We start from the raw sequence: 72,089 nt of genomic DNA on the forward strand, positions 1-72,089 counted from the left end.
GAAGCTTTGGCAACTCTCTACAGCACAATTTTTGTGCCAGCAATAGGCCTGGGTTTTAACCTGATTGATCTTTTTCTTCTTTTCTTTCAACCATACTGTCAGCATAGAGACTTGTGGATTCCAGCCTGAGAGTGCTGTGCTGCTTGCAATTGGCATGGGGAGCATAGCAATGACAAACTGAGATCCAGTGCATTGCAGTGTGTCATGTACCTGCCATGGGCAATTAGCAGAATTGAATCCACCTTCCTTGTCTAGATATAAAGTTCTACCTTTGTGGCCAGCACCATTTTTTTTTTTTTTTTGTACTTCCACAGTTCATTCTTCTGGTCATGTCAGTAAATCATTAATGTTGAGTCCTGTTCTGTACAAGACAAAGTTATGGGATACAGATTGAACTAGAACTAGTTTCTGCCCTGAAGATAAGAGGAAGAGACAGAAACTTTGTTACTAAATATAACAAAAGTCAATTCATGGAAATGTTATTTAAAATGCACAAAAATTTGTCAGAGCACAGAGGAGAGGGGAATTAATTCTTCTAGAGGTAATGCAGTGGTTTCATGGAGAAGGTAATGGGCATTTATGAAATCAACAAATATTTGAATTTTTGGCTCTGGACTGGGTGCAGCATCCATTTCATGGGATTTATCAATTTAAGTCAGATAAGCAAAGAAAAGGTCATCTCTTGACTGCAGTCAATATTTATTTCCCAAGACTGAGAAAGTTTTTCTAATTTGGTAATCCTACTTGCTTAAAACACCCTCCTATCTTCATGGTGTGTGTGTGTTTAGTCAGTCAGTCCTGTCTGACTCTTTGTGACCCCATGGACTGTAGCCTACCAGGCTCCTCTGTTTATGGTATTCTCCCATGCAAGAATACTGGAGTGGGTTCAGTTCAGTTCAGTCGCTCACTCATGTCCGACTCTTTGTGACCCCATGGACTGTAGCACACCAGGCCTCCCTGTCCATCACCAACTCCCAGAGCGTGCTCAAACTCATGTCCATTGAATCAGTGATGCCATCCAACCATCTCATCCTCATCCTCTGCCTTCTCCTCCCACCTTCAATCTTTCCCAGCATCAGGGTCTTTTCCAATGAGCCAGTTCTTCACATTAGGTGGCCAAAGTATTGACACTTCAGCTTCAGCATCAGTCCTTCCAAAGAATATTCAGGATTGATTTCCTTTAGGATTGACTGGTTTGATCTGCTTGCTGTTCAACGGACTCTCAAGAGTCTTCTCCAACACCACAGTTCAAAAGCATCCCCTTTTCCAGAGGATCTTCCTGACCTGAGGGGGGAAACCGGGTCTTCAGCATTGCAGATTGATTCTTTACCATCTGAGCCACTAGAAAAGCCTCTGTCTTGCTGGGAAAAGGCAGAAATGAGAAAGGATGGAGTCAGTTGCTTCTGCTCTGTTTTGGAGAGAGATGTCTAGGAATAAACTGCTCTTGATCATCAGGTAGTGAGACTATCAATACACGTGTGATATTCTGGAAATTTTTGCTGGGACATGAAATTATAATTGTTACAGTAAAACAATCCTGTATGCAGGCTTTGAAACATTTTGAAAATAGTTTCTTTTGAAAGTTTCTGTTTAGCATTTTCTTATTAAATGAATAATTTGCATTTCCTCCAAACTTCTTCCAGTATATTCCATAATTGCATACTACCTTTGAGTAGTTGAAATGAGAAACATCTACTATGCTGTGCTTTTGAACCAGACATAGTAGTTATTCTGGGAAGAAGTCAGGAGATAAAAAAACAAAATAACTGCTAAGACAAAAGAATACATTTTTAAAAAGCAACCTGGTGTGTGATACACTTAGAATATCATTCACATCAAGCTCTTGACCTTCAAAAAATCTTTATTTTGTTGTAGACTGCTGGGTTTGGAGTGGGGAAGAGAAGATACAGGGAAGATGTTTGAAGAGTTTTGTAAGTGCTGTTTTGGGAGATAATCTAACAGAGAGTGCTGTTGCTTCAGTTCCTAATTTCTAGGTTCATTTGTTCAGATATGATAGTCCTAGATTCATGATGTTGATTTAGCTGAACTCGCCTGATTGGTATGATATCCTCCTTCAGCCTCATCAGCCTGAAAAGAGTGTTCTTGGGCATGCATGGTTTGCTAACTTTTCAGAAACCTAAATTTTCTGGATGATACACCTGCCCTTCATGAAATTCATTTTACCTGTCCCCACAAGTATCTGTGGGGTGGTCAGGAATAAAAACACAACCCATAGAGTATAATATTGAATGCTATGAATTGTTTCTGAACACTTTGGATTCAGAAAAATCTAACTTTGAATTCTGTGCATGTTCTCACTTGTAGTGTGACCTGGGGTAAGTTATTTAATGTCTCTAAAACTTAGTTTCTTTATGTACACACTGAGATAAAGATCTTACAGTGATGAGAAGATAAAATGAGATAATCTATGTAAAATAGCATTTGTTATATGGTTAGTTCTTTGTCCAGCAGAGGGAAAAGTATAGAGACAAGTAATCCTGGGGTCAGAATCGATCCTAATCATTTCTACTGATGGTCCTAGTTAGCCTGGCTGAGTGGGGAGAGTGACACCATGTCATGCCACTTAGATCCCTCTTAAAGAACTTGGCACTTACACTTAAGTGGTTGGCAGTGCTGACTGCTGACAGCTCAGAACTGCATCCCTTTCTGAGAATTGCCCTCTAATGAAAAGGCAGCTTACTTGAGGTTATTCCCTTCTCTGGGAGCAGCCCTTATCCAGAAATTGGTCACTATTGGGCAGTACTAAAGCCCATATTCCTTGCCTCAATAAAAACACCCTTGGAAGACTTCCAAGTTTTAGAACTTTTTGATTGATTGACTGAGGCACATTGCAACCGCATCTCCTTTTGTCTTCTCCTTCTGTTCAACCCTGTTTCTGTTGCTTCCTAAGAGCTGTTCCTGAGAACACATCCCATTAAGCCTTCTGCATGCATATCTCAGCATCTTAGAGTTTCTTTGTTCAGGACACCTAGAGAGACAGGAGGCATCTCCCACCTCCATCTTCCCACACCATTTTGTGTTGTATTGTTTCTGAGGGAAGGGATATAAATTTTCAGAGGTGGAGCTTCCCAGAGATAGCTGAGGGCATTTGGTGATAACAACAGTCCACAGAAGACTATTTTGTTGGTATTATCAAAATGGTCTTTTTCTTTCCTCTGTATATTTCAGGCTTCCCCAAGCTTTTCTGTATTTTTTGTCCACACAGTTTTGTTCACTCCAGATTAATTCCCTGCTTTTCTTCCTCTACCTGGGTGATCAGAGCTAGGAGCTAGACAGAAGACAGCAGCTCCTGACATCAATTCCACATGTTCCTTCATCCCACTGTCCTTTAAGAGAAAGTGACAGACACTTTACTAAGACAGCATAAAAAGAACCGAATGAAGAAATGAAATGCGAGTCCCTAAAAGACTGCCTGTCTGTTGGGCTCTGATTTTGAAGTGGCTTGAGTATTACCTGGCAGGACCACAATAGACTTTTGAAACGACAAAGAAGGAAGCTCAGATTTGTTAAAGCTGTAACGAGCTCGAATCAATGCCAGACTGCCAAAGTCTGGCTGACTTTAGGCTACTCCCAGGTCTTCTAGCCTCAGAGGTTTTCCCTGATAAATAAATTAAATATTTTATTTATTTTACAATAAATCATATAAACAAATTATTGTCAATCGCTCCTTCACCACCTGCAGGGCACTGCTTCTGCCATTCTTATGTTTGGAAAGAACCATTTCTGCCTTTTAAAAGTCTTGGGTTTGGCTGGAGTCACAAGAGATATTGCATAAAACTTCAGCCACACGATTTCAAATGTTCTGAAATTAATTCTAAAATCAAGATAGCTTTCAAATCATATGACAGGCAAGCCACCATCACCATGTACTGTAACTGCCTTGGAATACAACCTTTACAAGGTGAACAGATTCTTAGTATTGCAGTTAACTCAAGTGAATATTCTTACATTTTACATTTTCTCTCTCTCTCTTTTTTTTTTTTTTTTTTTTGAACATTCTTGAATAACCTAATTTGTTTTCTAGACAATTAAGGACAAAGTGAGTGAAATGCTATAGTCAGTGCCTAGTTTGATGAATGTCCTCCCGTGAATGATACCAAATGTCAGGGGGGAAATGTCTGTTTTCATATAGCAGTATTTTCCTTTGGTAATCTGCCTCACAAAATCTATCAGCAGCTATTGGACTCTTAAATCTTTCTAAGTGTTATGTATTATGGAAAGTAGAAAAGTTATTAAACTTGTGCCCATAGGGAGATATGAATCATAAAAATTCAATCAACTAGAATTAAAAGCTTCAGATTTATAATTTATGTTGAGATGAGCAACACTAAAAACATAAATGTACTAAAATCAAAAAACAGTAAATGAAGTCATCTTTAGCTTTCAGAATAGTTTGTATTTGAGAACATTCCTAACTGTACAGGAATGAATTATAAGTCTTGTTATGTAATTCAGTCCAAATTAATTAACCAGAAAGCATAATTTGCAAAAGAAAAATATTTTTTTAATGTTTTTAAAACCCATTGTTACTGTTTGTGTTAAGCTAAATTTCTTCTTGTCAAATGAAATTTTACCTGAAATCCAATTTAAAACAGGTGAATAAAATAATAATTTAATCAAATATAGTTCCTAAAGTACATTTAGTAAAATAGTTCTGATAGGACATTGTGGTTCTCTATTTAGGTCTCTATATGCTTCTGTGACTGTGATGCTGGGAGGGATTGGGGGCAGGAGGAAAAGGGGACGACAGAAGATGAGATGGCTGGATGTCATCACCGACTCAATGGACGTGAGTTTGAGTGAACTCTGGGAAATGGTTAGGGACAGGGAGGCCTGGCGTGCTGCAATTCATGGGGTCTCAAAGAGTCAGATATGATTGAGCAATTGATCTGATCTGATCTGATCTGATGCTTCTGTGAACCCCTGGAAGAAAAAGCATTGTGCCTTATTGACTCAGAATTGTCTAGAATTCTTCCTGGCTCTTAGGAGTCAGAAGAAAAAAAAAAGTGTGTTTTTCACACATGGGCTGAGTAAATGTGTGGGTCACCAATAGTCTCACTCTCAGTGAAATCATGAGTTAGTCAGTAATGGATTAGATCTATTGGCACTTCAGTGTTATTGATAGCTTGCTTTTATGCACAAATTGTTCAGCATTTCTTTTGCTCAAAGGGTTGTCTTTCTAGAATCCCCCACAAAGAACATAATTTGAATAATCACACCCATGTCTGTCGTAGTGAGGCTGGACCCTGAGAGGGTAGTTAGCGGCTCTCTTGATACAATCTGCCTTCTTAAATCTCTCTGATCCTAATTAAATCAATCATCCTTCTTAATGGGTCAGATGATTAAGGCAACCAACCCATTCTTCCTAAAGCAGATTGATTTAATGGGAGTCAGGAAACCTAAGGGGATTGATTTAATTGGGGTCAAGAAACCTAAGGAATTTTGGTGGTCTAATGAATGACAGGAGATTTAGGAAAGACAATAGATTTAATGGGGTCATGATATTTAAGGGAGTTGTTTTAATCAATGTGATTCACTTAATTAATGGGGACTGACTTAATCAATAGGGGTCACATGATTTAGGATGCTGATTAAATCATTGCAGTCATGTGATTACAAGCAGCCAGATTGAAACGTTGGTAGTCCCATATTTTAAGGGGACTGATGGAATAAAAGGCAATCCAATGATTTAAGTGGGATTAACAGTGGGATTAACAGATTAGAAGAGCTGATTAATTTGGTTCAGATGGTAAAGCCTCTGCCTCCAATGTGGGAGAACTGGGTTCAATCCCTGGGTTGGGAAGATCTCCTGTAGAAGGAAACAGCAACCTACTCCAGTACTCTAGCCTGGAGAATCCCAGGGACAGAGGAGCCTGGTAGGCTACAGTCCATGGGGTTGCAGAGAGTCGGACACAACTGAGCAACTGAACTGAACTGAACTGAATTAAATCCCATTAAAGCAATCTGCCTTCTGAGTTCTCCTGAACCCCATTAAATTAATCAGCTTTCCTAATCTGTTAATCCCACTGTTGAAGAAAGTGAAAGTGAAGTCGTTCGATCGTGTCTGACTCTTTGCGACCCCATGAACTGCAGCACGCCAGGCCTCCCTGTCCATCACCAACTCCCAGAGTTCACTCAAACTCACGTTGGTGATGCCATCCAGCCATCTCATCCTCTGTCATCCCCTTCTCCTCCTACCCCAATCCCTCCCAGCATCAGAGTCTTTTCCAATGAGTCAACTCTTCGCATGAGGTGGCCAAAGTATTGGAGTTTCAGCTTTAGTATCATTCCTTCCAAAGAAATCCCAGGGCTGATCTCCTTTAGAATGGACTGGTTGGATCTCCTTGCAGTCCAAGGGACTCTCAAGAGTCTTCTCCAACACCACAGTTCAAAAGCATCAATTCTTTGGCACTCAGCTTTCTTCACAGTCCAACTCTCACATCCATACATGACCACTGGAAAAACCATAGCCTTGACTAGATGGACCTTTGTTGGCAAAGTAATGTCTCTGCTTTTGAATATGCTATCTAGGTTGGTCAACTTTCCTTCCAAGGAGTAAGCGTCTTTTAATTTCATGGCTGCAGTCACCATCTGCAGTGATTTTGGAGCCCCAAAAAATAAAGTCTGACACTGTTTCCACTGTTTCCCCATCTATTTCCCATAATGGGATTAGGAAACCTTAAGGGTTTGATTGCTGTAATAAGTGTCAGGATTTAAGAAGGGTGATTGATTTAATGGGGGATCAGGATATGTAACAGGACTGATTTCATCAATTGGAGTCACATGATTTAAGGGGCTAATTTGACATAAGGGAGTCTGGTGACAAGGCAGTACAGACTGAATCTCGGAGTCACCTAATTTATAGGGGCTGGTTTAACAATAGGAGTCTCCTGATTAAGGGGCTTATTGAATCAGCCTGAGTATCTCCCCCTACCAAGGGGGACAGCACCCTCCCATAACTGTGGCATGTGCCCAGTGGGTGGCCCTGTTCATGGGTGTAGTGTATTGCTTAATTGATGGAGTTAAGCCATTATTTAACTTGACTTTTTCCAACTGAAGTTTATTGGCAAGCTCAGAGCGGCATCCAAGGCAAACTGTATCATTTTTTTCTGAGCCTTTCAAGAGGGCATGAAAGTGTACCAGGGCAACTGTGGGAGGCAAGGGAATGACAGTAATGAATTTATATGGAAGACATTTTGAAGCACCTTCTTACTCTTCTGTGAAGTTTTGGAGAATCTGAATCATGTAAGCCCCTGATTAAGCCATAACAGGAACATGCAATCCATGGGGTTTGTGCAGTCCTTGGGGTCACAAGGACTCAGATAGGACTGGGCCACTGAACAACAACAGGAATATAAATGGACAGAAATGTTAAGAAATGACAAATCAGATTAGCTCAGAAATAGAAAGATTTAGAATACAATCATTATTTTATCAAATTAACAAACAAAACCCATGATTAAGAAGTGCTGCATTCTCCATGTAAACTGACATTTTCCAGTCCTATGGCCACTGCTGGTTTTCAAACTTGCTGACATATTGAGTGCAGCACTTTAACAGCATCATCTTTTAGGATTTCAAATGACTCACTGGATTTCCATCACCTCCACTAGCTTTGTTCCTTGTAATGCTTCCTAAGGCCTGCTTGACTTCCCTCTCCAGAATGTCTGGCTCTAAGTGAGTGACCACACCATCATGGTTATCTGGGTCATTATGACCTTTCTTATTTAGTTCTTCTGTATATTCTTATCACCTCATCTTAATCTTTTCTGCTCCTGTTAGGTCCTTACCACTTCTGTCCTTTATTTTGCCCATCCTTGCTTGAATTGTTCCCAAATCTTGTGTTCATTCCAGAAGGTGTTGTAGGTCTTCATAGAACCAGTCAACTTTAGATTCGTCAGCATCACTGATGGGATCAAAGAGGTAGTTGGAAATAACCATGTTTCTTTTTAGTATCTATTACTATCTAATGAACTATGTAATATACATTTTATTTTGTTTATGTCTGTCTCCTTCAACTGGAAATGTAAGCTCCATGAGGGTAAGGGTTTTGTTCTGTTTGATCTGTTTGTTTGCTACTATATCCCCAAAGCTTAGAATAGTGTGCATAAAATGATAAGCACTCAGTAAATATGTTCTGAATGAATTAACTGTTTAGTAGGATATAGCCATATCAAATACCATAGAAAGTGGCATCAAGAAGACTACTTAATCCTATATTCTTTGAAATGCCTTCAGTGATATTCCTCTCAAGTTAATTTATTTTCCTTCTGGAATTGAAGGTAATTATGAAAAGTAGAACATAAGTATTTATTGAGACAAAATACTAAATCATGTACTGTTTGTCATTGGACTTTTAGATTCTCTTTATTTCTAGAGTACCATCATCTTAAAATTGTTGTCATATATTATCATATTTCCATAAGAATAAGCATCCCCATTAATATTGAAAGCAAGATTTGCCACTAAACTATGAAGTGAAAATATAACAATTGCTTCAGTTCAGTTTAGTTCAGTTAAGTCACTCAGTCGTGTCCGACTCTTTGAGACCCCGTGAATCTCAGCACACCAGGCCTCCCTGTCCATCACCGACTCCCGGAGTTCACTCAGACTCACGTCCATCTAGTCAGTGATGCCACCCAGCCATCTCACCCTCTCTTGTCCCCTTCTCCTCCTGCCCCCAATCCCTCCCAGCATCAGAGTCTTTTCCAATGAGTCAACTCTTCTCATGAAGTGGTCAAAGTACTGGAGTTTCAGCTTTAGTGTCATTCCTTCCAAAGAAATCCCAGGGCTGATCTCCTTCAGAATGGACTACTTGGATCTCCTTGCAGTCCAAGGGACTCTCAAGAGTCTTCTCCAACACCACAGTTCAAAAGCATCAATTCTTCTGCACTCAACTTTCTTCACAGTCCAACTCTCACACCCATACATGACCACAGAAAAAACCACAGCCTTGACTAGATGGACCTTTGTTGGCAAAGTAATGTCTCTACTTTTCAATATGCTATCTAGGTTGGTCATAACTTTCCTTCCAAGGAGTAAGCATCTTTTAATTTCATGGCTGCAGTCACCATCTGCAGTCATTTTGGAGCCCCCAAAATAAAGTCTAACACTGTTTCCACCATTTCCCCATCTATTTCCCATGAAGTGATGGGACTGGATGCCATGATCTTTGTTTTCTTAATGTTGAGCATTAAGCCAACTTTTTCACTCTCCTCTTTCACTTTCATCAGGAGGCATTTTAGTTCCTCTTCACTTTCTGTCATAAGGGTGGTGTCATCTGCATATCTGAGGTTATTGATATTTCTCCCAGCAATCTTGATTCCAGCTTGTGCTTCTTCCAGCCCAGCGTTTCTCATGATGTACTCTGCATAGAAGTTAAATAAGCAGGGTGACAATATACAGCTTTGACATACTTCTTTTCCTATTTGGAACCAGTCTGTTGTTCCATGTCCAGTTCTAACTGTTGCTTCCTAACTTGCATATAGGTTTATCAAGAGGCAGGTCAGGTGGTCTGATATTCCCATTTCTTTCAGAATTTTCCACAGTTTATTGTGATACTGAATATTAAATCAACCTACATTTATAAACTTTTTTCAAACCCCAAATACTCACATACATAAAAACAGTTAGAAATCAGTTTAACCAGTAACATCACAACATTCTCAATGGAATTGATATATAATTTATTGTAAGATTTTATTTGATAAGAAACTTTTTAAAGTCAGGTATCAATATAGACCAATATATTTGGAAGTATTGATTTCCTTAAAAATATTTCCAATAGAACTTACAATGCTGCTGCTGCTGCTAAGTTGCATCAGTCGTGCCCGACTCTGTGTGACCCCATAGACAACAGCCCACCAGGCTCCCCTGTCCCTGGGATTTTCCAGGCAAGAACACTGGAGTGGGTTGCCATTTCCTTCTCCAATGCATGAAAGTCAAAAATGAAAGTGAAGTCGCTCAGTCATGTCCAACTCCTAGGGACCCCACGGACTGTAGCGCACCAGGCTCCTCCATCAATGGGATTTTCCAGGCAATCCTGGAATGGAGTGGGGTGCCATTACCTTCTCCCAGAACGTACAATATTTAATTACTAAATAGATCCTATATTTTGATTGCTCATGCTTAAGTTTTAACAATGTTAAAGATATGATTTTAACAAAGTGCTTTGATTTTGCTACAAATAACGGACTGTAGCCCACCAGCCTCCTCTGTCCATGGGAATTCTCCACACACGAATACAGGAGTGGGTTGCCATACCTTCCTCCAGGGGATCTTCCCAACTCAGGGATTGAACCAGCATCTCTTATGTCTCTTCATTGAGAGCAGGTTCTTTACCACTAGCACCACCTGAGAAACTCTAAAACAGTCCTACATAAAAAACTGGCCGCCTATTCATTTCTTTCTCTTTCCATATCATTTCCATTCCCCTCCTCAAAGAGACACATTAATGCAAGCTTTTGAAAATGTATCTTCAAACCACTTTCTATTCATTTATATGTATGTTTTTATATATATATTCCCCTTCATGATCACATCCTTGTCATGGCAAAGGAGTTTGTGTAATTCAATGAAGCTATGAGCCATGCTGTGAAGGACCACCCAAGACACATTGGTCACAGTGATGAGTTTTGACAAAGTACGGTGCACTGGAGGAGGAAATGACAACCCACTGCAGTATTCTTGCCTGGAGAACTCCATGTACAGTGTGAAAAGACAAAAAGATATGACACCCCAAGGTGATCCCCTCAGGTTGGAAGGTGTCCAACATGCTATAGGGGGAAGAGCAGAGAAGTAGCTCCAGGAACCTAGAATGTTAGGTCCATGAATCAAGGTGAATTGGATGTGGTCAAGCAGGAGATGGTAAGATTGAACATCAACATTCTAGGAATCAGTGAACTAAAATGAATGGGAATGGGCAAATTTAATTCAGATGACCTTATATCTACTATTGAGGGCAAGAATCCATTAGAAGAAATGAAGTAGCCCTCACAGGCAACAGAAGAGTCCAAAATGCAGTACTTGGGTGCAATCTCAAAAACGGCAGAATGATTTCTGTCAGCAGAATGATTTCAGTTCATTTCCAAGGCAAACCACTTAACATCAGAGTAAACCAAGACTATGCCCCATCACTGGTGCTGAAGAATCTAAAGTTGACTGGTTCTATGAAGACCTACAACACCTCTAGAATGAACACAAGATTTGGGAACAATTCAAGCAAGGATGGACAAGATAAAGGACAGAAGTGGTAAGGACCTAACAGGAGCAGAAAAGATTAAGATGAGGTGATAAGAATATATAGAAGAACTATGTAAGAAAGGTCATAATGACCCAGATAACCATGATGAAGTGATCACTCACTTAGAGCCAGACATTCTGGAGAGGGAAGTCAAGCAGGCCTTAGGAAGCATTACAAGGAACAAAGCTAGTGGAGGTGATGGAAATCCAGTGAGCTATTTCAAATCCTAAAAGATGATGCTGTTAAAGTGCTGCACTCAATATGTCAGCAAGTTTAAAAACCAGCAGTGGCCATAGGACTGGAAAATGTCAGTTTTCATTCCAGTCCCCCAAAATGGCAGTGCCAAAGAATGTTCAACCTCCTGTACAATTGTGCATTTCACATGCCAACAAGGCTGTACTCAAAATTCTTCAATCGAGGCTTCAGTAGTACATGAACTGAGAACTTCCAGATGTACCAACTGGATTTAGAAAAGGCAGAGGAATCAGAGATCAAGTTGCTGACATTTGTTCTCTCATGGAGAAAGTAAGGGAATTCCAGGAAAATATCTACCCCTGCTTCACCGACTATGCTGAAGTCTTTGACTGTGGATCACAACAACTAAGGAAATTTCTTAAAGATATGGGAATACCAGACCACCTTACTTGTTTCCTGAGAAACCTGTATGCAGGCCAGGAAGCAACAGTTAGAACCAGGCATGGAACAATGGACTGGGTCCAAATTGAGGCAAAATGATGGAAGGTAGCAGAGGATGATATAGCAACACTGTCTCAATGGACATTAATTTGAGCAAACTCTGCGAGATAGTGGGGGTCGGAGGAGCCTGGCATGCTACAGTCCATGGGGTCACAAAAAATTGGACATGATATAGCAAAAATAACAACAATTCATACATTTAGACGTATGATGGACAGGGAGGCCTGGCTTGCTGCAGTCCATGAGGTCACAGAGAGTCAGACATGACTGAGCGACTGAACTGATACATTTTAGAAGTTTTAAAAATGCATGGGAATTTTCTCCTTTTGTTGTTTTTATTCTTGGACTTTTAACTTGATAATGTATTGAGACTCTCTTTATAAGCCACTGTTTATATATTTCCATGGTTCTTTTACTGGTTATATAGTAGTGTGTTGAGTGGAATGTGCCTAGTTCTTAAAAAATTCATTTTTAGTCTTTTCCTTCCTCCTCCTGGATTTTGTGAAACAAATGACGAATTGTCATGAATATATTTCCTTTCAATAAATAACTTTATGATGTCTGTGTAATATGATTATGGATCTTAGAGAGGACTGGAAAGGGGATACTGTGCATGGTTTGTCACTTTAGAACGGTCATAGCTCTTAGTGAAAACATTTTGTAGTGTTCATATTATCAGTAGGTGTTGAGTAGAGTACTGGTTTATTTGATAGCCTAGCAAACTCGGCTGAAAGCTTACTGAGTGATTACTAGATTTGAAAGACTGTCAAATAATTATTGTATTTTTTATTATAGTTAATAAATATTTATTTTAAAATATGTGGAAATAAAGAGTGCATTTCATACCATGCAGATATAACTTTTGTTTTCCTTTGGGTGCATTTCTTTCAATATTTTTTCTAGTTATATATTATTGTAGATATGTAAGCCTGACTTCTGAAACCAGACTTTCTCAGTTCAAATACTAGTTCTATTTGTAAGCTGTGTATTTTCAGTTTCATGAGCATTGTAAACCTCATGTAAAGTTTCTTCACTTATAAGGTGGGATGGTGGTTGAATATCCCTCCTAGAGTTGTGAGAATCTAGTAATATAAATAGATGCAAGTCATTAAGTCTTGCATACAGTATGCACTCAATAAATCATGTAAACAATTTAGAACATAATGCACATAATTAGGTACCTTCTTTACTCATTTAGTATGTTCTGATGAGCCCCAGGTCATTAAGATAGTCTCCTTAATTAATTTTTATAACAAAATAGGATTTCATTGTATCATCAGGTGATGTATTACATATTTCATGTAACAATCCATTATTCTTAGGCAGTTAAACTAGTTAAAATTTTATGTTCTTGAAAATAACAGATTTATAGATAATTTCTGTATTATTTTCTGTTTTTAAAAAATTGAATGGCTAAAGTCAATAATATGTGGTCCACATTAAGGATTTTGATGTGTTATGCTGTGCTTAGTCACTCAGTTCTGTCAGACTCCCTATGACCCCATGGACTGTAGCCCACCAGGCTCCTCTGTTCATGGGGATTCTCCAGGCAAGAATACTGGAGTGGGTTACCATGCCCTCCTCCAGGGGATCTTCCCAACCCAGGGATCAAACCCAGGTCTCCCTCATTGCAGGCAGATTCTTTACGTTCTGAGCCACCAGGGAAGCCCAAGGATTTTGATACATGTTTCCAAATTGAACAATGGGATTTTATGGATTTCAAAATTCCTATTTTTAAAATTCTTTCAGTTATTTTAAATAAAATGATTTGTATCTATGCCTGATTTATTTCTTATTGGATGAAAATATTTAACATTGAAAAACAATAATTGTCACAAATTAGATATGTGGTATAAATGATGGACCTAACAGAAATAGAGGATATTAAGAAGCAGTGGCAAGAATACACAGAAGAACTATACAAAAGAGATGTTAATGACTCAGATAATCACGATGGTGTGATCACTTACCTAGAGCCACGCCATCCTGGAGTGTGAAGTCAGGTGGGCCTTAGGAATCATCACTACAAACAAAGCTAGTCGAAGTGATGGAATGCAGGCTGAGCTATTTCAAATCCTAAAAAGTGATGCTGTGAAAGTGTTGCACTCAATACGCCGGCAAATTTGGAAGACTCAGCAGTGGCCACAGGACTGGAAAAGGTCAGTTTTCATTACAACCCCAAAGAAAGGCAATGCCAAAGAATGTTCAGACTACTGTACAATTGCTCTCATCTCACATGCTAGCAAAGCAATGCTGAAAATTCTCTAAGCTAGGCTTCAACAGAATGTAAACTGAGAACTTCCAGATGTTCAAGCTGGATTTAGAAAGCACAAAGGAACCAGAAACCAAATTGCCAACATCCATTGGATCATAGAAAAAGCAAGAGAATTCCAGAAAAACATCTACTTCTGCTTCATTGACTACACTAAAGTCTTTGACTGTGTGGATCACAACAAACTGTGGAAAATTCTTAAAGAGATGGGAATACCAGACCACCTGACTTGCCTCATGAGGAATCTGTATGCAGGTCAAGAAGCAATAGTTAGAACTGGACAAGGAACAACGGATTGGTTCCAAATCGGGAAAGGAGTATGCCAAGGCTGTATATTGTCATCCTGCTTATTTAACTTCCATGCAAAGTACATCATACAAAATGCCAGGCTGGAGGAAGCACAAGCTGGAATCAAGATTGCTGGGAGAAATATCAATAACCTCAGATATGCAGAGGACACCACCCTAATGGCAGAAAGGGAAAAGGAAATAAAGAGCCTCTTGATGAAAGTGAAAGAGGAGAGTGGAAAAGCTGGCTTAAAACTCGGCATTCAAAAAACTAAGATTATGGCATCTCGTCCCATCACTTCATGGCAAATAGATGGGGAAACAATGAAAACAGTGACAGACTATTTTATTTCTTAAAATTACTGTGAATGGTGACTTCAGCCATGAAATTAAAAGATCCTTGCTCCTTGGAGAAAAAGCTATGACCAATCTAGACAGCATCTTAAAAAGCAGAGACATTACTTTGCCTATAATTTCCATATAAGTCCAAGCTATGGTTTTTCCAGTAGTCATGCATGGATGTGAGAGATGGACTATAAAGAAAGCTGAACACCAAAGAATTTATGCTTTTTAACTGTAGTGTTGGATAAGACTCTTGAGAGTCCCTTGGACAGCTAGGAGATCAAACCAGTCAACTCTAAAGAAAATCAATCCTGAATATTCTTTGGAAGGACTGATGATGATGAAACTGAAGTGCCAATGCTTTGGCCACCTAATGTGAAGTGGAAAATACCACTTTTCATTGGAAAAGACCCTGATGCTGGGAAAGATTGAAGGCAGGAGGAGAAGGGGATGGCAGAAAATGAGATGGTTGGATGGCATCACTGACTCGATGAACATAAGTTTGAACAAGGAGTTGGTGATGGACAGGGAAGCCTGGCATGCCGCAGTCCATGGGGTTGCAGAGAGTTAGACATGACTGAACAACTAAGCTGAACTGACTAATAAACAATACAAGAACTTATTCATCTAATAAATTTTGTTTTTCAAAAAAAAACCTAGGATCTCACTTATACTTACACTTGAAAATATCTTTGAGATTATTCTTTAGCTATTGAATAAACCCATAAACACTTTTCATGTTATGGTTATGATTATTATCTATATCAAAATATAATTGAAAAGTATCTCAAATTTGTCATAAGAGTTGACCTAAAGTAAACTGTTTGCAATATTTTTCCTACTCAATGTCCAATTTCTATCTTAATCAGAATCTTTTCCTTTCTTTCTTTCTTATTTTCATCTAGTGTGGGTGCAATGTGTTTGGCCCTAGCACATTTAGGCTGGTTCAAACCATTTCTCAGAATCTCTTACAACAAGACCTAGTCTTAAGAACCTGTTCTGCTAATAAGATTTGATAAGAAGTCTACTAAGAGGGTGCTTGCTAAGGCTTTTGCTTTCTTGATGGTTATAGCTGTCCACCCTTTCTTGCTCTCCTCTCTTCTGCCTGCTTTGAATAAAGCCAAGATGGTTGAAAGTACAAAAGTCTCTTGTGACTAGAAAATCTCATCAACTTCAATGAACTTCTGAGTTAATACAACAACTGCCCACTGCCAGATGTATAATTATATGAGGAAAAACCTCTTCTATTTACTTAAAATTACTGATCACTTTGGTCTTAATAGATTTGAAGGCTAAAATCTAAAATAGATTTGAAGGCTAACACAAACTCTGCTAATTTTTCAGCTGCTTTTGAAACACACTTCTTTAGAGACTTCATCAAAATTGATTGCTCCAGGAATGTATAGGATTTCATGAAAAAAATATATATATATTGGTTTTTCAATACGTATTTCAATGAAATTGTGGGATTTAGAGTTGGAAAGGACCTTAGAGATCATCTAATTCATAAATTATTTTTATTTTTTACACTTTTTAAACTTTTAATTTTATATTGCATATAGCTGATTATCAATGTTGTGATCATTTCAGGTGGACAGCAAAGGAACTCAACAGTACATATACGTATATCCATTCTCCCCCAAACTCCCTCCCATAGTTCATAAGTTCTTAATGGCAGTTGTTTGTCAAAATTACCATTGGCTCTTAAAGAAATATGCATATCTGAGCCTTATGCTGAAGCATGTTGATTCAGAAGATCTCAGGTAAGACCCATCTGTATTTTTTAAAACTATAGGGAGATTCTCACAGTCAGAGGTGAAAATTATTGATTACTATCTACCCTTCTCAAACAGTGATCTGTGGACCAGCCTATGATATCCACATATAATATCTAGCAACAAATTAGAATTTATCAGTTTACAAAGGAAAAGTAAGTTTATATAACTGTATTACTAAACATATCCAAGATCTTAATAGATGAACTTTTTAAAAGATCAATGTAAGTCTTAGTTAATTGTAGCCACTTTTTTTTTCTAGAAAGTAAAAATATTGAGAATGGAATTTGTTATCAATCTTTCAAGTCTCTCATGCTTTCATGAGAACTTCACCACTAGTTCCACTACTCATATTTGTTCAGATTTTCAGTCTGTTGAGATTTAGTTCAATGGTGTGGATCTACCTTTATTTTGGGGAAGATTAGACCCAATTTAACTAATAGAAGCTTCCCTGGTGGCCCAGATGGCAAAGACTCTGCCTGCAATGTGGGAGACCTGGTTTCCATATCTGGGTCTGAAAGATCCCCTGGAGAAGGGAATGGATACTCCAGTATTCTTGCCTGAAGAATTCCATGGACAGAGGAGCATGGTGGGCTACAGTCTATGGGATCACAATGAGTCAGACATGACTGAGTGATTAACACATACACACACATGCAACTAACAGAGGCAGCTTGGGTGGAAACAGAGTGTTAGCTTTCACTGCACCTCCCCTCCACCCAAACCCCTAACTTCTCTGCTAAGAGAAAATGAGTTTGCCAGTGAAGCTGACTTGGACCTCTTTGGCTGGTTCTTATTTCAGTCATATGTACAATTACTTTTTAGAAATTCTTCCAGACCTCATCTAATAAGTTTTTTAGGTTTCTGTTTAATTTGAAGTCTCAAGCAATTTAAATAATTTATCGTTAATAAATAGCCATTCTTCAAAATGAGTGCCAGTAAATTTTTAGATATAAAGAAAACATTCAAAAATAGTTATTAGTTCTTGGCCTGAAATAATAAGGAAAAAAATCTTTGCAACCCTATGGATCATAGCTTCCCATGCTCCTCTGTCCATGGAATTCTCCATTCAAGAATACTGGAGTGAGTTGCCAGGCATACCTGGGTTGCGAAGATGCCCTGGAGGAGGGCATGGCTACCCACTCCAATATTCTTGCCTAGAGAATCCCAAGGACAGAGGAGCCTAGTGGGCTACAGTCCATGGGGTTGCAAAGAGTCAAGACACGATTGAGCGACTATCACATACACATACATATATACATATGTGCATGCGTGGTAAGTCGCTGCAGTCGTGTCTGACTCTTTATGACCCTATGGACTATAGCTCCTCTGTCCATGAAATTCTCCAGGTAAGAATATTGGAGTGGGTTGCTATTTCCTTCTCAAGGGTATCTTCTCCATCTAAGGATCGAACACATGTCTCTTAAGTCTTCTACATTAGGAGGCATTTTCTTTACCACTAGCACCACCTGGTAAGCCCCATACACATATGAAAGCAAAATTCTGCTCAGTCGTGTCTGACTCTTTGAAACCCCATGGACTGTAGCCCACCAGGCTCCTCTGTCCATGGGGATTTTCCAGACAAGAATACTGGAGTGGGTTGCCATACCCTCCTCCAGGGTATTTTCCCAACCCAGGGACTGAACCAAGGTCCCCCGCACTTAGGCAGATTCTCTATAATCTGAGCCACCAGGGAAGCCATATACATGTACAGCCATATTTAATCTGAAGTCCATTACATGGTCTTCTAAATAATAGAAAATATTTTTGAAAACAATTTTTTCTTCCCCTACCTACGTCATTTCTCACAATAAGATTCCAGGCTGCTTGTAGAAGTTAAGGTATGCTGTAGGCAGTGCTAGCTATGGAGAATACAACTATGTAATTGGATCCTAATAGCTGTGGTTCCTCAGAGACTTCATTATGTTGTTCTCATTTTACTCCAGGCAGCAACTGGCAGAGAAGACTTAGGCTCCAAGAGGACCAGATTCCCCTCAGCTATGTTAGTGTTGGAGCCCCTGCAGGGCGACGCAAAGATTTTGCTTGCTGGCCTCCATTTCAAAGACCCCTAGTGCCAGACCAGAAGGCTGCCCCGCCAGGCCAAAGATCCAGAACCAGCAAATAGGCCTTTTTCATGGGAAGACTGGCCGTTTGTCTCAGCGGGTTATCTGTGCAGAGCCCTGGGGTTGATAGTCCCTCTCTTTGATTGTACCCGGAATTGCAACCATCCCCACTCAGGCCTCCAGAGCCGGGTAATCATTAAATCAAACTTGGTTCTGCTTGCGCACAGTCAGTAAATCAGCTACTGACACCAGAGTGTTGTGAAGGAAAATCCAGCTTTTTTATTGTAGGAGGCCAAGAAAGGAGTCCAAGGCAGCTAGTGCTTCAAAAACCTGAACTCCCCAAAGGCTTTCAGAGGAATGTTTTAAAGATAGGGCGGGGTGGGGGGTGGCGGGGGCGCGGGGCCGGAGGTGGGGGTTTGTGAGGCGTGGGATTGAAATGAAGCAGGATCCTATGGTCTTTGTGCCCTGTGTCCTCCACCTGTGTTTTGTTTGTGAAAAAAACTTTCGCAATGTATAAGTTTAATCAGAGAAATGAGAAAATAGAGAAGCAGAGACAAAAGCTGTCAATCAGGACAAAACAATAATAGTAAGCAAAGTCAGGGGCTTTTAGTTCCTCCTCAAGGGCTCTAGAGGCTTCCCTGGTGGCTCAGACAGTAAAGAATCTGCCTATAATGCAGGAGACCTGGGTTCGATCCCAGGGTCAGGAAGACCCCCTGGAGATGGGAATAGCTACCAACTCCAGTATTTTTCTCCAGTATTTTTGCCTGGAGAATTCCATGGACAGAGGAGCCTGGTAGGCCATAGCCCTTTGCAGGGGTTGCAAAGAGTCAGACACAACTGAGTGACTAACACTTTTACTTTCTTCACTTCAAGGGCTATAGATAGTATTCTGAACCATATCCTGTGAACTGTCTTGTAGATACTGAACCCTCACCAGACAGAAGTTAACTACATGATGACCAGACTGTAGCCATGACCTAAACTGCCACAATTCTGAGAACTGGCCTCAAGGAAATGGGAACAAACCAACCCTGGAACTAAAGATTAATTGCAATCATTTGCACTTAAAACAATCAAGATGAGGCTAGTCAGACTACTGATAACTAGTTTGAAGATGACTGTCAGAGCTGACTCTGTTTGGAGCTCCCTCCCTCTTCCTATAAAAGCTCTTACCCACTTGTAGTGGGTGTCAGCCTTTGGACAGGAATCTACCCTTCCCCTGGTTGCCTGCATCCAAAATAAAGCAAACTTTCCTTTCCACCAACCTTGCCTTTTTATTGGGTTTGGAGTTGCAAGAAGCTGGATCCCACTTTCAGTTACAGAGTCAGCTCATGGACATTCTTCTGATAGGTTGGTGGGGAGATAATTAATTCCATCTGGTCTGGGTAACTTCTTCCACCTGGTGGTGGTTTTAGTCTCTGCCCAACAGCTCAAAAGCCATGGCTCAGAGCTTGCTTGTTTTCCTTTTTGCGTTTTCTCCCTTCTCTGATTAAATTTATTCTTAGACTAGTGTTTTTCTACAGGCAAAAGGCAAGTGGAGGAGTCCTGTACTGAGAAGGCCCCACAGGGCCATGCTCAGTTATAAGTGGGGCTGCAAAACAGAGGGAAGCAAACTGGAGAAAAAGCCCCCTCCCCAGACCCCAAGATCCTGCTGCCCACAGCAGAGGGCAAGCATGAAGATGGCAACTGCTGAGGAAAAAGAAACAAAAAGCCCTAATGTTAAAAGAGAAAGATAGAGATGCCACCAGAACATGAAGATGGGCCTGCCTGCCCGTTGGAAGAAAGCAAAGGAAGGGCTTATAGATGGGGTCTCAGGAAAAAGGTAAAAGAAAGAAGATGGAGCCCAGGTGAGAGCCAGGCTGGGAGAGAGACCCAGAGACAGTGCCCAACTGGTGGCAGGCTTCCTCAGAGGCCTGCTCCTTAGGCTGAAGCTCCAGGACAAGCAGACCAGCCTTCCCCAACGTGAAGTCTGGACACCCAGCAACCAACTGCTTCACACAGGACCCTGAAGCAGGTAAGGCCCAGCACCAGGCCTAGAAGAGCCATTTCTCAGGTCACTACAGCTTTTGGGTCTCGGGTATGAGAGCTCCTTTGGTTTTCAAAGCTAAACATTTGGGAGACTTGTCTCTCAGGGGCAGATCTTAAAAGCTGGGGTGACTGCTGTGGGTATTCTTTGCTCCTCAGGGAGAAGCTCAGGGTATTTCATTCCCTCCCGAATGTGGATCACCAGCCAGGGTGGGGGTTGGACTTTATGGTGAGACTGTTCCAGACTTTCCTATCCACTCTAATGTGGGCCTTTCCTCCTCCCCCTGGTTGTAGAGATTGCTTAGTGGTTGCTTTTAGAGTTTTTTCAGAGGAAGTTGTTCCATATGTAGCTGCAGATTTGATGTGTCCACGAGGACAGCCCAAGATCCTCTTATGTCACCATCTTGAACTGGCTAAAAACTAAAAAAAAATGTTAAGCATTACTCTGGTTGCTGTGTGGAGCCTAAATTGGAGGTGGCCATTTTGGAACAGTGAGCACAAGCAAGCTGAAACATTGGAGTTTGGATGAGAAACATTTATTAGTCGAGGAGGCGCCAATCTGGAAGACAGGAAAGTTAGACTTGTCTCAAATCCATCTTGCTGGTTGGCCAGGAGATAAGAAGTTTAACAGCAAAGGGGGAGAGGGAGGACGTTCTATGGGATTCTCGTTTTGTGATAAAATCTTAGCTGTGGACTTTTTGGCATCACTGTATGATTTTGCTTGTCTCGGGTGACTGTGATTATTCTATATGTTCCTGTAAAACAAGCTCAATGGTCAATGTCTGGTGATCCTTTACCTTTCCTCTAGGAGGCATTTATGATTTGTTTAGGGTTTAGATGATGGTCCAGATGGAGAAGGCAGTGGCAACCCACTCCAGTACTCTTGCCTGGAAAATCCCATGGACGGAGGAGCCTGGTAGGCTGCAGTCCATGGGGTCACGAAGAGTCGGACACATCTAAAGCAACTTGGCAGCAGCAGCAGATGGTCCAGGAGTTTCAGTTCTCAGTTGACCCTTCCAGTGTCATCCATTTCTAAGTCTGCTTGGGGCCAGCTGTTTAAAGTCACAGGACATTATCTCAACAATTTGGGGTCATAAATCAAGGTATTGGTTTAAGCTAGTGATCATGAAAAAGGTTATGCTGGGCTTTCATTTCCTTTGTTTCTGAATTCTCTCACTTCCCTAATTAATAAGTGCTTGAATTGGCTCTTTGGAACCAGGGAATGTGTAGGAGACTAACTTTTTTTTTCTACAAATAACAAACAGGGACACGGAAAGGCTTTAGTGTCTGCTGGGTCCTGCTTGGTTTCAGAGCCAAGTCAGTGCAGGGAAACCAGTTAGGAAAGATAACTTTGGCTTGAACTGGAAGATGGAAAGGAATGGATCAATATGCAAGCATTTGAGATATGTACTTGGGAGTATTTACTCACAAATTGGATATAAGGACAGTGAGAGTAGGAGGAATGAACATTCTCCTCTAGATTTTTGTCGAGCATCTGAGGGTTTGGTAAGCAATTTGCTGAGATTTGGAGCATTATAGGAAGATGTGGAGCTTTTCCTGGCTTGGCCTTATTCCCCTTTAAAATGTTTTATGATAATCTTTGCTTTCCCTTTACATCCTCAATTAGAAACTGAAATTTCATTTTGATGTGTTATTATTTGATTAATAACCTTCTCCTTCAATAGACCACAAGCTTTATTTTATTTTCCTGGCTTAGAACATGGAACATGGTAGGCTGGTTATAATGGTTGAGTAGATAAATGTGTGTTGCGATTGAGATGTGAAATACTTGAGAATTTTGAGTGCCAACTTTTTGTTGGACATAGATGTGTCTGGAGGTAGGAAGAGAATTGATTGCAGATACTCACCTTCAAGATGATGAAATCACCAGTGGAGTGTAGAATGAAATTAGAAGAAAGTCAAAGAAAAGAGGAAGCACAGGTAAACTAAGAAAAACTGAATAAAGCATCTTACCTAACAGTGGAAAACGGTTAGCCTAACACCTGGAAACCGAAATAATAGCTTTTCATGCACAAACACCAGATAATCACAGGTGATCACAATCTTCTACTTTAGTTGTCCCAACCAAAGTTTCCTTTAAAGTTTTTAATTTGCCTTTCTCTGAAATACAAACACAGAAAGAAATGGGATGTTCAGTAAATGCATGGAGAACTTCAGGACTTAACCGTATGCAATCTAAAAAATAATAATAATAAATAAATAAAAATTTATGAACAAAATTAAACTACATTCCCTGCTGAAACTGAAGGTAACACAAATCCACATATGTATTAGTCATCTGTGGAAATCTTTCCAGAAAATTTCCTCTGAAGGACTACACTATTCATATAGCCAAGTGAGTCCTGGTTGCCTCCTGAAGTTCCTGTAAAACTGTAGTGAATCCAAAAGTAAGATAAGCTTGGGCTAGTTAATTGTAACATGTTCTACATGAAGTAATAATGTCATGACAAACACTTTCTGTGACTGAAAAGCCTATTGATAAACAGTCAAATAATTACCTACCTCTTCTTTATCTATGGGAGAGAAAAACCAAGATAGATTTTCTAGTTAGAGCACGGACTATGCTTAGGGTGGAGGTGGTTGCCCTGGGTACCACAGCGGTTTGATTACATAGACCTTTTATTTTGTTTCTATTACTACTACCGCTAAGAATGACAAGAGGTTCTGACAAGGGTAGCTCTTTGAAGTGCTAAAGGACTCTGCTAATCATTATCTCACTTAACACTCACAACAAAAATGTAAGTTGACACAATTGTTTTCCTGTCATTCTTATGACGAAGTAGAGGATTTGAGAAATTAGGTGAATTATCCAAAATCGTGTAACTAATGAGTGACAGAGATGAAACTGAGATCTCTTGTGTGATTAGTCTATGAATCATCAGATGGTCATTTTGTTTTCTTTCTTTGTGGAATGGTCAACATAAGTCTATCAAAATGTCATACAGAGGACTAGATCCAGAATTCAAAACTTCACCAAAGCACATTTTTTTAAATGTTATTGAATTATAGTTGACTTACAATGTTAATTTCTGCTGTACAACACTGTGACTCAGTTATATATATATATATATATTCTTTTTCATGTTCTTTTTCATTCTGATTTATCACCGGATACTGAGTATAGCTCTGTGCTATATATTAGGTCCTTGTTGTTGATCCATCCTATATATACTAGTTTGTATCTGCTAATCCCAAATTCCCAAGCCTTCCCTCCCCCACCTCTCTTCCCCCTTGGCAACCACAAGTCTGTTCTCTATAAAGCATAGCTTTTGTGTGCATGTGATAGGTATGTTTAATAGGTGGAATGGGATGATTATTTCGCAATATAATGTATATCAAAACATCACATTAGATACTTGCACACATTATATGATATGCATACAATTTTTATTTATCATTTTACCTCAAGAACAGTGAGGGGGGAAAAGTATAGAATATCTTCTTTTTATTTTATTTTATTTTTTGTCCTTCTATCTGATTTATTTCACTTAGCACAATGCCCCCAAGGAACATCCATGTTGTCACAGCAGACATTCTCTCTTACTTTCTGTAGTATTCACTCTTTAAGATTTGTTTTCTAAATTGTCATTTTTTAAACTATTACTCTCAGCCTTTATTATTTAACTTTTAATTGACATATAATTGCTTTACAGTGTTGTAGTCATTTCTGCTGTACAGTAATGTGAATCGGCTATAGGTATACATGTACGCTCTCCCTCTTGGGTCTCCCTTCCACCTTCCCATCCCACCCCTCCAGGTTATCACAGAGTACCAAGCTGAGCTACCTGGCTGTACACTGGCTTCCCACTTTAGTCTGTCTTACACAAGCATAGACAATTCTTGAGACCCAGTCTAAAATAACCAGCTGAGCTTCCCCACGCAGCTATTACAGTAGTCATCCATCCACCAGCTCTAGTTTGTCTAAGGTAAGCACCAGAGATCTCCTTAATGCTGCTTTTGTGAATCTTTAAAATCCTATTATTGGTTTCTGAAGGCATTCATCCATCACCCTCTCATGATAAATCTCCAACAAGGCTTTTGGTTCTCTTTTCACTTTCAGATTCCCTCATCCTCCATAAATTTCTTGGTGAAGTCACAATTAATCTTGAGTAGCACATTAACCTTGCTCATATCAAAGTAACCCTGCAAGTTTTGCAGTTTTACATGTGATTAGAGACAGGTACTCACATACTGAGAGTCTCCGTTTACCACGGGCAGGAGGGTAACAATGACGTTTCTGCTCTCTGCTCTCATTTATCTCTGTTTCCTGGCCAGGCTTGGATATCTGCAAGGCTCTGCTTGTCCCTTGGCTTTTAGATAACTCTGCTGATCTGTCAGCACTTTCCTCTCATCGCCACTTATCAACTGATAAAAGTCCCTTTGCGTCATTCCATTTTCGTAAGTGCCATTGCTTGACATATTAGTTTGAATTAAAAATTTAAGCCCTCAAACTATATGAAAAATTTAAATCTTTTATTTAATTGATTAAAAGAAAAAAAAAAAAAAACACTAACATCTGAATGGTTAGATTCCCTTTCAGAGAGCATCGTCTTTTTGCATTCAGAAATTGAGCTAATAATTCATAATCACTCTGCCTCCAAAGATAAGAAGATTGATTAACTCATCAAGGCTCCACCAGATATAATCCCTTCAAACTGTATAATTATCCATTTGCAGTCTTCGGTAAGCAGGGGCAGTCATGCTCAGGTTCAGAGGAAAAGCTTTATAAGTAGTATTAGTATGATTAGAAGGTGACATGAGCCCTGTTATCATCCACATGTGGTATTTCTCTTGCTCGTCTGCCATGGAATTTGAAATTCCCACCATTCTGCAACATTTCAGGTTATGGTATTAGAAGCACTCTGAAAATATAGTTAAGTCTCCTGAGAAGGGTCACCTTTTAAGTCATTAATGGCCATTAACATCAAATTGAATTTTAGTTTGCATCATTTTAATGACTCAAGTAGGATAAGCACAAAATAATCGGACAGTGATGAACTTTGAGGGGACAGGATGTCAGGGAAACTGTCCATCAGGCAGTTTTACATCTGCAGGGCAGGTTTGACTTGGGGGCACCATGGTTGAATGTGCGGGAGAGGCAGAGTCAAGGATGAGGTTTTGCAACATATAGGAGCCAGAGGCGAAGGAATACTTATAAAGGTTGAAGTGGGCTGAGATAGAGAATCTGCAAAGATACTGAGGTGTGTATGTCTATCCTACAATTTTGTCAGAGATTCAAACTTACTTTACAGTGGAGAGTTTTAATTCAATACTTCCCCTCTTACAATTATGATCAGATCACAGCAAGGATCACAGTAGAAATATTGCCGTACCTAATGAAACTGGCCCAGCAATATAAGTTTCTCAGAGAAGTTGCTAACTGATGCTCTAGATTGGATGAAACCAGAATGATGCACATTCATCATATGGGAAGTTTTTCATATTCTTTTGTGGAGTGTGGCTTTGAGAACATCCTTTAGATTCAGTTAATTAGCCTCATAAAATATAGGTTAGATGAAAGGAAAGGAGTATAGTATGCAGAATTTACAATGGGGAGAAGAACTTTTTAAATAGAACATTGAACATTTGAAGATTAAATAATTAAACAGAATAATCAGGGAGGAAAAGGAAGGATAGCTGATCTGTGTATAATATCAACAGCAGCAGATTAACCATCTCAAACTGATTATTAGCTCATAAAAGGACAACCAGTTAAAAAAAGGTCAAAATGGACAAATATAGAAACATAAAACAGAAAGATGAGTTTTGAAAATTAGCAAAAAGGTGAAAGCTATTATTATGAAAAAGATAAATCAGTAGAGCAGGGAAAAGATCACTAAGGATGACAGCATCTGGAAAACCAACAGCAACAACAACAAGTTTCTGAATAATAGGCTGTATGGGCTTCTCTGGAAGCTCAGATGGTAAAGTATTTGCCTGTAATGCAGGAGACCTGAGTTCAATCCCTGGAGAAGATTGAGGGGATCGAGAAGATCCCCTGGAGAAGGGAATGGCTACTCACTCCAGTATTCTGGCCTGGAGAATTCCATGGACAGAGGAGCCTGGCAAGCTATAGTCCATGGGGTTGCAAAGAGTCAGACACAGCTGAAGTGACCAACACTTTCTCTTTTAAGGGCTCCAGAAATCATTGAAGAGAAGAAAGGGACAGAGAACCTGGTGGCCAATAGAAGGCTAAGCAACTTAGGAATAATGCAAGGGAAATCTACATCCATAAAGAACTTCACAAGGAATAGATAGGGAGATCTGGAATTCTTCATTGTTGTTGAGGAAATCTATTACAACGTCGCTATGAAACAATTGTTTGAAAAAGAACAAATTTTGTAAAGAACAAATGTAAGAACAAGATCTCATGTTTACAAAATGGTCTCTGTGAATCTCTTAGATTGTCTTGGGAATTTTCTCTACTTTTGGAGTATAGGGGATATATCTAAAAATGGCAGCTATGGGGAGTTCAGTTCAGTTGCTCAGTCGTGTCCGACTCTTTTCAACCCCATGGACTGCAGCATGCCAGACTTCCCTGTCCATCACCAACTCCTGGAGCTTACTCAAACTCATGTTCATCGAGTCAGTGATGCCATCCAACCATTTCATCCTCTGTTGTCCTCTTCTCCTCCTGCCTTCAATCTTTCCTAGTGTCAGGGTCTTTTCCAATGAGTCAGTTCTTCACATCAGGTGGCCAAAGTATTGGAGTTTCAGCTTCAGCATCGGTCCTTCCAATGAATATTTAGGACTGATTTCCTTTAGGATGGACTGGTTGGATCTTCTTGCTGTTCAAGGGACTCTTAAGAGTCTTCTCCAACACCACAGTACAAAAGCATCAGTTCTTTGGCACTCAGCTTTCTTTATACTCCAACCCTTACATTCATACATGACTACTGGAAAAACCATAGCTTTGACTAGATGGACCTTTGTTGGCAAAGTAATCTCTGCCTTTTAATAGGCTGTCTAGGTTGGTCATAGCATTTCTTCTCCTACTTCATGGGGAGTAGGAGGAGCCTTTTTTATTTTTTAAATTATCTTTAAAGTTGAGCTGCCTAGTGGAGGACCCTGAGAGAGGAAGAGAGACTTGGAAAGAATAAAGTCTGAAAAAGAAAAAAAAAAAAAAAAAAAGAGGGTAGAGGGGAAAAGAGGGAACAGTACACAAAAAAGAGAAGAAAAAAAAAGGAAACAAATCTGAGATTTTATAAGCCTTTTCTGATGTGCCTAGTACCATGGTAGCACTCTTAATATCTTTAACTCTTTTTATTCTTTCAACAAATATCATACCCGTTTTATAGATGATAAAACTGGGGCACAGAATTATTAGGTATCTGTAGTTGAGGGCCATCTTGTGACTTGGTACTTTTCTGAGAACTGGTACTTTTATGAATACATCAAGTTTCACAAGATTTGGGATTCTCTCTCATATATTTGCTGTGAGATTCATTAAAGCAACTATTTATTTATAAGTATTATTAGTATTTAAGTGAATACTATGTGCCAGTTGCTCTTTAGATGCCTAGGGTATAGAAAAGGATTAAAAAGATACAGATTCCTACTTTTATAGGACATGTATTCCCATGGATAGAACTGAGACAAGTCAATATATGTATCTAAGGTGGTTTCATTACTTCTAAAATGAGATGTATAATATTCACAGGACCTGTTACTATACCTGAACTTCACAGTTATAAACTGGGATACACTTTCCAAATACTGTTTCCTCTCTGATTTCCAAGAACCACCCCTGGCATGAAGCATTACTCAATGATATGAAAGAAAAGCACTGAGGAAAACAAGGGAAGCAGTAGAGGAGACCACAGCTTTCATCAGGAAGAGAGTGATATCTGTGACCACCGTTTAGTGGCTTCTGTTCAGAGACCACCTGGTCATATTTTCGAAAAGCAGAGCAGAGTATTGCCAGAGATAGAGATTTTTCAGCTCAATCTCCGGGAATACTTTACTTGGAAAATATGAAATTTCATCTGAGCAGCTTTCAAAGTGGTTAATTTTATATTTGGATGGGAATGATAAGACTGGTATGGGGTCAGTAAAGTAACAAATAATGGATGACATGGATAGGACTGAAACATTCAGACTCAGATCAGAGTATGTTAATATTAGAATGGATGTTAGAGGTCATTTCCTAGCCTTGGCCTTCTCCAACTTTTAAGATAATATAGTTCTGGAATCACTGGCCAATAAATTAGCAAGTGGGGTTAACATGGAATCAAACCTTAGGCCTAGACTCACCATCCAGCACTCCAGCAATGATGGTTCATTATGTCTAGTGTTGTGTAGGCATTTCTGGCTCATTCAGTTCCCCAAGGTAGTTAAGACTAGTATTTTATTGGTATTTCTCATCTGCAAACATTAGTGAGTCCATGCTTATCTTCCCTCTCATCTAGTGAGCCACTGGTCCTTTGAACAGATTGAAGTAGTCAAATTTGTCAGATTTTCTGAAGTTAAAGACTAGATTTCAGATACACACACACACTCACATATTCATAATATGAAGGTAAAGTAGAACTTCGCAACAGAAATGAGGGAGGCTTCAATATTATAACCTTGATTTGCCTTACAAGATGCCAAGGAGATATGGGCTTAAACTTTGGACAGGATCTAAAACTTGGCTTTGTTTTCACACTCACAGCACTTCTGTAAGCTTCACATTGCATGGCCTGAGCCACCCTGTTTACTTAAAATATGTCATGAGTGGTGGTTTGCTCCCCAGTCTCTTGAGTGAGGAGGTTGTGTCTCCTTTGCAGGTTTACTTGGTGGTAAATGCCCCAGTGATATCCCCTAGGGAAATGACCATTTAGAGAGAAGGTGATACAAAGGGATTAAGCAGGTTTGGGCTAATAGATATTTTCATGATTCCAGGTGCCTCATTCTTACTGTATTCCATCTTTTCATCATATGTTCATTATGGATCAGGCAGCAATATCAATGCCACACAATCCAGTTTTAGGGGTAAGATCATTCTGACATCCTTTTAGGGGGCATTGCTTATAAAGGCAGTACTTGGAGCTGATTTTGGTTGAAGAGCCCTTGAACAATTTTGTAATCATAAACTATTTTAAATGTAAAGAAAACAACAACAACAACAACCTAATTCAAGATAAAATAACAATTTGGTGACAGCAACACACTCTGTAATGATTCTGCTCCCAAGTCTGCTAGAAGTAAATGGAAGGTTATATCTTCTGACTTGAGAAAGCCTGCTATTTATAGAGCATTTATTTATGTCTGAAGCCCATTTAAATATAAATTGCGATACTTAATGCCTAGTTTTATAACATGTCATTCACAATCCATTAAGTATTTTATTGCATGAATTGTATAAGAAACAGATTTATAGCCCTCAATTATGGCATTAATAAGGGATGATGGAATCTCACTGAAGATGTATTTCCCTTCAGTTTTTACTCAACTTTATAGTTTCAGCATGATGTGAACTAAACTCTTAATGTTTTGTTGTAGGAAGCCTGGAAACAAGTGCTCTCCTAGGCAGAAGGTACAAGAAAAACATTAATATTCCCATTAAACATTATTGTTTTAAAACAAAAGCAGTAAAGTTACTAAAAGCTTGCTTTGGGTTTTGATAATAGGTTATTTTAAATCATTAGAAATTAAAGTTAACTTTGATCTTATGACCATACAATTGTGACCTTTTCTAGAATGTTTTTCTTTTTAGATAAGAGCCCCAAGTACTTGCTGAATGAAGTAGTTCACTTTCTGTTGTTGTTGCAGGCTAAAGACATCCATTTCACATTTTGATTATATAAATTTTCAAAGAATTTCAAGATAATTTAGCACTTTGGGGTTCTTTTAGCAGGGGGTATGAGGGACAGCTCAGTGGGTATAAAAAAGGAGGCTATACATCTGGAATAATGAGAACACTGCATTCTAAAATCAAACAAGTCAGAGATTTAATGTCAGAAATAAAATAATGCAAAAAGCAGAGGGACCAGAGATCAGCAGGTCGAGGTTTCAGAAATATTTCGGGACTGAATAAAGTGGCACCTGACACAGAACATACAAAGCATGCATTTGGGGGGAGGCGTAAGACCTGGGATGTGGAGCATAGCCTTGGATAGCATAGGATGTCAGCTTGCTCTTGCTTAGGATGGATGGTAGAAGGAACCCTGCTGATAAGCCTGCCAACAAATGAAACAGACACCTGGAAACACCTTGAGCTTTATGAGTCAAAAAATAATTCTCCTCCAGTAACAAATGCTAAATGCAGCTCTGCATTTAGCACTGAGAATTTTTACGATTCATTTCCTGTTAACATTTTTGAAACTTTAACTGGCAGTACAAAAGATGCTAGCTGATCCGGGATACGATCTAGTTAGTACCCATACTATTACCTAGGCCGAAATTATATGTAGAGTTGAAAGATTTTGAGGAGTCCATGAAGACTCTGAACAATCTGGTGCAAGCTCTTTCCCAGGAATCATGCAAGGCGATGAAACAGCCCTACCGTTGCCATTGCTACATAGAAGCAGCATACAGGGATTGTAAAACTGTCTGGCTGTGTTCCCTGTGTAGGAGCTGTGAGTGGGAGAGCTCCGAGGGCCAATTTCATGGCCCACATGTGAGGATTTCAATCCACTTAAAATGATTGAGTATAATTCTTAAACTGTGATTTGCAACCACTGGTTAAAGAAATGTCTCCATTCCCCTTTATTTGTAAATGATGTGCATTAATTACAGTCTTATTTCTTTAAGTCAATCAGTCAGACTGACTTATAGTGATAGGCCCACTTATATTTGCTTTGTTCCCTTTATTAATGAAACAATGAATGTCTCTATTACTGTTTTAAATGTCTCATTTCCTTTTGCTATGGGCATTATCAGTTTTACTAGTCATTACTTTTCCTGTTTCTAACATGGCTCCAAGACATTGATGGTATTTCATTATCAACTTAAAAGTTTGCAATATTTACTTCTTTATATGCAATGCACATTATAAATGATGTACATAATGAGGGAATCATGGAATTTAGCCACGGAAGATGCAGAAATTATCTGTTTGAGATTGAAGTCTGTTTTAAATATGAGTACTACTGCTGCTGCTAAGTCACTTCAGTTGTGTCCGACTCTGTGCGACTCCAAAGACGGCAGCCCACCAGGCTCCCCTGTCCCTGAGATTCTCCAGGCAAGAATACTGGAATGGGTTGCCATTTCCTTCTCCAATGCATGAAGGTGAAAAGTGAAAGTGAAGTTGCTCAGTCGTGTCCAACTCTGAGCAACCCCATGGAATGCAGCCTACCAGGCTCCTCCGTCCATGGGATTTTCCAGGCAAGAGTACTGGAGTGGGGTGCCATCGCCTTCTCTGAAATATGAGTACATGGAAGCCCAAAGAAGTGAAATAACTTGGCCAGTGTCATATAGGGAATTAACAGTGATTCTGGGACTAAAATCCAATAACATTACCATTGTATGAAGTGGAGCTACTATTATCTTCATTCTACAGATTAGAAAACCAAGACATAGAATAATTCAAGTGGTAGAATAAAGATTAGGACTCAAATGGTCTATCCCTAAGACTTGACCTATTCTAATCTCAAATTCCAACCTCAAAAATCCAGTTTCCTTCTAAAACACTTCATATACTTGCAAGCTCATTATTTAAAATATATCTAGAATCCTTTTCATTTACAAACAACATGGAAAATATTTTTATAACAACCTAAGGGAGATAAGGATGAAACATCCCAATATAGGGGTGAACAAATGAGAGGTAAACAACATTTCTAGTTTAGGTAGTGAATCAATGGTAATCCAGAGCAAAACTCTGTTTTATTCTACCCACCACTTAAATGTTAAGAGAAAATAATGAGTTGACCTCTAACAATGGTGCCAACCCCCATCCCATTTTCTGTTTCTGTTTTCTGTCTTCTGTTTCCCAACTAAGAGAGTCACTTTTTCCAGTAAGTCATCTGAACTCTGTCTATGTTGCCTACAATGAAGTGAGGGTTAGTATTGTGTTGGCCCAAAAGTTCAGGATTTTCTGTAACATCTATGGAAAAACCCAAATGAACATTTTGGTCAACCCAATATCAAATCACTCGTCTACTCCCAAGATCCTAATTTACAACTGAGCACTTTTATTGCTCACTGGACCAAGGCCAGAGCCGGTGTTTCTACTGCATCCCTACGGTTTCTAAGACCTATACTTTATTCCCCTATGTTGGCCATATGGCCAACATAGGGGATATTCAAATTTTTGAGCCAAGTAGCCACTTGTGCCACAACCATATAACTGGGCATCTGTCAGGGCTCTTGATTCGGGAGGCCTCTTTTTATGTATAGTCTTAGCCTCTTTGTAGGCAAGGCATCCCAGGTATTTCTTTCTCTTATTCTAATATTCTGTGGTAAGAGGAGCATGGGATCATGTGTGCTACATGAAGACTGTAGTACTATAAAAATCAATATAAGTGAGTAATATGATCATCATTAGTCTAATAACTTCTAGCACTGAACACCACTCTAGAGGAGCAGAGGTGGCCCTATACGAACACCCTGCCTCTTGTTTTCTGATGATGAAGCACTTCATATGCTTTCCAATATCATTGTAGCAAGATCCCTTTCAGATATAAAGTACTATAAACTACCTTGTACTAAGGTGAAAATGACTGATAAGCACTTTTTCTTTTTTAAAATATATTACTAAATTTTTATCAAAATTATTTTGGGTGGGGGAAGAATAGTAATGTAAGCCGTTTGCATTTGAGTGTAGAAAGAAATTGAAGGCAAGATGTTTCTAGATTCCTTACTGCCAATTAATGAGAAGTAACTGCTTACTGATAAATAATTCTCCCCTTGAGGAGAAGTAACCTCTGCATTGTTTGCCTTTTTTCCTCCCTTCCTGTTACCTTTGTTGAAAGCAAGTGACAGATGGCATGACCTAAGAAAGAATTATTTCTATGCTTATATACTCTCTGTCCTAAATTTATTACCTGGAAGAAGTTTGACCTACACATCGAGGGCTGAGTGAGCCAGTGTTAAGCTCCACTGGTTTGTTCAACCTCATGACTGGGAGAAAAGCAAAAGAGATGCCAACATTCTCACAAAAGTGACGGCACCACAGAGAAGTATCAAGTGCGAGACATGCACAAGTACAAAATACCAGGGATAGAGTAGGGAGGTGTGAAAAAAATACTGGAGCAATAGCAGGCATGAAAGATGTTGGGTGTCATTTTTAAGTTTCCATATGACTCTATGATGATAGCTATTCCTTCATTTGGGAGGATTTCCAAACACTATATATCCATTATCTCCTTGGGTCCTGTCCACAGTCTTCATAGGAATGCAAGGATGATGTCATTAGCTGTTCTGACAACCAGAGCTCCAGCATTCAGTGGCTTAAATAATTTTCCTATGCTATCAAAACCTCAAGTTGCCACATGAGTAAAATGTGGATAATAATAGGAGTACTTGCCTCAAAGTGTAATTATAAAGAATGAAGGAACACATGTAAGACACTTAGTGCATTTTCTGGCCCATAATAAATGTTTCATAAATATTATCTTGTTACCATTAAAACTTGCTTATTAATGGAGATTCCAGAAGGTGAAATAGTTTCCCTCCAGATACTTCTAATTAATAGTGGAATTAGAACTACGATCTAATCTTTTTTGCCTAAGTTCTCTTTTTCCTTCTCCTGGGAGTTATCCTAGAATGAATAATTTCCTTTCCTACTGCAGCAACCGCTCACTCTCCCGTTTTAACTCAGGATTCCTTCTCCCTTATTGCTTTTGTCAAGTCAGGGGTTGCTATTTCTCCTACTAATCAGCCGAGCAATTGCCTATGGAGGTCAGTGGTACTGATAACATCTGCTTCCACAGGGAATCCAGAGGCTGTGCATCAGCATTAGTGCGTCTGTCTCCCCTGGGGCCCCCCTGATGTTACAAGGTGGTGTCACAGGTAAAATAGATTCAGTGCTGCTGGACAAGCAAGGAGTGGTGCAGAGTGTGTGAAGGTCAAAAGGGAGTGGAACTGAGATGTGGGGTTTTATCTGTAGCTGACAGAGAGGCCTCTGCTATTGGGGAAAGACTCCAAACAAAAATAGGATTACTCCTTCATCCCTTTTTCCTTATAGCTGCCTTCCTTCTTCTTTCTAGTTAATTAAAGTTTTAAAAATAGTATTAAGCTGAAATGAAGGGAAGGTATAGAGATTTTCTACACACCCCATGCTTCTACACATGCATAACCTTCCCCAGCATCACTTACTAGAACGGTAATTTTTTTTTTCCTTTTTTAACCAAGGATGATGTCAGTGATACATCATAATCATCAAAGTCATCAATCATAATTGTCAAAAGTCCGCAGTTTATCTTAGGGTTCACTCTTGGTATTATACATTCTATGGGTTTGGAATATAAAGATATAGTGACACTTCTCAATCATTATTATATCATACAGAGTGTTTTCATTGCCTGAAAAAGTCTCTGTGCTCTGCTTATTCATCTCCTTCCTCACTAACTGTCACCCCTGCCAATCACTGATTTCCTTTTTTTTTTTTTTTTTTGCTGTCTATAGGTTTGCCTTTTCCAAAATATTATATAGTGGAACTACAGTGTATAGCTTTCTCAGATTGGATTCTTTCACTTAGTAATATACATTTAAAGTTTCTCCATGTCTTTACATGGCTTGATAGCTCATTTCTTTTTGGAACTGATTGATATTCCATTGTCTGGATTTACCACAGTTTATTTATCTGAGGATATCTTGGTTGCTTCCAAGTTCTGGCAATTATGAATAAAGCTGTTGTAAATACTGTATGTGGGCTTCCCTGGTGGCTCAGTGGTAAAGAATCCACCTGCCAATGCAGGAGATGTAGGTTCACTCCCTGGGTCTGGAAGATTCCCTGGAGGAGGAAATGGCAACCTACTCCAGTATACTTGCCTGGAGAATCATGGACAGAGGAGCCTGGCCTCACAAGAGCTGGACATGACTTGTACCAGGATTTGGTATTATTAGTGTCATGGATTTTGACCATTCTAATATGTGTAATGGTATCTGATTGTTTTAATTTGTATTTCTCTGACAAATGAAGTAAGCATCTTTTCATGTGCTTGTTGCTGTCTGTTTATCTTTGGTGTAGTGTCTGGCCCATTTTTTAATCAAGTTGTTAGTTCACTTATTGTTGAGTGTTAAAAGATCTTTTTATATTTTGGATAACTGTTCTTCCTTAGATGAGCCACTTGAAAATGTTTGTTTTCAGTCTGTGGCTTGTCCTCTAATCCTCTTGATGTAGTCTTTTACATAGAGAACAGTTTTTAATTTTTGTTAGGTCCAGGTTATCAATAATTTCATTCATGGTTATGACTTCAGTGTTGCTTATAAAAATACGTCACCATACCCAAGATCATTTAGATGTTCTCCTATGTTATCTTCTAGTAATTTTATAGTTTTGCATTTTACCTTTAGATCTGTGATTTTGGTCTCATTTTACAAAAAGAGGTCTGTGTCTAGATATATTTGTGGGGTTTTTTTTTGTTTTTTTTTTTGGCTTGTGGATGTTCAGTTGTTTTAGCTCTATTTGTTTAAAAGACTCTTTGTTCCATTGTATTGACTTCTCACCTTTGTAAAAGATAACTATATTTATAGGAGTCTATTTCTGAACCCTCTATTCTGTTCCATTGATACATTTGTTTCTTCTTAGCTAATACCACACTTTCTTGATCACAGTGTCCTTATATAAATCTTGAAGACAGGTTGTGTCTGTTCTCCAACATTGCTCTTCGTCTTAAATATCATGTTGACATAGTGGGTCTTTTGCCCCTTCATATAAATTTAGAAACCTTTTGTCAATGTCAATAAAATAACTTGTCAGAATTTTGATGAAACCTTGAACTCAGAAAGTTTGCAGTTTTCTAAGATCAAGTCTTCTGAAATAAGGGAAAAGTTGGACCATAAGATATGTAGTACTGACCATGAGTATATTGAGTACTTAAGGAATAAAAGAAATAATGTGCTTTCATGGTTGAAAAGCTATTTAAAAAGATAAAATATGCATTTGTAATATCTAAGTAAGCTCTTGCTATTGTAATCATGAAGCGTTGTGATACAGCATAAAATATGTCCACTCAGGTAGCTTTTGGGAGAGTGGTTTATCTTCCAGAGGTGAATATATAATGTTAGTTTTCTTAATAATTTGGAAGAAGTTGAATTAACCTTTAGGAAAAAAAGTACACATCTGAAGCCTAATGGCAGAGGGAAATGTGTATAGTAAATCTTATGGATTTAGTCCTCATTAGCTGAGGGAGATGGCTTGAATGGCAACATCAGTATACATCCATTAAATTAAATCATGTGACCCACTGATATGTTCTGTCTTTTCAAATTTGGTCCTCCTTTCTTAAATCTTACAGGCCCTAACTCCTTCCCCCTATTACATTTCTTTGGTCATTATGTTTAGCAAACTTGATTTTAAAAACTGTCTTTTCCTTCATATTGACTTTTCTCATAGTCAGGTTAAAAGTAAAAGAGACGAAAATCTGTCAGTATCCAAAAATTTCATATTGGGAATGCAGGATAGCTAAGAGCTTATAGCATTTTGTGGTTTTAGTTTGCTTTATAGACATAACTCTAGCATGTTCTCCAATTCTTAAAAATCATAGAAATGAGTCGAATATTTATTTCACTTTATTTTATTTAAATTATTTTCTTATTATATATCTCATCATAAAAAAATAATGAAACCAATCAGATGAGAAATCTAACACTAATTAATATATTGCACCAGAATTGTTGTCAACTAAAACCACAAGCATTAATATTATGAGATGTGACAGGTATAGAAATTTGGAAGTGTCCGGGTTCTTTTAACAACTAGAAACCAGAGAGATCAAAGACCGGGGTCAAAAAAGGTGAGTGGAAATGATTTGTTAGTATAGATGTAAACAGATGGCCCCCTAGAGAGCCATGAGGTTCAGCCTCCTGCATCCAAGTTAAAGACTCCTTTAATCATTTCAGGCAGGTGATTATCCCCTTAAAAGTTCCCATGGCACACGATATCCCACTTTCCCTTTATAGACTGAACATGGCTATGAAGGAAAGTCTATCATGGGAATTAGGATTTTCACTAACTTGAAAGCATGGATTTCTCTTCCTTGATCCCCCATCTTGATTTAATTCTGATAAGCTCCAGGTACTTGTTTTTTGGTGTTTGTGATAAAGTAGAACATAAAAGGATAAGATACTTGCATCTTAAACTTTCACTCCAATAGAGTGAAATAGATAACAAAGACATAAACAAATGAAATCATTTCAAACTGTGATAATTTTTATTGAATAAAAGCATAGATTGATAGGGACAGAGATGCTTTAGATAAATTGGTTAGGTGTGGCTCTGTGAGGAAGGGACATCAGGCTGATACATATCTTAATAAAAAGAAAGATTGAATGGACTAAACTACATGGTATAATGGAAAGAATTCCAGAGGTATGACCTTGGGTAAACTTGTTAACCTTTGTGATTACCATTTATTGGTTCTATTAGCCAGCATATGTCTTCGTTAGTATTGGGCTGGCCAAAGAGTTTGTTTGGGGTTTTCTGGAAGAGGCCACTGAAAAGCTGTAACACAGACTTTTTGGCAATCCAGTAAGATTAAGTTTTTTTTTTTTTTTTTTTAAATGATTTAATAATATTCTTTTTTGTTATTTTTAAACATTTGTATTAGATTATAACTAACACACCATTACAATGGTGTGTTAGTTTCTGTTATATAGCAAAGGGAGTCAATTATACATATACGTATATACCAGTTTTTGGATTTCCTTCCCATTTAGATCACCACAGAGCACTTAGTAAAGTTTCTTGTGCTATACAGTAGGTTCTCATAGGCATCCCTGGTGGCCATGGTAAAGCGTCTGCCTACAATGCAGGAGACCCAGGTTTGATCCCTGGGTCGGGAAGATCCTCTGGAGAAGCCAATGGCACCCCACTCCAGTACTCTTGCCTGGAAAATCCCATGGATGGAGGAGCCTGGTAGGCTACATTCTATGGGGTTGCAAAGAGTCGGACACAACTGAGCGACTTCAATTTCAGTATCTGTTTTATACATATAGTGTATATATGTCAATCCCAATCTCCCTAGATTAAGTTCTAATCAAATTTTATCTTCACTGGACAAGCTTTCACAAGCCAAATGTTTCTAAAGTGGATTGTTAATGGGCATCTTTAAATCAATGTTGGAGTCCTGGTGAGTTTCCATTGGTAGAGATCTTAGAACAGCTTGAGAGAGAACAAGCAGGGCTGTCTTCTCAGCCAGGTTCATTGTCTCATTCTCATTGAAAAGTATCATAAGAAAGCCTAATGCTTGAGGGAAGTTATTCAACCCAATGAGGCAAGGCTGTATTACCTGCCAGGTTACCTCCCTCTGCACCTATATAGATTTAGGCTCTAATACGCACAGCCAGATGAAGTCAGTTGGTAATCCCATCTCTTCACTGAGATTGGTGACATGTAAAGGTGACAGATATTCAGTAGAGGCATAAAACATGCTTGATTCCTGGGTCACAGGGCTTCAGAGACCCCAAATCAGGCTTTTCCATCCAGGATGGATGGGAGAAGCTGGTCATTAAATAGAACTGGCTTGTGGAATAAAGCCTCAAGCGGCACATTTCCGTAACACAGGTACAGTCCACTCTGTGAGACTCACTAATCCCACCTACAGTTTTCCTTATTACTGTCTTTCAAGGATGTTCTTCCTAAGTTCCATGGGAATGAAGTCTGAAAGATAAAAATAGTGTTTTGGGGAAAAAGAAGGAGGAGCTTAACTGATGCTAAATGTTGACTCTTTAAAGAGGAGGCTAAATGCTCAAGAGAATTCCTGTAATTAAGAAATCTGTTTAAGTGTGTTTTACCAGCCAGCCTCAAGCTTAGTTAACTATGTAAACTTATTTTTTTTTTTCCCTCACAGAACATTTATTAGCATCTTATTGAAAGCATACGGATTTAGAAACATTGCTTCAGAGAAAATATTTAAGAGGATGCATGGTGGAAAGCTGATTGGCTTGCTGGGATTGATTGCTTGCAACAAGGCTTTTGTTTAGAAAAAGGGATAGAAGCAGACTGATACTGAAATGGTCTCATCAAATTCTCAATAAGAGATTTTCTAAAACAGGATTAGGACTAGGATTACAAAAAAAAAAAAAAAAAAAACCTTTTTATATGCAGAACTCTGGTAAGGCAATTTCAAAATGTTTACCCAGTCTCAAAATTGACCACATAATCTTATTAGAACAATGTGTGCAATTAGAAGCTTATATAATTATTAGGTATTTCTTAAGTTTCTTAATCTTTAATGCCAGAATTGGATAACAGAGCATGATCTCAAAGGAACAGAAATTGCTTCTAGCTTGCTGCTGTTGTATTGGAAAACCATTCTTAATGGTTTGCAAGTGATTTTGACTTCCAATGCTTCAAATTTAGACTTCTCATTTGGAAACTTTGAAACCTTTATACAAGGTCATGCAGGAAACAGCTTTTTTTTTTTTTCAAACAGCTAGGCTAACTTATTCCTTTTTTTGTTTTTTGAATTTCCTAAGTGAAAATGTGTTTCAGGAAATAGATGCTCAAATTACATAATTCAGATTTCTGCAGACTCTAGTCTCTGTTTTTGTTTTTATTTTATTATTATTTTAAATCTTATCTTTGTCATTGCTCTCCTGATGCTCTTTAAAACTTGGCTCTGAGATTGGTCTTTGTCATTGCTATTATCTGTGTGTTCTGAACAACTACTCTGATAGTCACCTAGACACCATTGATCAAAAGATGTCTGGCCTTCAACATGATTATATTGAGATTGATATTAGTCTTCATGGAGAGTGGATCTTAAGGCCATGGATGAGACTGTTTCTTTTTTAGCCTGTTGGCTTTAAGATATGATTCATGAACATTTTTTGCCATTGGGTAGAATTATTTAATGACTGAAAAAACTGGTAAAGCTAGGGTAACAGCAGAGAGACTAAGAAGTCAAAATGAATTGCTCTCCATTCATTCAGCTTTCAAAGCTTCAAGCAGCAATGTACAAATGTTTAGGTCCCCATATGGCCCATTTTTCCTTTGGCTCTGGTTTCTGCTTTTAGCACATAAAATTAGAAAAAAAGAAAGAGGTATGCAATTGTCACGAACAAGTCTTTATATAGTCTCAAGCAATAGTCTTTTTTTTTTTTTTTTTAAGCAAATGACCTTTGATTGTAACTTGGATAACATTTATGCACTATCAATGTAAATGAACTTTGTTAATATCTTTTACTTATTTTGGCAGTTTCTATTGGCCAAAATAAGGTCTTAGTTCCTCGATCAGTGATTGAGCCCAGCCCCCCCGGCTTTGGAAGCCTGGAGTTTCTCTGGACCACCAGAGAAGTCCTCAATTAACACTCTTGAGAGTGAAACAAACAAACAACAAAACAAATCATAGTAATCTGTTCACCTACTACCTCAAGTCTATTTTGATACTTACTAATATGAATTTTCTCGCTTAATATTGATGATATATTGTTATTGAGTTGTTAAGATTTTTGTACATAATAAACAGATTAGCTCCTCTTTCTATCATCAACCCCCTCTTGCTTATTCTCCACCATTCAAAATTGCCTTCAGATCCAGGAAACATTTGTTTTCTTGATCTTTGTTTCCTGTTCACTTGAAATCTCTGTTCCTATACTATCTAGTTTAAGGATAACAGATAATTAGATATTGATGAAATGATCCTGAACCCCAAACTGGGACTTTTCCTTCAAAAAGGGTGAAACTTATTTCTGAGTTAGAGATTGTAGATTATAAACATTTCATGAGGCTCTGTTAGTGTCTGCCTCACCCTTAATCCTGGTGCCAGCTCCAAGCTTTTTCACAATTTAGGAAAGTCAGAAACATGTCCCACTGGGTCCAAAGAAACTGAAAGTTTAGTCAAGTCATTAGTTCATCATCAGATTATCAGATTTTTTTTTTCTTGAGCCCCCTTAACATCTATTCTTACTGTTTCCAAACCACTGGTGCCCAGTGGGGTCTATGGGCTATTTCTGAGAGAACTCTCTAGAGACCTGAAAGCTTTGGGACAATACAGCATTATATTGTTTTTACTAAGAATTTTTGAACATTTAAGAACTATAACTTTCTTTTACCACTCAATAGGTGGCTCAGATGAATCTGAGAAAGAATCTGCTTGCAATGCAGGAGACCTGGGTTCAATCACTGAGTTGGGAAGATTCCCCTGGAGAAGGGAACAGCTACCCACTCCAGTATTCTTGCCTGAAGAATTCCATGTATAGAAGAGTCTGGCAAGCTACAGTCCATGGAGTCTCAAAGAGTCAGGCATGACTAAGCCACTAACATGCACACACACCCTGTAAACTATTTTTTTTTTTTTAAGTAAAATGTGCTTTTTTTTTTTTTTTTTTTGCCTTACACTGGCTGAGGGACAAGATAAGAAACAGTTTTATGAATCTTCCTATTTCTTTTGTTGTAAGAACGCTGTTGAAGACGTAGGTCATGACATTGTATTTCCAGGGATTTCCAGGAAATACTCCTATCTGACTTCACCCACCAGAATCATGGTGGGGCTCCTGAACAATTGGACAGTTTGTATCTACAGGTACAAGGAATTGTGCAACTGATCACAATGTCTCCCTTTTAGAATTGACTACTGAAAAGCTTAGAGTCAAATTTTTGACTAACTTTCTATAGCAAGTGTGTTGGTTTTATAGCAGGCATTTTTAGATTAAACTTATTTCTAACTCAGTTTTGCACACATAACCATGTTGTGTTCTTTTTTAATCTCTTTTTCCCTTTGTCATGTTGTCCAGCTTGTGTAAGAAGTCTTAAATTCTTTCAGGAATAACATGGAGAATAAGCAAATAACTGAGAGCGTTCAGCTCTCCTCTAACTCAGCATTCATTGCAGTAAACAATGAATTTTGTCTGTTTGGCTACTTTTTTCTGCTTTTATCTTTCCCTCCTTTAGCTGAGTCTCTTAGTGCTCAGCCTTTAATCTTTTCCTGTGTTGTTTAGCATTTTTGATGTTACAACATTATTATTATTTGTTGTTGTTGTTGTCATTATTATGCTTTGAGAGTTGACTACCGGAAAGAGCATAGTATGTACTTCCACTTCAAAAACAGTTCCTGTTCAAAGAACATAGATGAATATAATTTTTAAGTATGCTGATAGAGTAGTCTTGTAATTTTCAGAGTGAAAAGTGCTATGAATTCCATGCTTTCTCAGGCAAATAGTGACAAATAACAAGATAAACAGGCTATTATGAAACCATGGACAGTGAAGCTCCTCTTTATGATGAAGTATCAGTAATCCAGTTGACTTTATTAACCCTATTTGAAAGTACACTTTGAAGTACTGGAACTAGGCTTATAAAATTTCACCCTGAGTACCACTATGCCAAGCAATTTATCATGGTGTGTCATGGTATGTATCTTTACTTGAAATTAAAAAATAAAAAAATAAAACGACCACTGAACTTCAAACTGGGATCAGTTTTTAATACTAAGAATTGGATTGTCTAGCTCTTAACTGGCATCAGTCTAATGGCAGCAAGATTATAAGGATGATGATATGGGATATATTTAGAAAATGCAGTTAGGGCAATCATGACCATAAGTTGACCTGTGGATATAAGTATTTTTAAATATCCTTTGTTTCTTCTTGACAGTTGTTTTCCTTCAAAGAATATGTGAGTCACAGATAATTCAATGGCAATGAACTAGGAGATGGAATGAAATTTTGCTATATTGAAACAGCTAATCTTTTGATTACTTTATTCAACTGATTTTCTAAACTAGAAAGAAGCCTTTGATTATCCTTGATTCTCCCCTCTTCACTCCCAATATATACTCATAGGTAAACACTGTTCATTTGGCCACCTGCCTTACATCTTTGGAACCTTTCTAGCTTCTTGGGCTCAACTGCTGTTCCCTTCATTCAGGAAATAGGTTCAAATCATACCTTGGTGCTTTGTTTATACTCCCTAATTCTAATCCAGTTTCTTCTCTTGGACAAAACAGCTACTGGGGCTAATAGTTATTGAGCCTTATTCCCTGGGAGAATTCAGACAGAATAGCTGAAACGTTTTTTGTTTCATGGGCCAAAGCCAGTGAGCTCTCGGAAGAGATTCTGAATGTAACAGGTCTTAGACCGTGGACAGAAGGTTAATATCAGCCCCATGTGTGCTTGCCTGGTTTCTTAAGTCCTCAAGGAATCCAGGAGGAGAGGAATGAATGAGTCAAGTTCTCCCACACTTGAGGTGAGGCTATGCAGGGAATCTGGGCAACAACGTGGATTACTCATGTGATCTACTGAGGAACTGGGAGTCACATTGCTGGCCCGTAGGGATATGAAAGACTTAACCTTTTCCCACTTATAGACGTACAGCTATATAGAATGCTCCAGCTACCATACCTGACACACAGCTGACAAAGAAGATGTCAACAGCTTTACGGGGACTCACAGCCAGAGATAAAAGCATCAAATAGATCTGCTAAAAGAGACTAGTAACAATTTAACAGTAAGAAATGTCATAAGCACACAAAAGAAGATTGACATATATCGCTGCTGCTGCTAAGTCACTTCAGTCGTGTCCGACTCTGTGCGAGCCCATAGATGGCAGCCCACCAGGCTCCCCCGTCCCTGGGATTCTCCAGGCAAGAACACTGGAGTGGGTTGCCATTTCCTTCTCCAATGCATGAAAGTGAAAAGTGAAAGTGAAGTCACTCAGTCGTGTCCGACTCCTAGCGACCCCATGGACTGCAGCCTACCAGGCTCCTCCGTCCATGGGATTTTCCATGCAAGAATACTGGAGTGGGGTGCCATTGCCTTCTCCATGACATATAGCAGAAGAACCCAATTCTTTATATTTAAAACATTGTTTTCTTTTAGTCAATGTTTAGATATTTGTCTAATAGTTTGGAAGATGAGGTGGAAGAAATAGTTCAAAGCCATGATGGAAGAAAGATTGAGAAGATCCATCTAGGAGAACAAATGTGTGAATAACCTCTATTCCAGAAAGAGAAAAAGGATCAGATGAAAGAGAGGCAACTATTCAAACAAATAATTGGGGAGAAAGTTCTCATATTGCATAAATACTTGAACTGCAGATTAAGAGATTGCAGCAACTTCTGGTAAGATTTGATTATATATATATTCTTGAGTGTAGGTTGACAAAATTCTAAATTCTAAGAAACAGAGAAACCTCTTAATGCATGCGAACAAAGAATAGATACACATAGGGACAAGGAAAAAACTTTTTTTTTTTGTTTGTTTCTGCAGAGTGAGGGCTATTTTAATTTTATTGAAACTTGAGTCCTGCACTATAAAAACAAGTGTGCGTGCTCAGTCGCTCAGTCACGTCCCACTCATGATGACCCTACAGACTGCAGCCCACCAGGCTCCTATGTCCATGGCATTCTCCCAGCAAGAACACTGGAGTGAGTTGCAATTTCCTCTTCCAGGGGATTTTACCAACTCAGGAATTCAAACTGTGGCATCTCCTGCCTCTTCTGCACTGCAGGCTAATTCTTTACCACTGAGCCAACAGGGAAGCACCCTAAAAATAAGTCTGGAAGTTAATTGATGACTAGTTAAATAATAAGGATTCCAGAGATAGTTGCCTCTGCAGAGGTAGGAGCTATATAGTTACATTTCAAAGCAGATAACCCCAGGATCAGGGAGCAATCCATAGACTGCAAAGCTGAATGCTCAGGTCTTAGCTCTCCATGGAGAGATTTATTTACATTCCAAAGGGTTAGAGTAAGAACATCTAAGAGATATTGTGAATGCTGGGGAAGATGGACTAACCTGGGCTTTGGTGTTGGGGCCAGGGTCTGTATCCAGGAGGTGGTGGATTATGTCATATAATTGAGCTCAGGCTGTGTACAGTGGAAGGATAAAAAGGGACTAGTCACCTGATGGAGAAAAATTGTGCACTGCTGGGTTGAAAAATTAGATTTTTATCGAATCCTTCTGCTGTCATCAAGTCTTGAGCAAAGTTCCTACAGTCATGAATCTGTTTGAGTTCTTTGGCAAATGTCCATAAAACTGTGGTCTATGTGTACTAGTTAGCATAAACACTGGATAGAGATCTCATCCTCAGAGGTTAACCCATAAGCTGAGGCAACACTGAAAAAAGAACAGAAGTTTACTGAAAATGAGGACAGTATTGGACTCATGTAGGTTGCAAAATGAGATATTTGATTTAAATTTGATTCCAGCCAGAAGGCTCTAGTTAAATCTGAGTTATGGTGCTGAATCCAAAGATGTCATAGTTAAATATGAAGACACCAAGCAATTCACAGCATGGTATAAGGTCTATAGTGGAGGAAAGGGCAGATTGCTTGGGAAGGAGAAAGGAAGAAATTGGGGGTAGGGCAGGGAAGATCTCTCTAAGGTGAGAACACATTGAGTTTGTTCTGAAGGGTTTAGGGAGATAAAGGAATTAGTTGAATATTGCAAGAGAAATTGAATCACATGCTTCCACTTGGGTAAATTTAATCATTCCTTGTATTTTAGGCAGTGAGTGGTCATAAAATACTTAATAGGTGTTTATGAACAACTGAAAATTACTTTGAGCAGGTGAGAAGCTGTCAGTTTCTTTATGGGATTAATAATCTAATGGAGAAAATGAGGAATGACATTAAATATGTAAAACTGTGTACAAATAGAGAAATTTAAAGCACATTGGAAGGTAAAAAGTAGGGATTGAAAATAGAATTACTATTTTTATATTATCAGGGGTACAATTTCTAATTTCTGAGTTTCTCTTCAACATATTTAAGCACCAGGCTGTGCCTGACTTTTTGACTTTTCCTCCGGGGACAGAACATTTTCCTTCTGTCTTTCTTATCTGTAAGCAGATCTAAAGATGATTAATGTTTTTGTTGTTCATTTTGCTTAAACCAGTTTGAATCTGCCTTTTGGAACTGCAGGATGTAGTCTCTGACCTATTCTGAATTTTAGTATCTTTATATGAAAAGAAATTCTTTCATCTATGTGTATCTCAAGAATCATCTTTTCTGTCAATTTTAAATTTTAGCTTTAAACATATTCTAACGTACAGTTAACATATTAACCCCAGGTCTTCATCATATACCATAGGTTCCAGGTCAGTACTTTCTAAGCTTTAATGGACACATGAATTGCCTGGTAAAACATAGATTTAATTTCAGTAGATCTGGTGTGAGGCTTCAGATTCTGTATTTTCAAAGCTCCCTGGCGATGTGGATGCTGCTAATCTGTGAACCACATCTATTGCAAGGCAATAGGTGATTATATGGATAGAAAATGCCAGACCTAGATGCTGGAATAGGCCTTGAAACTTTAGGGCAGATTTCTTGTTCCCCTATTTTTCCTCTACTCAGCTTGGTAAACTCTGAAATCAAGCAATATTTTTCTTTATTTAAAGACAGAGAAGAAGTTTTTCCATTCAGGACCTTTGTCTACACACCCATTTTCACTTGCCCTGATATTTGGAAGGGTTTGTTAAAGTGCAGCCATTTTCAGAGGTGTTTTTTTTTTTTTTTTTTTTTTTTTTGAGTCCCTTAACTGATATTAGATTACTGCAGCATCAAGGGAATGTGTATGTCTCACACATCTCAAAGTCATTCCACATAAGACTTATGAAAGAAAGAAAACTATCCCTTTCTCACTGCACAAATTCCATACTCAAAACATATTAAGAAAAGGTGGTATGTTGATGATGGTTGCGGGTAGACATTTTTATGAGATAGAAGGCTTATACCTATGACTGCTATTAAGTAGAAATTTTTTTCTAGATTATCTTCTATTTACTTGCTGGCACTCATCACATTTTTTTGTGCTTATTTTGGACTGAGGATAGGCCTCTGTGACTAGCATAAATTGGTTGAGAAAATATCCACAATTATATATTGGCTCCCAATTATGTTCCAGGCAGCATGATAAGCAATTGATACAATGATGAGTAAAACACACTCTAAGCATTGAAGGCAATGGCACCCCACTCCAGTACTCTTGCCTGGAAAATCCCATAGATGGAGGCGCGTGGTAGGCTGCAGTCCATGGGGTTGCTAGGAGTCAGACACGACTGAGCGATGTCACTTTCACTTTTCACTTTCATGCATTGGAGAAGGAAATGGCAACCCACTCCAGTGTTCTTGCCTGGAGAATCCCAGGGACGGGGAACCTGGTGGGCTGCCGTCTATGGGGTTGCACAGAGTCGGACATGACTGAAGCGACTTAGCAGCAGCAAGCATTGGATATTTACAGTCTACTTGGTGAGACAGAGCTTAAAAAATCTCAGCATTACCATTTAATAAAAATTGTGATCAACGCTTCATTTGCTCTCCTGTCTAACATGACAGTTCCTTTGGGTGGGTTCTTTGTTGATAGTAAGAGGAAGTAAAGTTTCTTAGTAAGCTAAGAGCATTCTAGTAGCCCAAGCTGATTCACTACATTTTGTTTTGTTTTGTTTTGTTTTGTTTAATATTCTCTACAATCACTTAGGAGGAGTCTGGTGCAGGCTACTGTCCATGGGATCGCAAAGAGTCAGACAGGACTGAGCGACTTTACTTCTACAATCACTTAGCCATAGATTTTCCTTCTAGGAAACAATGCCTTGGGCAGAATAGGTGGGGCATTGTGGATAAGTCTGACCATGACAACATCAAAAGCTCTCATTCGATCTTATTTATAGCCCAAGTCCATCGTTTTGTCAACTTACACTTTATGCGTTTGATAAATCCTTTGCAAATGCCCCTTCTGAGCTTTCCTCAAAGTGGAGGTGGCTAGTCCACATGTTATTCTGCCCTTAATTCCTATTGGCTTTATCTGTATGTTGCATTTTCATTATTTACATTGCAGAGAGGGCCCTGGACAAGGTAGGTGCTCTTAGACACAGTTCAGTCTTGGCTGGACTCTGCATTCCCCTGGCTATTTGTCCTTGACCAAACTCTCTTAAGGTTTCAAAAATTTTACTATCTTCTCCTTAGCTTGCATGTTTTTCTCAGTATTTCCTTTAAGTTAATTGTTCTCATTCTTCTTCTTCTTTTTTTTTTTTTTTGTAGTAACTAAACCTAATACACTGTGATTTCCCAAACCAGAATTTTCTTAACATCTTCCTATTAATCCTGTTCCTCTACTTATAATGATTCAATGGGCTCTGAGAGTGATATTTAAAAGCAGATTTGATAGCATAAGTAGGCCAAGGCAGTAGTAGGATGGGAAAGGCTCTCCTTGTTTTGCCTGAGATGAGAAACAAATCTTTCGCTGAAGAATTTTAGGAAAGCTTAGTGTGGCTGGAGCCCAGATAACCAGGGCATTTGTGCTGAGATGAGCTGGTAAGATAAGTGAGATCTTGTAGCTTCATTAAGGATTTTAAATTTCGTGCCATGAGCAACTTGTTGCCCATGGACTGAGGAGTCTGGTGGGCTACAGTCCATGGGGTTGCAAAGAGTCGGATACAACTGAGCACACAGGCAAGCAAGTTGTTGAGCCTCTCAATCATGTCTGATTCTTTGCGATCCCATGGACTGTAGCATTCCAGGCTTCCCTTTCCAAAGGGAGCACATTAAAGGTCTTTCAGCATGGGTTTAAAGGAAATTCTGTGGGATATGTGTGTGTGTGTGTGCGTGTGGTGACAAATTGGATTTGCATTTCAAACTAGGTAAAAGTTGATGTTTCCTGACACAAGGAAGTACAGGGTATGACCTGGTGACTGTTTCATCACCACTGAAATCATTTTCACATTGTTTAATCAGAGAGAATTTAACTAGTTGGATTTTAGATCCCAAAATACTCACCTGATGTTGATTGAAGTCATTCTGAGGAGAAATTGCAGGGATTCACGTCCCTCTATCACATATCATTTTCTAAGGAACAGTTTTGATGGTGGAAAATGAAAGTCACTTAAAGTGACAGCGGGAACTAGGGCAGAGGAAAGCAGAAGGGGGTCCACCCACTTCACCGTGTCGATGACAGTGCTTCCTAGTATCCCCGTATCTGAACATTTACATGAAAAGAAGACCCTAACTGCTTAGGAGCACTCATGAAACACTCACCAAATGCAAAGCACGCACATTTAATGGCTTGGCATCAAGGAGCATTTAGTGCATTATCATTTGGTCAATGAGACATAAAAAAGAAACCTGTTACCTACTGAGCATATTTGCTAGGAATTTGGTGATGGTAGTCAGTTGGTTAAGAATCCACCTGCAATGCAGGAGACCCCTGTTTGATTCCTGGGTCAGGAATATCCCCTGGAGAAGGGATAGGCTACTCACTCCAGTATTCTTGGGCTTCCCTTGTGGCTCAGCTGGTAGAGTCCACCTGCTATGTGGGAGACCTGGGTTCGATCCCTGGGTTGGGAACATCCCCTGGAGAAAGGAAAGGCTACCTACTCCAGTATTTTGGCCTGGATAATTCCATGGACTGTATATAGTTCATGGGGTCACAACGAGTAGGACACAACTGAGCGACTTTCACTTTCAGAGGAAGTCTCCATTTTGTTCTTCTATTTCAGAATTTATGATCTGGGTCTGTTGTTCAGTTGCTCAGTTGTGTCCAACTCTTTGCAACCCCCTGCAGCAAGACAGGCTTACCTGTCCTTCACCATCTCCTAGAATTTCCTCAAATTCATGTCCTTTGAGTTGATGATGCCATCCAACCATCTCATTCTCTATTGTCCCCTTCTCCTCCTGTCCTCAATCTTTCCCAGCAACAAGGTATTTTCTAACCAGTCAGTTTTTCGCATCATGTGGCCAAAGTATTGAAGCTTCAGCATCAGTCCTTCCAATGAATATTCAGGCTTGATTTCCTTTAGAATTGATCTCCTTGCAGTCCAAGAGACTCTCAACAGTCTTCTCCAACACCACAGTTTGAAAGCAGTTGGGTCTTGGCTACTCCAAAAAACTGAGACTAATGGTTTGCCTTTAATGTCTTTCCTTTCTCGTGCAAATTCCCTTGTCCATGGAATTACAAGCCATAAATGTATCCCCAGAATATAGAGATCTCTCTCTTATCCATGTATTATAGATAGACAGACAGATAGACAGATAAATAGATGGATATAGATTTGGGCTTCCCAGTTGGCACTAGTGGTAAAGAACCTGCCTACCAATGCAGGAAACTTAAGAGTCATGGGTTGGATCCCTGGGTCAGGAAGATCCCCTGGAGGAGGAAATGGCAATCCACTCCATTATTCTTGCCTGGAGAACCCTATGGACAGAGGAACCTGCCAGGCTATGGTCAATAGGGTTGCAAACCCTCAGACACAACTGAAGTGACTAAACACAGTATATGTATATGTGTGCATGTGTATTTAGTTGCTCATTCATGTCCGACTGTGACCCCATGGATTGTGTGTGTGTGTAAAATATTCATGGACTTGTTTTATTTCTAAAAACAACCTTGTGCCTTCTGTATTTTCTAAGGCAAAAAAAAACAGGATATTTGTTTTAGCCTGACATGCTTTTTGTGCTTGTATCCTGAGGAATGAATTGCTTTGTTCCTAACACTCACTTATTAGATAAGCTGGTATGGGTCATAAGGTCCTCAGAGGAGCTCTCCCTCCTTACCAGTGCTCTGACTGGGTCAGCAAGAAAGAACCCTATAAATGTGGTTTATGCCCTTTAGATGTCCGAGGGATATATGGTTAGGAAAAAGGTTCTAAATATCAAGGATAATCTTGAATGCTTTTTAACTGCTTTCTATTATAGAATGCTAATGCTAAGCAGCCAGTAGAAGTGCCATGTTAAAAAAAAAAAAAAAAAGAATTGCTGAGTTTCTGGGACCACTATTCAAATAGTCTTAATGATCTGTGATTTTAAGGAAGACAGGCCTGGTTTACTTCCAAGGATGCCAAGCGTACACTCTCATTTAAGGCTGTTGGAGGCAGCTTCTCCAAGACTGAAGCTGAGAAATGAAGAGTCACCCGCCACAGGACTGTCATTCCACAAGTTCAGCATAACCATGATGATTTGGGAATCAGGCAAGTGAAGCCTGGGAACGAATGCATTAGAGACACACTCGTGGGCATGTGGGCACACACAGTGTTTGTCATATAAACTTCTCAGGTGGACCAGGAAGTCTGCTTTCTGTCCTAGTACCAATGTGTCTTTGAAACCAGGAAAAGCGCGTCCATTTCTAGGCTAAAGAAAAATTGGACAGAGGTTTTGGATAGTGTGTATGTGTGTTGTTCCCCTGAGATTTTTTGGTTTTGATGATACTGTTGCAGGAAAGGGTACCCCTTCCAGGGCCCAAGAGTGGACTCTTATCTAACACCCAGAAATGAGTTGTCTGAGGAAAAACACATACTGAGAAAGCCAGAGACTTTGCTGGGAAGGGGCATCCAGGCAGAGAGCAGGAGGGTAAGGGAAACTAGGAGGACTGCTTTGCCAAGTGGCTCACAGTCCTGGGTTTTATGATGATGGAATTAGTTTCTGGGTTGTCTCTGGCCAATCATTCTGACTCAGGGTCCTTCCTGGTGGCACATGCATCACTCAGTAAAGATAGATTCCAGCGAGGAGGATTCTGGGAGGTTGGTAGGACTTACAGACTGGCTTCTCTCTGCTTTTGACCTTTCTGGTATTCTTCCAATTGGTAGTGGCTTGTTAGTTCTGCATTCCTTACCAGGACCTCCTATTGTAAGATAACTCATGCATGTGACTATGATCTTGTCTGGCCAGGGCATGTGGTTTCCGTCCGTGTTTCCCCAAACAATAGTAAATCTTTGTCTTATGATTTATGTTTTACTATCACTGTGATAGCTGTGATACAGCAATGGTTACAGAATATCAGAACTTCCCACTCTGCTAACAGCTAACTGTACTGCCCCTTCTTGCTTCAGTTCAGTTCAGTCACTCATTCGTGTCTGACTCTCTGCGACCCCATGAATTGCAGCACGCCAGGCCTCCCTGTCCATCACCAACTCCTGGAGTTCACCCAAACTCATGTCCATCCAGTCAACGATACCATCCAGCCATCTCATCTTCTGTCGTCCCCTTCTTCTCCTGCCCCCAGTCCCTCCCAGCTTCAGGGTCTTTTCCAATGAGTCATCTTTTCGCATGAGGTGGCCAAAGTATTGGAGTTTCAGCTTTAGCATCAGTCCTTCCAATGAACACCCAGGACTGATCTCCTTTAGAATGGACTGGTTGGATCTCCTTGTAGTCCAAGGGACTCCCAAGAGTCTTCTCCGACACCACAGTTCAAAAGCATCAATTCTTCAGCTCTCAGCTTTCTTCACGGTCCAACTCTCACATCCATACATGACCACAGGAAAGACCATAGCCTTGACTAGATGAACCTTTGTTGGCAAAGTAATGTCTCTGCTTTTGAATATGCTATCTAGGTTGGTCATAACTTTCCTTCCAAGGAGTAAGCATCTTTTAATTTCATGGCTGCAGTCACCATCTGCAGTGATTTTGGAGCCCCAAAAAATAAAGTCTGACACTGTTTCCACTGTTTCCCCATCTATTTCCCATGAAGTGATGGGACCAGATGCCATGATATTCGTTTTCTGAATGTTGAGCTTTAAGCCAACTTTTTCACTCTCCTCTTTCACTTTCATCAAGAGGCTTTTTAGTTCCTCTTCACTTTCAGCCATAAGGGTGGTGTCATCTGCATATCTGAGGTTATTGATACCAGAGGTTAAATGAACAGTTGTATCAGTTGAGCTATAAGTAAGTGTACATAAATGTTTTAAATGAGAATTTTACATTTCTGTAAAGACAAACCCCCCAAACCTGTTTGAAATTATTGTTGTTAGGAGTGGAGATGCTTGGCCTCTGAATTCTCATTTTTAGCTGTGCCTTAAGTAGACAGATTCTGAATCATTGACAAATGTGCAGCAATGGCGAGAAGGTGAGAACTCATTAAGACCATGATAACCTGCTAAGTCTACACAAACAGTCCCTACTTTGCTAATAAGTATTTCAGTTCTCTTGTAATTGGCTGCTTTTGAATTGTATAACCCTCTAATTAAGTGACATACTTGGGATGAATTCTTTTGCTTCTGAAAAATTGATAAGAAGGAAAAGTTAACCAAAGTTTGGAAGAGTAGGAAATGAAACAAAATATAAACAAAAATGAAACTTGGACACCTAAAGAAAAGAAACCAGTGTTGCATTTAATATTTGTAAAGCAGATTCCATATAGAAATTGCTGATTACAACTGACTAACTTTGATGCCTAGAGTTTATCACATCATTTGATTATGCCATGATTAACATATTGGTGTTCATTTGAATAGCAGTGAACCTTGACTATTAAAAAAAAAAAAGAAAACTGTAGAAAATTCATAATGAGACCTAAGAAAACTGCATGAAAGGAAGATTATTACTATTGACTTCATTAGCTTTTATTTCTTAAACCTAAAGATAAAAATGAAAGCAATATGGAAATCATACAACATCTCTCAGGAATACTTTTTGTTCCTTAGAAAATTAATTTGCAACTGATTGAATTAAAATGGAAAGGCCTCAAGAAGATAGGCTCTTGTGGCAAAATGAAAAGCTTACAGGGAGAAAACAAACATCTACTAATGCCTTTTTATTCCTGGTTTCCAAAGCATGCTGAAAGTGTCAGTTACTAATAATCCAAAAATTGCTCATATATTTTAAAAGAAAATCATTCAATTCTTCAGTTTATATCTTAGCTGCTGATAAGTACTGTATTGGTAGGTGGTATATTTTATTTATATAGTCAATGCTGCTTTTCTTTTTTTCTTTTTCAATGAATGGTGTTTCTGTGAACTTCATTGAGCATCTCTCTAAGGCTTTTTCTGGAATACATGCTGTTGTACTGTGGGTGAGGCCATTTTGCATCATCATCTTCATCTCCTTCTGTTTGCCAGATAGAAAAATATAGTCTCAAATAATATAGGTGAGTGAATGAAGTGGTCTGGGTAGGAGAGAAGAATTGATTATATTGAAGTAATCAACTTCAAATTTTGAAACTAGAATATTTTAATGGAGAACGCTTTTAAATCCTATCTAGTAATAGTGATACTAATATACCAGTAGGAACATAAACAAAGTGAGTGAACTGGCAACTTGTGACAGAAGTTATATTACTGATTGGAGAAATATAAACTGATGTTAAAATTCATTAATAATCTATACAAAGAAAGTTGTAAAAGAACTAATATATTAACCTGTGAGATAGTCATTTTAACTTTTTTATTTTTTTAAGTTAAGATGTTTTATATATTATCACTGTTCAATCATTCCGTGCTCTGACTTTTCTCAACATTTTTATTTTGTATTGGGGTATAGCCATGGCAATATGCATTGAAATCTCATGCAAGGAAGAACTTGTTGACATAGCTGTGGGATTGCTCTCAATAGATGCCGGTGACAGTGACTTTGACAAATACATGGAGTTCAGATGGCTGCAGAAAGCCACCATTCCCGAGGCAGCCCATATACTATGACTTATAGAATAGAATTGGAGTTATAACAGGACAGATGTTAGACAGAACTCAGTGTGCTGTAGACCATTCTGGTTGCAGTGCCAGCACTGCGGCCTGATATTTTTTCTCCTGCTTTCTTCCTCCCCTAGGTGTGGACCGTAAAACCCTCCTTCCAAAATATTCTACACCCTAAACTGAGTCTGCGTTAGCTTCCTGGAGAATCCAATCTGCCATGGATATGCACAACCTACAAAAAATCTATAATTAGTGGATTCTAATGTAGAATTTAAAATTATTTTAAGGAAAAGTTTATGGTAAAATAGAAAAGTATCTTGGTCTAGTGGAAAAAAAAACTCTCAGATGCATAATTACCCAGCAATTCATCCCTCTATCAATGTAAATTATGCACATGAATATAAAAAATTAAAAACCAGTAACATGAGATAACCATAATTTGACCAGTTGTTTGCCTCTCTCCCTCCTTCCTTCCCTCCCCTCTTTCTTCCTCTTTGCTTCCTTTTGCTCCCACTACTGATTATTTATGGGCCTGTATTACTTTAGTTATGGTCAATACAAAAGCTTTAAAAAAATTATACTCAAGTTAGAAAAATAAAATATTTTAAAAAACATTATGTGCCTAACAGGGCAAAGAGGTTTTGTGTTTCTTACTCTTAATATATTTATAGTCCTAATATCATTTGGCATACTGTCTGAGATGTTCTGTGATGTCCAATAATTTTACAACTAGCTATTGGGAGGTAAACTTGCATGCTCAGTTGCTCTGTTGTATCCAATTCTTCATGACCCCATGGGTTGTAGCCCACCAGGGTCCTCTGTCCATGGATTTTTCCAGCAAGAACACTGGAGTGGGTTGCCATGCCCTCCTCCAGAGGATCTTCCCAACCTAGAGATTGAACCTATATATCCTGCATCTCCTGCATTGCAGGCAGATTCTTTACCACTGAGCCATGGGGGAAGCCCAGTGGGAGGTATAAAACATATTTAAAAAATTTAAAACTGAACTTAGAATAGAGATAAAACCATGCAGCATAGCATATAGCACATGTAAGTAATTCCAGTGAAGTGCAAGTTGAGCAAATTGTTCCCAGTGGTCCTCAGGATCCTGGATACTGTTCTTCTCTGAAACCTGAGGTCTCTGGGAACCATGCTGTCTTTTTTGCCCCAGTGTATAGTCAAAGCTATGTTTTTTCCAGTAGTCATGTTTGGATATGAGAGTTGGACCATAAAGAAGACTGAGCTCTGAAGAACTGGTGCTTTTGAACTGTGGTGTTGGAGAAGACCCTTGAGAGTCCCTTGGACTGCAAGGAGATCAAAGCAGTCAATCTTAAAGGAAAACAACCCTGAATATTCATTGGAGGGACTGAAGCTGAAACTCCAATACTTTGGCCACCTGATGCAAAGAACTGACTCATTGGAAAAGACCCTGATGCTGGGAAAGATTGAAGGCAGGAGAAGGGGATAACAGAGGATGAGATGGCTGGATGGCATCACTGACTCGATGGACGTGAGTCTCAGTGAACTCCGGGAGTTGGTGATGGACAGGGAGGCCTGGCGTGCTGCGATTCATGGGGTTGCAAAGAGTCGGACACAAATGAACGACTGATCTGATCTGAACTATCTGATGGGTTTGCAAAGAGTTGGACATAACTGAGAAACTAAACTGAACTCGCCATGTAAATATATGCATATCAGAGCTTAAAGAAAGCTGTGGACATCTAGTATCTAGCTGTGTTCATGGGAATCACTTTACCAATTTTCTCATTCTGTGTCTGCTCTTGACCTTGCGTCTGTAGATACTTGAATTTGTAGCTTGCCACTGCCTCCTGGTCTTTGTATCAGCCTTGGTCTGTTTTTCAGCCCTGTTCTGTTCTGTACCAAACACACCTGGCTTTTTTAGTTCTCTGGCTCTAGCCAACAGTCTTGCTAGTATTAACTTCACCTTCTTTTACTGGCCCCAGTAGTTAAAACCTCGCTCTGGCCATATGAGAGACAGTGAGACACAAATACTTCTCTATATATAGATTTTATTTTTCCCCCAGTCTGAGCTGACCAGAGCCTTGTCATTTCACACTCTTTACCAAATTGAAGAAAACCGGCCAGAAAATACTCTACAAAATTAAAAAGTGAAGTGACAGTTTGTAAATGCCCCAAGTATTACAAATGAAATATTTTTGCAAATGTGCTTGAAAATATAAAATTAAGATCATCCTTATTCAGGTGAAAGAATGCCCAGAATGACACACTTTCCTAGGAAACTCTGAATATGAATGAGGTCTCTCTTTTTTTTAAGTGCCTGATTTTAAAATGAGCTTTTAAATAGATAACATATTCACATGTAAAACTTAAATTCCCAATATACCCTTCTAAGGGGCTTCCCAGGTGGCTCAGTGGTAAAGAATCTGCTTGCCAATGCAGGAGATGTGGGTTCAATCCCTGAGTCAGGCAGATCCCCTGGGGGAGGGCATGGCAACACACACCAGTGTTCTTGCTTGGGAAATCCCATGGACAGAGAAGCCTGGCAGGCTATAGTCTGTGGGGTCACAAAAGAGTCAGACTCGATTTGACTTAATAGCATAACCCTTTTATTCATAGTACATAGTGTATGGACTGTTTTATATTAATAACATGATCTTACTTCAAGAGATCAGGGCATGGTCTATTTTGTTCATTGTTTATTCCCCAACATATAACACAGTTCCAGGCTCACAGTAGATTATGTTCAGTAAATATTTACAGGATAAAATACAGATATTTAGTCTCTATAATCTCTCTTTTTCAGGCCTTTAAATCTACCTAGCAAGTTTGGTTGATTCATCCACAGGAATATTTATCAGCTTTATCTCTTATTTCTACAGTCACAGTCCAACCTGAGGTCCTCATCAATCTATGTCTTAGACTGTTAAAGCTTCCTACATGATGTTCTTGCTTTCTTACACATAGATAACCAGCTCTGCAGAGAGGCAGGCAGTGCAGCAGCATGACTAAGAGCATTGGAACGGGCAGTCTCCTTGAGTTCATATTCTAGCTCTACCACTTATAAGCTTTGTGGTGGTTTTAGTTTATTTGAAGCAGAGGACTATTTCTTTTGATGCAGCAGCTATAAAGGAAAAATCACAGTTACCCTAATGTGAATTGATTCTAAATTTTAAAAATTAATCTCTAATTGATGCTATAATTGAAATTGAAATTCCAGCCAAGGATGAGATAAACAGATGACATTACTGTTGAACAGCTGGTTGATGTTAAATCTTTCAAAGAGCCAATACAGTGCTGGTTTATTAGCAGGGCTTGAGAAGATGTGTCTTTCTAAGTGCTAATAACACCTGGTTCTTCAAAGTACTAATTAAAGAGAATGGTAAAACAGATTTCTGTTAGTTCTTCTAAGATACAAGAATTTTCATTGATGTGTGAAGTGATAAAAATATTTTGCCTTTAGTTGGAGTTTGGAGCCTAGCCACGATGTAGGCATGGCTTCATTTTCCTACTGGCTTCCCTAAATGTGTGAATTTAGATAACACTTAAAAATGTTTGCATGACTTATGAAATTAAAACTTGGACAGCTTTCTGTCAAATTATGAGCTGTCCCCTCTGTGAGTTCTAGTTATGTGAACCAAGACAGAATTTTGTTTTGAATTCCCATAGTATAATTTTCTTATTGGTAAACCAAGGTATTAGATGAGTGATAAATAAGTGTGTTTACTTTGCAGGTGAGGTTTTTATTGTTGTTGTTGGTGGTGGTAGTTGTTTTGTTTTTAATCCACAAATTGATGACCAGGAAATGCTCAAATAAATATTTTTAGGGAGCCTTTTCCCAGTAAGCTTGGAATGATTTATAATCTCTCGACAGGGCTGGCAAGCTCATGAATAAGATTTGGCTGCTTTTCCACTAACAACAAAATGTGAACAAAGGCTGGATCACTGTGTGTTACTTTTAACATAATCAGCATCTTTTTTCTGGTTGTACTGGACTCTTCCCTAATTGGACTACTCTTCCAAAGATGTTATTTCTTGACCAACTCATGCCCAGACAGGAAATGATTTCAAACTTTCCATGAAGTCAAATTTATATTCTGAGGTATTATCTTTTCTCTGAAAACTCTTTCAATCAAAATTAATCTCTAAAGTAGAGTTTTTTAATAAAGTTAAAATTCTAATTTAGTGTTGGGCAAACTATATCCCACATGTCAAATCTGGCCTGCTTTATGCAACCTGTAAACTAAGAATGAAAGTGAAGTTGCTCAGTCGTGTCTGACTCTTTGTGACCCCTTGTACTGTAGCCCACCAGGCTCCTCTGTACACGGGATTTTCCAGGCAATAGCACTGGTGTGGATTGCCATTTCCTTCTCCAGGGAATCTTCCCAAACCAGGGATTGAACCCGGGTCTCCCACATTGTAGACAAACACTTTACCATCTGAGCCACCAGGGAAGTCCTAAGAATAGGTTAATATTTTTCTTAGGTCTTAAAAGAAGGCTGAGCGCCAAAGAATTGATGCTTTTGAACTGTGGTGTTGGAGAAGACTCTTGACAGTCCCTTGGACTGCAAGGAGATCCAACCAGTCCATTCTGAAGGAGATCAGCCCTGGGATTTCTTTGGAAGGAATGATGCTGAAGCTGAAACTCCAGTACTTTGGCCACCTCATGGGAAGAGTTGACTCATTGGAAAAGACTCTATGCTGGGAGGGATTGGGGGCAAGAGGAGAAGGGGACAACAGAGGACGAGATGGCTGGATGGCATCACTGACTCGATGGACGTGAGTCTGAATGAACTCCGGGAGTTGGTGATGGACAGGGAGGCCTGGCGTGCTGTGATTCATGGGGTTGCAAAGAGTCAGACATGACTGAGAAACTGATCTGATCTGATCTGAATATTTTTCTTAGGACTATAAACTAAGAATAGGTTAATATTTTTCAATGGTTGAAAGCAATCAGGAAAAGGATTAATATTTTGTGACACATGGAAATTATTTGAAATTCAAATTTTAGTATTATAATTGTTTTATTCGACTATAGACATTTATTTACATATTGTCTCTGGCTGCTTTCATGGAGCAGTGTCTGAGTTGAGTAGAAACTATAGAGACCATGATTTGCAAAGCTTGAAACATTCACTATCTGAATTTCTATAGGAAAAGTATACTCACCCTATTTTGTTTTCATTTTTTGTTTGTTTGTTTTTTCATTTATTTATTTTTATTTTATTTTATTTTTTAACTTTACAATATTGTATTGGTTTTTCCATATATCAAAATGAATCCGCCACAGGTATACATGTGTTCCCCATCCTGAACCCTCCTCCCTCCTCATACCATCCCTCTGGGTCATCCCAGTGCACCAGCCCCAAGCATCCAGTATCGTGCATGGAACCTGGGCTGGCGACTCGTTTCATATATGATATTATACATGTTTCAATGCCATTCTCCCAAATCATACCACCCTCTCCCTCTCCCACAGAGTCCAAAAGACTGTTCTATATATCAGTGTCTCTTGCTGTCTCGTATACAGGGTTATTGTTACCATCTTTCTAAATTCCATATATATGTGTTAGTATACTGTATTGGTGTTTTTCTTGCTGGTTTACTTCACTCTGTATAATAGGCTCCAGTTTCATCCACCTCATTAGAACTGATTCAAATGTATTCTTTTTAATGGCTGAGTAATACTCCATTGTGTATATGTACCACAGCTTTCTTAGCCATTCATCTGCTGATGGACGGCTAGGTTGCTTCCATGTCCTGGCTATTATAAACAGTGCTGCGATGAACATTGGGGTACACATGTCTTCATTTTAAAATTTATATTATTGAAATATAGTTGATTTATAATGTTTTAATTTCTACTATACAGCAGACAGACTCCATTGTACATACACATGTGCATACACACACACATTCTTTTCCATATTCTTTTCCATTCTGGCTTATCGCTGGATACTGAGTATAGTTCCCTGTGCTATACAGTAGGACCTTGCTGTTTATCCATCCTACATATAATAGTTTACATTTGCTAATCCCAAAGTACCCACTCCATTCCTCCCCCACCCCCCTTTCCTTTGGCAACTCAAGTCTGTTCTGTCTTATTCACCACATATTCTACTGTGAAGAGAGAAAAATAGTATGTCATCTTAAGGTGAAGAAGAATCAAATTAACACATGGTCTATTGTGATTATGGCATTCTGTGGAGGAAGCAGTTAGGAAAATTAGTTTAGCAAAATTGAAAATAAAATCCATGGATAGATATTTAAGAAACATGGAAAGGTGAAAATGAATATGTTTATATTGGCTGTGCCTCATGAAGCAATCAATTCACTATTTTTTATTCCCATTATTTTTCTCAAAAAAAAAAAAATGCAGGAGCAAATAGAAACAGTCTAATAATTAGGGGGTAAAAGTGAACCTTATCTTTGTCTCGGAGGCGTGAGCTCTGCAAGGGAGGGTTTGCCTCTTTCCCCCTGTGACTTCAGGGCCCAGTGTTTAGCACTAGGTCCTTAGCTGAATACTCTGCAATGGACATTTTGGTGAATGCCATTTGGCTGGCCCCTGAAAGGTTGAAAAGAACCTCTGAAGGTTCAATCTCTGAAGAAAGGCTGAAAGAGAAACAGAAAGTAAGAGGTATTTTCCTTAGAAAACAGAAGGAGCAGAAAACCTTTTCCCCCCATTTGTTCACCAGCCTGGCCTTTAGCTCAGCAACAAGTTTGTCATCAGTCTCTTTCTACCGACTCATGGATTTTAATTCATTCACTGTGACTCTTCTTTATATCAGAGTCATTACTTTATTTATAGATTTTAGTTTTTGCTTCCTAGATAAATTTTTTCTTGACCATTATATGTGCCATAAGTGCTTTTTGAACACTCAATAATGTCATTTATAATGGGACCTCTAGGTTGAGGAGATTTCTTGGAGGAGGGCATGGCAACCCCCTCCAGTATTCTTGCCTGGAAAATCCCATGAACAGTGGACCCTGGTGGAGTTGCAAAGAGTCAGACACAACTAAAGCACAACAACTAAAGCACTTAGCACTTACACAGGAAAAGTAACTGCACAGCAGTGGGAACAAGGAGTTCTCTGAGTGAAAGTTCCATCTCTTCCCAGCAGTGCGTTACCATGGAAAGAGTACTCTTTTTTGAGGCAACTGGTTTCTAGCTGTTTTTCTTCCAATGATATGCTCAGTCTCCCTGGAGTATTAATTTGCCTTTCTAGGTCTAAACTTCTTTATCTGTAAAAACAAGAGGTAAGGCTAAATTGGTATCTTTTAAAGCAACATAACAGCTTTTATATAAATTCTCAAATAAACCCTAAGATAGTAAAAAAGAAAGAAAGAAATTATTGTGTTATTATAGATTTGCATTTTACTAAAAATTTGTAACATTTATTCTCTGTCAAAAACACAAAGCAATATATTAATATTAGTGATCTCTCAAGGGCTCAGATATGAGTCTAGTTCACAGTTTAGTGTGTATTTTGAAGTAAAGCTTTAAAAAATGGTTAAAATACATTTGACAAATTCTACTGGAATCAAGTCTTTGCAGAAGTTGTGGGCATCTCTGTAGTTTTGAAAGGTCTCTATAGTATGTACCCTGATCATTTTTTCTAAAGTGCTGTGCACTACAGATGTGTTTGCAAGAAGTGATTTCAGAGGACTAGAGTACTATAGTATGCAGGACTCACTTATTTAATGCATAATGCACTAATTCCAAGGGAAAACCTTGAATTTCACTTCCTCCATTATCCTCACTTTTCTAATGATCTCTGCCTATGATGCTTCTGCATACTTAGCATTATGGCAGAGGCTGGGGATAAAATGGTGTGCAAGACATATTCTCTGGTCTCAAGAGCCTAATGGACTTCCTCTTTTAGAACTGTTGCTCCTCTTGTTTGAGAGTTCACTTAATTCCACTATCTAGTCATACTAGCTGGAAAACTTGGGATTTTTTTTTACATTCCCCTCTCCCTCTTTACTCCTACACAGAACCAAGTCCTATTTTTTATTTTATTTTTTTTTTCCATTTCTACAGCTGCTATTCTATTTCAGAGCTTTGTCAACTTTTACCCAAACTATTAAAATAGCTTTGATTCATCTTGATTCCTCCTGTTTTGTTCATCTACATTGTTGGCAAAGTAATCAGTGTCAACTCTAAATTTGATCAAAAGACTCGCTAAAATCCTTCTAAGGATTCCTAAGGAGCATAAAATAGTGTGCATAACTTTCCCTGGTGGCTAAGATGGTAAAGAACCCACCTGAAATGCAGGAGACCCCGGTTTGATCCCTGGGTCAGGAAGATCCCCTGAAGAAGGGAATGGTTACCCACTCCAGTATTCTTGCTTGGAAAATCCCATTGCAGAGGAGCCTGATGGGCTACAATCCATGGGGTCACAAAGAGTCAGACATAACTAAGTAACCTACACACACTAACACCCTCTACTGTGGATTAACACAGTTTATAAATATCACTGTGATATGGACCTATGTTAGTCAGCTTGAATTGCTATAACAAATAGACTGAGTGGCTTAAACAGCAGACATTTATTTTTCACAAGTCTAGAAGCTAGGAAGTCCAAGATTAAGGCACTGGTCAATTTAGTTAAGGTGAGGGTCCTTTTTTCTGGTTTGTAGATGGACACCTTCTTGCTATATCCTCCTATGACACAGAATTTCATGTCTCTTCCTGTTTTATAAGGAATTAATCCCATCATGATGAGGACTTGCTTCTTCCCTGGTGGCTCAGAGGGTAAAGTGTCTGCCTGCAATGTGGGAGACCGGGGTTCGATCCCTGGTTCGGGAAGATCCCCTGGAGAAGAAAATGGCAACCCACTCCAGTATTCTTGCCTGGAGAATCCCATGGACAGAGGAGCCTGGCGGGCTACAGTCCATGGGGTCGCAAAGAGTCGGACATGACTGAGCGACTTCACTCACTCACTCAACCCTAATTAGGCAGAGGAACCAGAGACCAAATTGCCAACATCCGCTGGATCATCAAAAAAGCAAGAGAGTTCCAGAAAAACATCTATTTCTGCTTTATTGACTATGCCAAAGCCGTTGACTGTGTGCCTCACAATAAACTGTGGAAAATTCTGAAAGAGATGGGAATACCAGACCACCTGACCTGCCTCTTGAGAAGCCTATATGCAGGTCAGGAAGCAACAGTTAGAACTGGACATGGAACAACAGACTGGTTCCAAATAGGAAAAGGAGTACGTCAAGGCTGCATATTGTCACCCTGCTTATTTAACTTATATGCAGAGTACATCATGAGAAACGCTGGACTGGAAGAAGCACAAGCTGGAATCAAGATTGCCGGGAGAAATATCAATAACCTCAGATATGCAGATGACACCACCCTTATGGCAGAAAGTGAAGAGGAACTAAAAAGCCTCTTGATGAAAATGAAAGTGGAGAGTGAAAAAGTTGGCTTAAAACTCAACATTCAGAAAATGAAGATCATGGCATCTGGTCCCATCACTTCATGGGAAATAGATGGGGAAACAGCAGAAACAGTGTCAGATTTTATGTTTTTGGGCTCCAAAATCACTACAGATGGTGACTGCAGCCATGAAATTAAAAGACGCTTACTCCTTGGAAGGAAAGTTATGACCAACCTAGATAGCATATTCAAAAGCAGAGACATTACTTTGCCAACAAAGGTCCATCTAGTCAAGGCTATGGTCTTTCCTGTGGTCATGTATGGATGTGAGAGTTGGACTGTGAAGAAAGCTGAGTGCCGAAGAATTGATGCTTTTGAACTGTGGTGTTGGAGAAGACTCTTGAGAGTCCCTTGGACTGCAAGGAGATCCAACCCATCCATTCTGAAGGAGATCAGCCCTGGGATTTCTTTGGAAGGAATGATGGTAAAGCTGAAACTCCAGTACTTTGGCCACCTCATGCGAAGAGTTGACCCATTGGAAAAGACTCTGATGCTGGGAGGGATTGTGCGCAGGAGGAGAAGGGGATAACAGAGGATGAGATGGCTGGATGGCATCACTGACTTGATGGATGTGAATCTGGGTGAACTCCAGGAGTTGGTGATGTACAGGGAGGCTTGGTGTGCTGTGATTCATGGAGTCGCAAAGAGTTGGAGACTACTGAGTGACTGAACTGAACTGAACTGAGCCCTAATTAGTATCCTGGACTTTCCACCTCCAAATAACATCACACTGAAGATTAGAATTTCAACATATGAATTTTGAAGGGACTAAAACATTCAGTCCATAGCATTCAGCCCCAAAATTCATGTCTTTCTCTCCTGTGAAATATATTTAGTACATCCTAACAACTGAGCGACTGAACTGAACTGAACTGAACGGCCTCAAGAGTCTTAGCTCATTTGACATCAACTCTAAAGTCCAAAGTCTTATCTAAAGTGAAAATGAAGTCGCTCAGTTGTGTCCTACTCTTTGCGACCCCATGGACTGTAGCCTACCCGGCTCCTCTGTCCATGGGATTTTCCAGGCAACAGTACTGGAGTGGATTGCCATTTCCTTCTCCAGGGGATCTTCCCAACCCAGGGATTGAACCCAGGTCTCTCGCATTGTAGACAGACACTTTACTATCTGAGCCACCAGGAAAGTCCTAAGTCTTATCTAAATAGCATCTAAATCAGACATGGATAGGACATGAAGTACAATTCTTCCTGAGGTAAAATTCCTCTCCTGTAAACCTATGAAAGTAGATGTGTGCTTCTAAAATACAATGGTAAGATGTGTGCCTGCTCAGTCATGTCTGACTCTTTGTGACCCCATGGACTGTAGCCTGCCAGGCTCTTCTGTCCATGAATTTTCCAGGCAAGAATACTGGAGTGGGTTGCCATTTCCTTCTCCAAGTGGTGAGATAGGCTTTCTAAAAGAGAGAAATCAGAAAGTAGAAAAGAGTCTCAAGCAAGACAAACTCCTTTAGACGTTAAGGCTTGAAAATGATCCTCTTCGGCTTGATGATCTTCCCTCTGGGCCCACTGAGGTGGCAGTCCCACCTTCAAGACCCACTTGGGTTGGGGTCATATCTCCAGAGCTCTGCTGGGCAGTGATCCTGCCCTTTGAAACAAAAGCAGAGACAACCTTTCTCACTGGGCCTGTGCTGGGAGTGGCAGCCTTGGTGATCTCTGGATTATCTTCCTTTTGAACAGTGCACAGCTAAGCAGCAATATATTCCAGTCCTGTAGGATCTAAGAAGTCCTTCAGCCCTCATTCATTTCATCTAGTTTCTAATCTCTCCAGTTCAAACTATCAGTGTTTCTACTTGGGTGGCTGATTATGTCCCTGGTTCTTACCAATACTGACTCCCTTACCAGTCCCTTACTCACTCCCTTACGACATCTTTAGTGTTCTCAGCATTCTAGATAGGCTAGCAATTTTCCAAGACTTTAAATTCTGGCTCCTTTTTGTTTGGCGGTTCTATCTTCAATTCATTTCTCTCTTCTTGCACTTCAAGGAATTAGAAGCAATTAAAGTGCTCCTTCAACACGTTGTTTAGAAATCTCAGCTAAATATCCAAAATCTTTAATTGAAACTTGTACCTTACAAAAACAGTGTAAAACAAACACAATTTGGCCAAGTTCTTTGCCAGTGTGTGACATGGATTACCTTTTCTCCATTGTCCAATAACATCTTCCTCATTCTACCTGAGGTCTCATCAGAATGGTCTTTACTGTCCATATTTCTACCACCATTCTGTTCATGATTGATATATTTTCTTAGAAGATAGATGCTTCCTCTACAATTCTTTTTTTTTTTTTTTCCTGTGCTCTCACCAGAATGGTCTTAGCTGTCCTTTCATAGCAATATCAGCTTTTTCTAGTATGTACCTCAAAATTCTTTCATCGTCTTTTTGTTACCCTGTTCCAAAACCACTTCCATATTTTTAGGTATTTGCTATAATTGCACCCCACTTCTCCATATCAATGTCTATATTAGTTAATGTTCTTCAGTTGGGTTCTACAGACTCAGTAGAATACATATGTGAGATTTATTATAAGAAATTGGCTCCCACAATTATGGAGGCAGAGAAGTCTCCCAATCTGTGGTCAGGATGAAAACTAGCAATCCAGGAAAGCTGTGCTGTAAATTCTAGTCTGATTCTCAAGGACTGAGAACCAGGAGCCCTGATATTATAATAAGATTTAAGTCCCAGGTCAAGCACAGGAGAAGATCTGTGTTTCAGCCCCTGCAGTTAGAGAGAGAAAGAATTCAACTTTCCTCTACTTTTTGTGTTCTATTCAGGCCATCCACAGGCTGGATGATACCCAGCACCAACACTGGGAGACAAACTGCCTCTCTCAACCCACAAAGTTTCTTTTTTTTCCTTGTTTTTAAAATTTATTTTTAATTGGATGATAATTGCTTTACAATGTTGTTTTGGTTTCTGCCTTACAAAACATGGATCAGCTATAAGTGTACATATATCCCCTCCCTCTTGAGTCTCCCTGCCTCCTATCCACCTTCTCACCCATCTGGTTCACCATAGAGCACTAGATTGATCTCCCTGTGCTGTATGGAAACTTCCCACTAGCTATCTATTTTATACATGGCAGTGTGTATAGGTCAACGCTACTCTCTCAATTCATCTACTGTCTCCTTCCTGCACTGTGTCCACAAATCCATTCTCTACATCTGGGTCTCTATCCTGCCATACAAATAGGTTCATCTGTACCATTTTTCTAGAATCCATATATATGCATTAATATACAATATTTGTTTTTCTTTTTTACTTACTTTACCCTGTATAACAGGCTCTAGGTTTATCCACTTAATTTCAACCAACTCAAATTCATTCCTTTTCATGTCTGAGTAATGTTTCTTTGTATACACGTTCAGTTCAGTTGCTCAGTCATGTCCACCTCTTTGCAACCCCATGGACTGCAGCACACAAGGCTTCCCTGTCCATCACCAACTCCCGGAGCTTGCTCAAACTCATGTCCATTGAGTCAGAGATGCCATCCAACCATCTAATCGTCTGTTGTCCCTTTCCCCTCCTTTCTTCAATCTTTCCCAGCATCAGGGTCTTTTCCAATGATTCAGTTCTTTGCATCAGGTGGCCAAAGTACTGGAGCGTCAGCTTCAGCATCTGTCTGTCCAATGAATATTCAGGACTGATAACACAAGTAAAGTATAAATGCAGTCTCATTTAAAATATATATAGAGAGAAGGCTAGAGATGCCTTTGATTTACACTGCTCGTCTCTTATTTCAAACTTTAAAAAAAAGGATACACAATTGTCCATGTGTGGTTTTTCATGTACAACGTCAGTCACTGTAGGAAAGTGGGCTCGATAAATGGTGGTGGTCAACTTGATGAGCAATGCCAAGAAAAGGGTTGCATAATACATCTTCAAGATTGCTCCCAAAGAACTCATATGCATAAGAAGCCAGGTGCCTAAGTCTGATTCCTTTCATACAAAATTATTTGTTGTGATAGTGAGTTTTATAAGATCATGTTTTTGATAGTCTTCAAGAGTTTAGTATGTGTGTGTACTCTTTGCCTTTGCTCGCTATTATGTCACTATAAATAATTGACTTTGCCGATTAATACTGATGGCATTTTTTTCTTGTAAAGATTTTATCATATCTTCACTTGTCATTTTAAGGCTTTAAGTGTCCTTGAAGAGAATCTACTTTAAGCTGTGTCAAATTGTCACCCTAAATGTTAATGATTATTTTGTTTTGTACTGTATTATTCTGTAAAGGGTACAACTTAATAAAAGCCACACTAAAAGAAATTTGTCTTTTAAAACTGATTTTGAGGTCATAAATTCTCCAGTCTTTTTGGAATGTGAGGTAATCAGATCATTCTTTAATAAGATCTACTCAGGAAACAGTAATGAGCACTGGACCTGGTTTTGATGTCCTATTTCCAAGAAATAGTTTTCCCTGTAAGAGAATGAGAGAGAGGAAGATGTGAGAGAAGGAAAAGAGAATGATAAAGAACCTTGAGAAACAGGATAGCACCTTATAAATCTTTTGTGTTCCTAATACTTTATTCAGTAGCTAAAATATATTCGGGGCCCCCAATTTTTTTTTTTTTAATTGGAGTATAGTTTTTTACAATGTTGTGTTAGTTTCTGCTTTACAGCTAAGTGAATCAACTCTTTGTATACACGTATCTTCCCTCTTGAACCTCCTGCCCATCTACCCCCCCATCAACCCTCATTTAGGTCATCATAGAGCACCAAGCTGAACTCCCTGTGCTATACAGCAGATTCCCACTAGCTATTTGACACACAATAGTGTATATATGAGAAGGAAATGGCAACCCACTCCAGTGTTCTTGCCTGGAGAATCCCAGGGATGGCGGAGCCTGGTGGGCTGCCGTCTCGGGGTCGCACAGAGTCGGACACGACTGAAGCGACTTAGCAGCAGCAGCAGTAGCAGTGTATATATGTCAACTCCAATTTCCAAATATTTTTGAATTAATCAATGAGCCTCTGGATCAGATACTTTGTTCTGCCTTATTTAGTTCTCTTGAAACCTATTTATTTTGTTTACAGTTTTGGTTTGCAGAGAAGTTAACAGCAAATAGTAAATGGTTTGAATATTAAAACTACATAATCAAGTTTTTCTCTTCTAAAGTGTGTGTGTAGTCATGGAGTAGAACTGAGGATATTTTATTTTTCTTTATTATTCTTTTTTCTTTTGAAGACATTTTGGTATTTACTTTGGAACTAAAGAATGTGAAATGAGCAGAATCATGTAACTTTTTTAAAAAGACTAAAGAAACTTTAGAATTTTAAGGAGTATGATTTCTCTGCATTTGCTTGACAGATGAGTTGCTTAATAATTGTGAAAAGGAAATGGTCTTAGATATATAGAAGGGAAAAAGAGATATGCACTTTTGAAGTCTTTTACTCCCCAGAGGATTCCCCTACCCCAGCCGCCATGTAATAATATCTTTGTGAACTGTAAAGGTATTAAGGTGTCTTCAGGAAGATTGATCACACTGAAGGCAAAGATTAATTTCTGTGACTTAAGACTGACTTAAGGCATTGAAAAAGGGCATCTAAATTTTAATAAATATGATTCAAAAATTAGTCACTATCTCATCAGCTTCAGAGACTGTGGGTTGTTGGTTGAACCCAGGCTCAAGAGCAATGCTGCTTCTTTGCTCTGACAGTAAGGTCACAGCAAATGTCCAAAAAGCTCCCCCATGGAAATTGTATGGTAATAAAATTGTCTCTTTGTTCTTTATCTCTTGGTATAAGGAAATTGTGAAACCTTCATGCAAAGGTTATTTCTTGCTTGAAAATAAAAATGTGAAAAGTTTAGGTAGGTTTGCACAGGATCCTCATCTCTCAGTCAGAGCCATCTCCTTATTAGAGAACAAATTCTAAGGATTAACTTGCTAGTGAAAATCAAGCTGGTTGAAGACATTGAAAGTAGAAGAAAGAGCATTAGGCAAGGTCCAGTTTTCTAAAACATTATGGTCCTATGGCGATTAATCATTTTAATATGATTAGAGTGTAAAGTGTAATATGATTGAGAGGTAAGAGGAAGAATCCAATGCAATAATGAAAATATAGTGATTCTTCTTTACCAAGAAAAAGATTCAGATCCAGATGAAATCATCTGTCAAATTTGTGAGAGATAACTTACATATGTGAAAGATTTTCTCAAAAGGGAAGTACTATCTTTATAAATCACCATGCTTTACAAATCTAACTAGATTGTTAGTAACATAGTATTTTAAGATATAATGAGGCAAGATGTCTTTATCAGCTCAAATTTTTAATTTGGGGGTCCTGACATCAGAATTTTTAACCCAATTAATTTTTAATCAACTTATTTATATCATGATGTCATGCTTTTGCTTTTGACCATGGTATTATCCAAATTACTGACATTATTTTTTTTCATGACCACCTTAGCCACTTAGCAACATAAGCCTGAGCCACACTGAGATATAAGGAAGGGAGGATAATTGAAGTGACTTCAGGAAAAAGCATGAGCAATACAATAGAATGGAGGGCAGGCTATAGAAAATAATATCTATTCTTGTGTGCAGAATTCCATGAACAGAAGAGTCTGCCAGGATACAGTACATGGGGTCTCAAAAAGTCAAACATGACTAACGTACTTTCCATTTTTTTTTTAATGAAAGAGAACAAAAACCAAAGAGAGTTGGGGAGAGTGAGCAGCGAATGTTTGGGGACATGATAAGCAGACCAGAGATACTGGACTATCTTGTATTTCCAGTGGTACCAGGAAGTACCACTGGACACATTTTTGTTCTGAGAAGAGACAGTTGCTATTTGAGGGAAGTGTCAAGCTTGGAAGATGTTAATACTTGGTGACAAATTCTTATACTTTTGTTCATTGTGTTTTGAAGCTACTTCATATTCACACCACTGGACATTCCATACTTCAACCTGGTTTGTCTATTCAAAAATTTCCTTACCTTCTAATTCATGGAAATAACTGAAGCTATACAGAGTGTTTCTTCATAAACATTCACCTTCTCATTGAATTATTAATGGCCTGAAGCTATCCTTCCATCATTTCTCTTCCCTACAAGCATGGCTTTGGGAATTTTCTTTAAGGCTTCCATTCAGTTCCATAAATGCTGACATGTGCTTCTTATATGTTGCAGCCCTATTGAGGGGCAGACAGAATATGACAGACACCACTAATTGTTCACCTAATAACCATTCTTCCCTCCTGTCTTCATTAGAGAGCTCACATTTTGTTTGGAGCAGCAATGTATCTGGTTGAAAGCCTTGCCTTACCAGAGTTTTCCTAGAGATAGACCGCTGTGCAGGATTCTGACCTTTGCAGTGTCAGTAAGAATCTTCTGGAAATTTCTGAGAAAGGTTTTTCTTTCTTTTAAGTGCTGTCCTTTTCTTCTCCACCTTTCTTCTTGCCTGAAATGGAATAGCCATTGTGACAATGAGGTGGCCGCATAAAAACAGTCCATAATGATGGCAGAGTAGAAAGCAGG

The 72,089-nt window shown here is 39.0% G+C and overlaps 1 long non-coding RNA gene across 2 annotated transcripts; it reads left to right on the forward strand.

Annotated features, from left to right (window-relative positions):
- Positions 1-19,720: 19,720 nt before the first annotated feature.
- Positions 19,721-55,676, forward strand: LOC147343039 (uncharacterized). Of its 2 annotated transcripts, XR_015156884.1 has the most exons (3): positions 19,721-20,048; positions 20,222-20,712; positions 55,302-55,676. It is a non-coding gene; the product is annotated as an uncharacterized LOC147343039 (long non-coding RNA). The 2 variants fall into 2 exon arrangements; XR_015156883.1 differs by lacking the exon at positions 19,721-20,048 and having other exon boundaries at positions 20,069-20,712.
- The last annotated feature ends 16,413 nt before the right edge of the window (positions 55,677-72,089 follow it).

This window comes from Bos grunniens, chromosome 28, assembly GCF_055505025.1.
Source record: "Bos grunniens cultivar Pamir isolate PY7600 chromosome 28, Bosgru_T2T1.0, whole genome shotgun sequence".
Lineage (NCBI taxonomy): Eukaryota > Metazoa > Chordata > Mammalia > Artiodactyla > Bovidae > Bos > Bos grunniens.